This window comes from Ptychodera flava, chromosome 10 (assembly GCF_041260155.1).
Source record: "Ptychodera flava strain L36383 chromosome 10, AS_Pfla_20210202, whole genome shotgun sequence".
Taxonomy (NCBI): domain Eukaryota; kingdom Metazoa; phylum Hemichordata; class Enteropneusta; family Ptychoderidae; genus Ptychodera; species Ptychodera flava.
In genome coordinates, this window is record NC_091937.1 from 32,645,062 (window position 1) to 32,697,664 (window position 52,603).

General features: G+C 37.5%; 2 protein-coding genes across 2 annotated transcripts; both read left to right on the forward strand.

The window, feature by feature from the left end:
* The first annotated feature begins 8,332 nt into the window (after positions 1–8,332).
* On the forward strand, positions 8,333–25,380 carry LOC139142556 (uncharacterized). Its single transcript, XM_070712526.1, has 12 exons — positions 8,333–8,767; positions 11,313–11,582; positions 12,558–12,809; positions 15,558–15,691; positions 16,404–16,550; positions 16,840–16,974; positions 17,514–18,819; positions 19,324–19,446; positions 20,442–20,597; positions 20,918–21,181; positions 23,416–23,550; positions 24,013–25,380. The coding sequence occupies exons 1-12, from the start codon at positions 8,662–8,664 to the stop codon at positions 24,051–24,053; spliced, it is 3,069 nt and encodes a 1,022-aa protein (XP_070568627.1). The 5' UTR covers positions 8,333–8,661; the 3' UTR covers positions 24,054–25,380.
* A 1,887-nt stretch (positions 25,381–27,267) lies between these two features.
* LOC139142557 (uncharacterized) lies at positions 27,268–43,004 on the forward strand. Its single transcript, XM_070712527.1, has 13 exons — positions 27,268–27,503; positions 28,560–28,679; positions 30,282–30,551; positions 33,197–33,481; positions 33,831–33,964; positions 34,453–34,599; positions 35,035–35,169; positions 35,882–37,187; positions 37,603–37,728; positions 38,566–38,721; positions 39,048–39,310; positions 40,712–40,846; positions 41,607–43,004. The coding sequence occupies exons 2-11, from the start codon at positions 28,571–28,573 to the stop codon at positions 39,308–39,310; spliced, it is 2,931 nt and encodes a 976-aa protein (XP_070568628.1). The 5' UTR covers positions 27,268–27,503; positions 28,560–28,570; the 3' UTR covers positions 40,712–40,846; positions 41,607–43,004.
* The last annotated feature ends 9,599 nt before the right edge of the window (positions 43,005–52,603 follow it).

Genomic DNA, 52,603 nt, shown 5'->3' on the forward strand with positions numbered 1-52,603 from the left:
TAATTGTTTTCGATAGTATAGTTGCGTCTTTCAAAAGGAAAAGATGTTTGTAATCAGTTATCTATATCCTAAATGACTGCACTAAAGCTGATGACAGCTAATGCGGATATTTATAATTCAAAGATTTAAAGACCAAGAAATTCATTTAGCAGTATCAATAGCTATTTATAGTAAGTCTACTCTGTAGTTAACATAGTGTTATTTTGGTTCATATCTGGATTTCAGATTTTTGTAAGTTAAGAGCCATTACTCAGACATGCAAGGACCAGTTTCTTGAAGATTAGTTGAATTTGGACATTTTACGAGCCAGTACATGACATACCCTATTGTGTCCAATTTGGTAAAAGGACATAACCCTGTGCCATTTACTTAAATGTGTATTTGTCTACAGTACAATCCGGTATGGGTATTAGTCACAGATAGGTCGAGGAACCCTGATTTCTGTATTCATGTGGATCACATTGTCTTAAATTTACTTACTTCCACTGACTAATTCCCAATTACTAGCGGGGACGATCTTCTTGACAATTACTTGTTTTTAACATAGCGCACTCCCACTACATCAGTGATATCTTTGAGGAAACAGGAAAACACTAACTTTTAAGACAATAGATTATTAATATCATAATAATGGTAAAAGAGTACTATGTTTTCCTTCTCTCAGGATGAAAATCGTCCAAAAAACGACCAAGGTAAGTGATATCAGCATACACAAAACTTCACAATTGTGATTCCCTTGAAACAAGGCCGATGGTCAGCTAACCAGAAAGTATAATGCCATTGTTATAAAGGTCAGTGTACCTGTGTAAGATTGCACTAAATCAAAACTACATAATTGGCCAATCAAAGACAATTTTGTGGGACCGTCGTCGATTGCCCAAAAAATTAGAAAGTGTAAATTTTCTTGATAGTAAATCGTGGAATCCTTCCTACCAAGCAAGGAAATAGAACTTTATGAATCATACAGTGTACTCCCCAGGCTAGAACTTTGCAGGAGAAGAATTCTTTTTATTTGTAAAATGAAATTGCCATTACTCACTGATCACATCCGCGAAACTATCCCTGTTTTTGCTGGCAACATACATGTACATGTCATTATTCATTATTATATTTATAGATGATTTGGGAATTTAAAAAATGTGAAATTGAAAGACAATAGAATATCTGTGTTATCAGCTACCCATTTTTCAGAACGTCAGTACAAAGCAAGAACAAATCAAGAAACGAAAGATACTAGCGTTGGAGCACCTATGACGCAAGGTAGGGTTAAGTTTTGCCACGATCATAATGAATGAAATCAACAGAAATATGTAAGGCAACAACATTAAAAACATACACCGCTAAGTAAGTGTCATTGACATGAGGCAAGTACTTTCTCGCTTTCATATTTGAATAAAGTATAGTTCACATTTGTTTTGTTGTGAAAATGTACGGTACACACTGATATCATAGAGAAACGGTCATTTCTTTATTTCCTTTACTTTATTTCAGAGTTGAATCCCTTACGTATACTCTATTTGAAACTTTCGGAACAACTGACTGACGAAGATGTCACTAAAATCCTTGGCCTACTAGCGGGTCGCCAAATCCCAATCAATAAGGCCACGAAAATGAAAACCGCATTCGAAATATTCATCGCTCTGGAGCTCAAGGGACTACTATCAATGAAGAAGCCCGACTTACTGATACAAATCATAGAAGTAATAGACAAAAAACCGTTGATCGATCTTGTGCACAGTTACTCAAGGTGGCCGGAAAGCCTATTTTTGATCCCAAATTACATGTAACTAAAAATATTATTTGAGCAAGTTAATATAAAGATACAAACTTCAAACTTTCAGTGTAGCTTTGTTATATATTAAGTATCATTAAAAATGTTTAAAAGCTTTATAACCGTATGATTATGAAATTTGAGATGTATGAAAAATACTTGTGTTTTTTTTATATTTTTAGAATTTAAATTTTTTTTCGCATATTTTCTGGCTTTTCAATGAAATTACCATAGTATGCATGCCATGAAGACTGTGTACGACACAATTTCCGTGTCGAAACTCCATAAATTATAATATCCATATGAAAAAATATGGATTTCTATCAAAAACATTATCAAACTTTGAAGATGTGTTGCATCCCAACTGCCCCGAATACGAAAAAATCCTGCCGTGCAATCGTCGGAAATAACCCCTGAAATGCGTGGGAAAAATATCAATTGCGTATGTTGTTTGGTTAGCCAGAAAATTGAATTCTAAAGAACATCAAAATGCACTAGATGAGTTGAAAATCGCTGTTTACGGTGTTTTCGGCGCCGTTGAAATCGTCCAAAACTTCCGCATTCCGATCAACTGGGTATTTCCTGATTCTCTAGAACACCCTAGGATACGATTGCCGTGCTTAATATGGCAGCTCAAAACATTCTTCCCTGGTTCAGCTTGCTTCACCATTTGACTGGTATCGTTTTGAAAAGTCAGAAACAAGAGCGTGTGCTTAGGGGAGCCGTCTCACTGAAAATAATTCCTCGCAGAATGACATAGTAACTCGCAGTCGTGACCGTGCTATGATAGTTTATAGCGCGTTCGGAAGAGAACGTCTATATAAGTTACATGCTCCCCACTGAGAAAAACAACAGTCATGTCCGATCTGTTCTGCTGGAGGGCGCATAAAAACTCCCTAGCAATACAGACAACCGTAACTTTCATAAAATATTGTTGCTCAATTTTTAATATTTTGCCATGTATTGCCTTCAGATTTTTATTAGCTCCGCTGTCAGCGACGCGGAGCTTATCAAATAGGTTGATTTTCCGTCGTCGTCCGTCATCGTCGTCCGTCAACAATTGCCTTCTCCTCTGAAACCGCAAGTCCAATTGCTTTGAAATTTTATATGCAGTTCACTTTGGGTGACCTCACTTAAGTTTGTTCAAATCGTGGTGAAATTTGCATATTTGTATTTTTGGGCATTTTTTGCCTTTTTTGGCAAAAAAATGTTCTCCTCTGAAACCGCTTGTCCGATTGCTTTGAAATTTGATATGCACTTTACTTAGGGTGACTTCAGTCAGATTTATTCAAATTTTGGTGAAATTTGCATATATGTATTTTAAGGCAATTTTTGTCATTTTCGGTTAAAAAAATCTTTAAAATCTTCTTCAAAAAGCCTGTAAGATAGCTTTGATATTTGGTACATATGTCCCTAGCGATGATCTATTTTAGTTTTGTTCAAATTGTGCAGAAATATGCAAATTTGCATTTTTAAGGCAATTTTTGCCATTTTTGGTCAAAAAATGTATTTCTCAAAAAGTACCGGTCTGATAGCTTTGAAATTTGGTATACAGGTTTCTATAGATGAACTAAGTAATATATATTGAATTTCTGATGAAATCTGTAATTTTGTATTTTTGGGGCAATTTTTGCCATTTTTGGTCAAAAAATGTGTATTTCCAAAACTGCTCATCTGATAGCTTTGAAATTTGGTATACAGGTTCCTACAGATGAACTTAATGATATTTATTGGAATTATGATGAAATCTGCAATATTGTAATTTTGGGGCAATTTTTGCCATTTTTGGTCAAAAAATGTGTATTTCCAAAACTACTCATCTGATAGCTTTGAAAGTTGGTATACAGGTTTCTATGGATGAACTTAATGATATTTATTGACATTATGATGAAATCTGCAATTTTGAATTTTGGGGGCAATTTTTTCCATTTTTGGTCAAAAAATGTGTTTCTCAAAAAGTACTGGTCTAACAACTTTGAAATTTGATATACAGGTATCTATATATAACTAAGTAATATGTTGACTTTCTGATGAAATACCTAATTTTGTATTTTGGGGCAATTTTTGCCATTTTCGGTAAAAAAATGTGTATTTCCAAAACTACTCATCTGATAGCTTTGAAATTTGGTATACAGGTTCCAATAGATGAACTAAAGGATATTTATTGAAATAATGAGGAAATCTGCAATTTCGTATTTTTGCAATTAGAAAAGTACTGGTCTGATAGCTTTGAAATTCGATATGCAGGTTCCTACAGATGAACTAAATTTGATCTTTTGAAATTATGATGAAATCTGCAATTTTTATTTTTGGGGCATTTGTTACCATTTTTGGTCAAAAAATTTATTATTATGATCCGATGTGATATATTCAAAGTATGATGAAATCTTCAATTGTGTATTTTTGCAGCTTTTTTAGCCACTTTTTTCTGACCACTGCATCGAGCTATCAAAGATTTCCACCTTGTTCATCAACATGTATCAAAAATAGTTATTCTCTACATAAACATAGCGGAGCTATATCGGCCGCTAGGTCGCTTGTAAATCTTCTTTTCATATAACTATCATGCGAAAAATGTTGTTATTTTAAAGATTTTAACTGACCTCGTAGGCTTTCTGGCCACCTTAAACAAACCAAATATAGAAAGGAAAGTTCAAACTAATAATCCATAGATCTAATATTCTAATAGGCGACTGGTGCCGTATGTTGTAGGTTCGAATCCGATTGAAAACTAGCCGTATATTCCGCACTGAACTTAATTACAATTCGAACACTTCATCAATATCCGATGTCTTTCAGATCAGGTGACGTTTGCCACAAAATATGGTATTAGATGTATAAGTAATTTGCGATTGCAGCTCAAGAACTCGTTTCAAGAGAAAGTTATCATTTAGGTGAAATGATCACAACATCAAGATGATTAATCTTTGAAGAATAGTTTCGAATTAGGTGCCCCGGAATGCAACATAGTCAATCTTTTTACACTTTGAAGGTAACATTAAAACACTTGAACCAAACACTCTCTTTGTTTCACAAGGCTCAGTTAACTGACATCTATACCATTGAATTAAATTCACCTATTAGTATCTTTAAAGGCAGAAGTGGTATATATGCCTATACAATTAAAAGAACAATCATATACGACAAATGATATCCCTTCAAATATTTCAAGACTACAAATTCAAGAAGTAGCTACTGTTAGCTGAAGTATTTAAGAGTTAGTTTTGAACTCATTGAACTTAATGTTATACTTACCTGGCAAGATACTTATCACTGACAGAGCAGTAACATCTCAGAATCACAATGTTTTGAATGTTCTATTTTAAGGTGACAGAGACTCTTACTTTTTATGGCGCAGTAACATCTATAATCACAAGGGTTTTAATGTTCTATTTTCTATCCCAAGTGATCAATTATTAGCCAAGACTTTTAAACAAGAAACCCAGCCGCAAAGTATTGACGATTTTATAACCACGTTTCTCACACAAATTTCATCCGAGTAATATTTGGAACCACCGTATGACATGACTAACTTAGGAGCCTTAATCATCGACAATATGTTTCCTGTTTTAATATTATTATTTTACGTTTTCTTTAGTTTGTTGGTTTTCTTATTCTATTTATAACTAGTTTTATCGTTTTTGATAATTGAAGTGCGTGACTGTGACAAGACTTTCAGACTTTAACGAGTAAGTGCTGGCTTCTTATCCTTGGACGATATAAATTTGATAATCAATTGTATAAAAAATAGTTAAAATGATGTTTACAGTGTTATTTGCAGGAAGGTCAAATATCAAACGCTAAGCCGTGATATTGTTACTTAGCTTTGCTTTGCTTCTGCTTTGCCTTACACTTTTCTGAAAATTATGCCTTATAACAGTAATTTCAAGAGTTACATGTAAAATTGATATACAGAACCTGTTGTTTCTAGAATTTTATTGTTATATGTTAAATGTTCTTTTCACAGAATGGTTATGAAAAATTCTCTGTTTAAAAGCGATATTGTACTTACTCTTTATTTCTCTTGCTATAAAGTATAATCATAAAAGGGTCGACCAATTCTCCTTCGAAGGCTTCAAAAATACGAAAGGTCTTTAAAGCAAAGGTTCTTCAAAAAAACCGTTACCTCTATGCTCCATTGTAAAAAAAACATTCACTTAGAGTTCGGCTGTTGACAGTCTCAGAAATTTTGGAGAGAGGTATGATGCCTAACGAAATCATAAAAACTTGTATGGCTGTATTCCAGCACTCCTATCATTCACCGACAACTAGTGATTAATACTCCAATAAAGAAATAAAATGGATTTTTTATAATGTTCGTCAAATTAGTCTTATTTGTATCTGTGTTGTTTTCTCTTTTCTTCTTAAAATACAATTTGTGCACGTCCTCGATAGTTAGTCTTTATCTTTAACATGCAAAAGTGACCCAGAATCCAGGTGATTATTTCTTGACTTTCGTATCTACACTGGCCGCCAGTCACCTGGCTTTTTACGACAGCTGAGTTACTGGCTGGCCAAGATGTTCACCCTACGATCTACGCAACAACCTACCACTAAGTGCGACGGTTTACTGAAGTTTATTCCTTTGATATCTTCTATTTTGATATTTAATATGCCCAGAGACTTGGAGCAAGTCTAATTCGTATAATTTTGAACTAAGAAATTTATGGTTATCCGGGCGTGCACGAATTGAAAATACTCGAAAATTATAGATGTCTCTACAACAAGTTGTTGTTCTACGTGTAATCACTTTACAGATATTATTAAAAGTATCATTTATATTCACTGAAGTCAAACGTCATTGTTACCTTGTCTGTTGTGGCGATATTAAACAACACAACTTCCTTATCACTACCAAGTTTAAGCTGGCCTCGTACGAAGTCAGGGATGAATAAATTATCTGTAAGTACGGTTATAAACTGTTGCATTAACAGGCCATCGTAAATAATGCAATTTTCATCGACTCACTCGGTATTAACCTGACTACACCGTGTGTTACAACAAACCGCTTAAAATCCGAAGAAAAGTCAAGATACGCCAAAAGCAAAATCTGCAACAGGTTTGTATTGTCTCTACCTCAACGCCTCCAAACACCAAGCTCCATTTATAGTTTTGCAGTAGGTAATTTCGCGGATTGAATATTCTTCACTAAAGGAAAAACCCCTTGCACTTTCTGTGGTTTACTGGAGCAGAACACAGTTATGTCAAGTTAAGTTACAGAAACATAATGAACTTGGTGTACATGAGATAACATTTTGCCAGCTTGCCACATAGGAGAGGGAACGAAAAGAAAGTAATAAATTGATCATAAAATTGGATGGACAATGGACAAATCAGCACTGTTTGCATCCGACGTGCTCGCAAAAGCCATTTTTGTAAAAAATTTCAATCTCTCTGTTTCCGACAAATTAGCATTTTAATTATTGACAGGTAAACATGTCAGCCCTATTTGTAACAATCAACCCAATTTGTAACAAAAGCAGTTTCAGAAAAACTGAGTTTCGACAAGGAAAAAAAAGAAAATTGCCCCCAAACATACAAATATGCATATGTCATTAAGATTTCAACAAATACGATAAAGTTTTTTTGGAAATTAGGTTTTGTTACAAATAGGGTTGATTGTTACAAATAGGGGTAATACAAATGTGACCCGGTCATTGGATCCAGTGATGCTGCTGCAAGACATAGACCATATACGATGAGAACCATGATGATTCTTTACATATGGGTGCACAATCGACATACTTTTGCTCGTTACTTTTTCCCTCTCATTTTGTAAAGTGGACGAACAGGAAGTATGATTTGGTTGTTTCCGTTGGGGATTTTTGTAACGTAAACTCCAAACGTGAGTCCGTTTCCCTGGACATTACTCTGGACCTACCGGGTTTCAAACTCACCATCATCCGAAAGTGAGTCCTGTGTAAGTCTAGACTCACACACAAACACACACACACACACACACACACACACACACACACATACACACACTGCCGCATCTAATCCTTGCCTCGAAGGGTATATACAGGTACATCTACATGTATATCCTTCCAATCAGATGTGAGGATTAGATGCAGTGCTTTCTGACAACTCAGTTCCGAACATTCGCCTTCTGTACACTTTTGAGCAAGGAATTCTTTTGTGCAAAATGTGTAGACTTTTGACCACATGACAAAAGACCTCTATGAATATTCACTTTAAAGACATCTGTCGTAGGTACATAGCAAATAAATAGTTAGGAAAAAATCCCAAGACGTGGGGCGTACCTTCTTTACACTTTGCTCTACGCACAGTCGCCTGTGGATCGATACACGGCGATGGCCGCCGTGGTATGGTAAAGGCCGTTTACCGAACCACAAGTGACGGTGGCTCTACGTGCATGATGTCTAGAGTCACGCCACCATTAATACTGCAAGCGCAGGCAACTGTTCTCCGATTTCTGCTCTCCGCCCACGCGTCCCTTAGACGTGTGTATAATGCGCACACCCGTCTGTGTATATGATACACACGTCTGTGGGTGTGCGGAGCGGTACAGAGAAGATAGGCGACTTTGCTCCCGACATACTCGTAGAGCTACATTACAGGAAGCGTTGGTTTTTCAAGTCGTAAATGACCTTGCTCGTGACATGTGTATATAATCAGCATAAAGTCAAAAGTCCACCTTCCAAATAGGATTTCTGTAATCAAATAGCATTAACCACTCATCCCAAGCGTCATACAATATGTCGCGAAACACATAAAGCGTCGGCGTGTTGTGGCTTGCCCTCTTCATCCAGTGCGCACTCTCGGGCGGTGCAATGTTACATCGACAACTAATAGCAATTCTGTGGTTATTGAAGGACACGGAGCGGCCATATTGAGATCGTTGTATCTCGCTTGTCGCCTGATTTACCATGGCTATTAAAAGTCCCTCAAGAGTCGTCCGAACGGACTCGACCAGCAGCGCTTCAAAAGCAGCTACCAATGAAAAATCGTTGAAAGATTACGACAATATGCAAGGTGAGTATAAGATGCTTTATCAGGATCATTATGAGAAGAAAAAATGTGTAACATTCATTCAACAAAGAGGAAGGGAAATTTGATTATTCAATAACCTTTTATTCAATGTAGAGAATTCTACACTGTCCCAAAGGTTAAGATCCAACTTGGGGCGTCATATCCTTTGACGTGCCTTGCATAGCGACTTCAGTGGAAAACTCGACCGTAGTAGTGACCGCATTTTACTCAACAGTAGTCCACATCATACGCTTTTCAAATAGTCGCGTGGAGGGTTGGGTCTAGCGTAACATAACCTGCGTATACCTCGTTGGCAACTGCAAGCGTTTGAAATATTTATAACCCATGTCCAATAGCTAGAACCTAAGCTCAGTTGGCACGGTGTTTTTACGTGTACGGACGATCGATTCTCCGCGTACGGAAGTGGGTCTCAATACGGTCGCTCTGTAAAACACTTGTCAAACAGGACCCAATAATTGACACAATCCTGACGTTTAAATACAAATCAAACTTTCCGATGCTCAAATGTTACGGTTGCCCTACAGTGTTTCCAAAAATGACTGGTTTACATAATGGAGTAGACAGGCCCCGGTCGCCTGGTTTTACTCTGTGGGCCAAGGCGTTTGCCCGACGATCCACGCAACAGCCTACTATAGTGCGACAGTCTGCCGAAGTTTAGTCCTTCAGTTTATTCTATTTTGATATCTAGTATGCCCACAGACTTGGAGCAAGTCTAATTAGTGATTTAGCAATGCCGCATAGTGTGTTCAGAAATATCTGGAAATTAGAGTTGTCTAATGGTTCCCTTAGCAACGATATCGCAGGCGGGCACTTTGAATTGGTGTTATCTGTTCAGCGCTTGCATTACAGGCGAAAACCTTAATTTTTAACATAGTTCAGTTTAATCTATCTAGACATAACAGTGTTAGGGATGGGTGTCATGCAAAGCGTGTATTTACAAATTAAAGACCGCCATGACTAATCTATACAAATGACAGTTGGGGTTTCCATCAGCTTTTAAATGAAATGTTGTATGGTTCTAATGCGTCCGTTTTGAGGAGTCGCTGTTTAAAGAAGTCACGTAGGTTAACAGGCAATTCGCAGATTTAAAAGAACAAGAAAACGAAAGTGAAATAAAGTGTGCATCGTTATATGTGAACGAAACGAAGATATATTTGTCCTTGAGATTCCGCATATGTGGAATTTATCAGCAAGGTTGGTTGACCGCGGTGAAATGTTTCCATAAAACTGCACATTTATACATCATTAGGATCGTATGCTGATAGTTAAGTTAACATTTAGTCATTTTTTGATAAGAACAAAACGATCTTTATTGTGATTCACACTTGATCTACGATATCTGACATTTCTTTCTGGTACTACACACTTTGGTGAGAACAGATAAACTCTAATATTTTGTTTAGGGAGACTTTATCTACATTACATGCTTTACTTGTTTGTATACATTCCCCAGACAGTGTCACAGTCCATCCTCCAGGACCAATATTTTCGTGAAATTATTTCAGTTATACAAGACCCACAATTGATATTCGGGGAACCTCATAAGTGTTGAAAACAATAGAATATCGTGCCTGTGCGACTCATGTCAAAAGTGCATACCGGCATAATTGAAACTCGTTCTACTTTCACAGCCCCCAACTTAGAAAGGCTGCGATAAAATTAAAAACAACAGCTTCTTTATGTAATCAGAACACAGTGGCTGCAAATTTTATTTATAGTTTAATTTACAAAGAGGTCATGGTGAACCGGTATCAGCTTACGTCTTAGTGTTATCGTATGTTTGTGCACAGTCTAAATTCCCCTAGGTACACAATCCTGAGCTGCCCATAGGAAGTATATAAATCCCGAAAAATAATAATTTTAACAGTTGAGTGCCCAATTTATGACGATACGCCCGTTGGCCTTAATGCCTGACAATGCGTTTGGGTTTTGTTGTACATGGTAATAAGTATAGCAATACTGTTCTACGAGGGATCCAGTTGCTATATGCACCGAGTCTTTTGCTTTTTGTTCTTATTTTGTTCTTTTTTTGTTTTTTTTTTGTTTTCTTTTGTTTAGCTTGTTTTGATTTTTCTAACGTCAGGCTGTCTTTTTAAAACTATTTGTCAACCGCAAAATATGGCGCAAAAGTCGAGTTCATCCATGGGATGATTGTTTCAGTACGTAGCTCTTACATGTAACAATTACTAGGCGAAGGGTCCCTTGGTCTCTTGGATAGACTACGCACATCTGCAGCAAATTAAACAAAGCCCCTTATTTGTGTGAACGTAAACCTTATCAATTATTAACAGAATGTCTGGCCACTTTATGTTTCCTGGACGCTCCATTGTGCTATTTAAAAATCATTCATCGATATTAAAACGAGAAATAGAAGCTGGAGTATATTTCAAGATGCAATAATTTAGTGTTTTCATACAAGAAAACCCTATAGAAAAACTGTTTTTATATTTCTTTTTTGCAAGCTCATCGCAGAAGACAGGTTTGCTGCAAGGCTGTCATGTATTTTCTGTTTATATTTCATGGACAGAATCTATTAAAGTGAATGAAACTGTGCCGACGAAGTACGAGGAGGCCATGCAGCACGTTCCCCCTGAAAAGATCAAATCATTTGCCAGACAGTTGAAGATCACTCATAGAGATATCGAGGATATATATCATGAAGAAAAATATGTGAATGAAATTAGGCACAGCATTGTAAAGAAATGGATTGAGGGAGAAGGTGACGAAGCAACGGAAAAGGTATTTGTACGCGCTTTGCGTGCTGAGCGACTGAACAGTGTTGCAGACATTTTCAAAGGTGAGTGGATTTTATGAAACGGGTCATCATCCAGACGTTATAAACATCTCGATATGAGCTCAGTAACTTTTGCTCCCTGATTGTTCAAAGACAGTTTCAACCGGTCTCTTGCAATCTCAAAAGAGAACATTTGGGCCATAGCAAAAATCGCCAGAAAGCTATCTGTTTTACATTGTAAATTATGAAGTTTCGATGTTTAAATTGAGTGGTGACAAGTACAGAAAGTGACATTACTAATTTTCGAAATCACAAGATCGTTAAAAAGTTCTCTTTTGCAAAAGATTTGAAAATCAATTGCAAAATATGCAATATACGGAGTTACGTTGTTAGTCACTATAGACTATAGTCTAACAAACATTTCATGGAGGAAACACACACTGATAAGAATTTTTGATCCACAAGAATGAAATATGGCAAGAAACACCTTACTGTGAATACAGACTCCAGTATATTTGTGTTAGTACCAATCTTTGTGTCAAATCAAAACGTACACGGCTGCCAGGTCATTGATTGATTGATTGATTGATTGATTGATTGGTTGGTTGGTTGGTAGGTTGGTTGGTTGGTTGGTTGACCGACCGACCGACCGACCGACCGACCGGCATAAAGGACCTCTGCGCTTACTATATCTGTACTATGCTATTTACGTCCTCTGTACATGTACCATCCATGTCTATAGTAGCTACAAGGACATTGGCCCTACATTTTAGGATGTTACACATCTTTCCTAAAAGTGCAGTAGGCACCGAAGGCCGCTGATTTGACGTCACTGTGACAATACTAACCTGCATGTGTTGTTGTACATGTCTTCCATCATTTCTACCATTCCTCTTTTCGTCAGAAACTACTGGGACCTCATTTGTGAAACTAGTCCAATTCTCATTTTTTGACCTGCGTTATCAAATTTAATAAAGGAACACGATCAGTTAAGTGGCACTGGATGCACTATAAAATTTAGTAAACCATCTTTTACAGAAAATACATGTTCTTTGCCACAACATCAACGAAGTAAATTCTTCTCATTGGGATCAGCATCAGAACGTGATACGGGAACGTCTTACCAGACTGGCTTGGCTCTTCCAACGTTATTTTTAATAGCAGCAGTCATCTGCCTTGCAGTTGCTGTAGCCTGGAAATATTTGGATGGAAGGTCCGCATGCATGTTCTCCCTCGGCGCGATAGCGGCATTCGCTGCTTGCACTTATTATTATTCCTCTAATAACACAGGTAAGTTCTCCTAATGTGGCCATGAGCTGGCTATCTCTGTAAATGATTCACATCAAACGCTGTTGCACTTTTCTCGGTTATTTTATAAACTTTATCCATTTACTAGAAACACCTTACACAATGTTACATCAACTTTCACTTACGGTAAAATGTGCACATTTTACTAACGTCATCTATAGTGTCCCAAAGGCACTCGATCTTGTACAATATTAGCGTCCCAACTTTTCGCCACACATACGTGTACAGAGAGTCAATTCACCTTCCGCCTCATGTTGAAAATTTCTCCGAATTTCCTTGCTGCACGGCTAAATATTGATAAAAGAGTTACATATTTTATTTCTCTTATATGCTGCCCTTGCCATTATAGTATTTTGGCAAGAATTTCACGGAGGAATTCCGAAAATACCTCAGCGATAATAGTCATATGCAAAAATAGGTGAAAACACAGCCAACAGCCAAACGATCTTTAACTCGTCATTTCATAAAAATAAGAGGGAAACTCAAAAAAATAAAACCATAGAGTTTTAATTAACCTTCATGAGATGTGTAATATTAAAAATTGTAAAAGAAACCCAGCGAAATGAAGAAGTTATACCAACAGGTTTTTTTCAGATGTATTTTTATATTTTACTATGAGGCGCATCAGCTCGATTTCCCATAGAAAACAATGTTGTTTATTGTACCGAACAGACTGTACAGTTTTCGCTCGTTCAAATTTCTCAATTCTGAACCAATGATAGTGAAAAGTGGCACAGTAATCCTTCGATTGATATACAAAATTTCAAAATGAAAGAATTAAACTCCTGCTCAAACTTTCCTCAAGCATTCTTTTAATCACTCTCTTTTAAAAACAAGGAAGGTGAAAGCCGCAAGCAACTTCACGGGCCCGAAGCACTTTCATACATTGGCGAAAGGGACAAAAATGACATTTCCTATCTACGTACCTTCCGCGAGACTCGGCGCCTCTTCAAAGGCAAGCGCTCGATGAATCTTTTTCAACCGCATCCCCATTTGAAGATAGAATTCAAGTAACTTGTGGTAGTTGCTGAGTCACACTGAAGTAGGATAAAGGTCATAGAAAGTCATAAAAACAATTTGAAATAAATTAGCATGCTGTAATTCATGATGTCCGGGATGAAACACTGTTTGAAGACTCATTCCCAAAAAGATGAAGGCCGTGGCACTTGAATTTACTGATTTATTGGTATATTTGTTAAATCGAGGTCAAATGTCTTCCTAGTGACATGATATATTTGTCAAAAAAAATTAACTCCGATACATATCCCTATGTACCTAAAAATCTGACCTCTAGCTCTATTAGCAAGCCCAGAATTAGAAATGTGCGTAATTAAAGAGGTACACGATATGGCACCATAAGGCCCCCATCCTACAAAAAGGAAGGGTATAGCACTTTTGGTAGCTGATTTATAAACCTATTTGCGGAATTGAGGTCAAAGGTTATTCTGGTCATGTGACATTTTGTCAAAAAACTTTTCTCCAATATCCCTGTGTACATAAAGTCATACCTCTAGCACTACTTGTTAGCCAAATTAAAGGGAGGGTCATCTGAACTGCGCATGTACGACTTTCTTGTTTACAGACAATGTATTTTATGAATGATATCTACGTCAACATAGCTGCAGTAGTAACATTTTACGATAGTCATAGTTAATAAACATGTTTTAACTTTCATCAATCGCCAAGGTACCCAGATACAGTGTTTACATCGGTCGTAGGGGTCACTGGCAACTTTTAAGCAGAGTTCCGACGACGACCCCCCCCCTCCCTTTAATGTGTGAATAATTGATGAGGTACAGAATGTGGCGATATAAGGTCCCCTACCCTACCAGATATGAAGGGTGCAGCACTTGTGATCACTGATTTATAGGCCTATTTGTGAAATCGAGGTCAACGGTCATCTGGTAAGGAGACATTTTGTCAAAAAACTTTCCCTGTGTACGAAATATCAGGTCTAGTAGCTCTAGCATTGGCCAGCCTTGAATTAAGTATGGTCGTAATTGCATAATTAATGAGATGCAGAGTGTGGCACTATAGGTTACCTCATCCTCCCGAATGGAGCACTTGTGGTTACTAAATTATCGGCCTATTTGTGAAATCGAGGTCCAAGGTAATTCTGGTCACGAGATATTCTGTAAGAAAAACCTTGCTCCCATACTTATCCCTGTGTCTGTGTCTGTGTACCAAAAATATGACCTCTAGCTCTATGGGCCTGACCAGAATTAGATGTGTGCATAAAAAAAGATACAGGTCGATGTCAGGAGCGAAGGTCAGGGCTACACCGAAATTTACATATGCAACTTGGTCCCATAATGGTCATTGTTCAAATGATACAAGACCATATCAGTCTCCTTAATCTCTTATACAGGCCATAGTGACATATGCCCATTGCTCAGCTGCAATAGAAAATCCTGAAAAAAATATTTCGAAAATCTTCAAAATCTACAGGGCCTGTGACCTTGATAATTTGCACTTGAGAACTTGTCCCTATGGTCTGCTAAGTCTCTTTACGGAATTTTGATTGCTAAAGGTAGATGCAAATGAGATGGATTTTAACGTTTCAATCAAAGATTGCCCCGTAATTCCGTATTTACTGTTCTGTGTCAAATGTTAACTTATCTGTGGAATAAACTAACTCGCTGAAAAGAAACATTTTTGGCCAGTAGACCGGGGAAAACGGTTATATCCTTCATGAACAATAATTTATGTGTTTCTTGTTTACCTTTTTAGTTGCCCCACCAAGTGTGCGTAAACCGTCCCGTTTTTTTACCGGCAAAGACCATACAGAGTGCCTCAAGGCAATTTCTCAACATTTCAACAACCATCGGAAAACAACAGCAGCTCAAAGGAAAGTTTTTGTAGAGGTAATGAAGGCAATCCAAAGTTAATTGTCGCAAAGATTAATTATTATACATCTCGTGGAATTAAGAATACAAGAGAAAACTCACAAATGTGGCACAATAAAAAATTAAGACAGTGAACCTGTACAAAGTAATAAAATAGCGATATTTCAGAGGCTGAATCTCTTGATAGCTATTGGTGCAAATCTTTTGCTGCATTGCACCTTAGAACATTTGAGACAGGATAGTACCCAGAGACGTATCCGGATGGTAACATTTCGAAATAGGTGAGCAGAGGATGATTTTCATAGAAATGATTGCTTTCGTTTTGCATCATATTGTGTGGTCAGTAAGGTCTGAAGGCTCTGAGCTATAGGTTAACCTATTACCTGAGCGGCAGTGCAGCAGATTCTAAACAACCTATTACGATTGTAACACAAAGCAAAAGGGTAACAACAGATGTTACAGGAAGTCAAGAGTGGTTAAACCTTGCTTCGGTATGGCCGGAGTAATAAATCTTATTCGACGTAAAAGAACCGCAATAACCAAACCATATGCACTATTTCCTTGCTTTTCTTTTGAACGGCTGTTGTATCATTGCAAAGTGCAAATCGCTTTGAAGAGTAAGGCCGGGATATTTGTAGATCGCCACCTGTACAACGGGTACTACGTATTTACATGCTCTCACTATAACTTTTGAAACAATAACTTCCGTTTTACCAACGCTTTAATGTAGGTACTCCACGGTTTAGGTGGTTGCGGCAAGACTGAAATTATGTGTTCCTATGTTTGGGAGAACTGGAAACGATACAAAGGAGGTGTGTTTTTTCTAGACGGTAAATCCAACAGCTGTCTTGATTATGGATTCATGCAAATTCTCAAGGTAAGTTTTCATCGTCCTAAAACCACGAGACTTCGTGAAACTATCATACAAATGCCTGATTTCCTTTACTGTTGAAACATGATCTTTGTAAATAATCAAATGATGAATTTAATTGGAACGCTAATTTAAACCTGTGTAAACTAATAAAATATCTTTGAGAATGTTAAAGCACTTGTTTAATATTTACAGTATACAATTTCTTTACTGTCTATGGAAAATAAAGTATTTTCGTGATACACTTCGCTAACTGTCACAATAAAGAGTAACGTATATCTAAACTGTTTTTCAGAAAATGCGACTTGACGTATGTGAGGAGGAAAAAAATCCTACTTTAATCCGATGGACTGTGTTTAATCAACTGAAGAATAAGAAAGACTGGCTCCTGGTGATCGATGACGCAGACGATCCCGACCTAATTCAACAGGTGATTCTAATAGTGTCGTTTCCCTAATTATTCTTGATGCAGGCATTGAGACATTTACACGTTATTGTAAGGAATGCAAGAGAACTATGGCGGGGTGGATCGGAGTTGAAGTAATTACATAGGCATAATTTCAGGTTTACGAGATAGTAGAAACTTTGCCTCTCACTTTGCAATGTCTTGGAAATTAGGAAAAATTTGAATCACAAAGGGCCTTTAAATGGCTATGTTATATCACCGATCCTATGATGCCAACATTTTGGCAACCATGATGAATCGTTTACTGTCTATTTGGCACAATTAATTAACTCAAATCGGTCGGATCAGTGCATAATGCGTCTTCAGCTGAATCGCACTAGCTCATTTTTGAAAACCTGAGGACGTTAATATATTAACATATGGTAAATTATCATTATTCGTTATGGGCACTAAGTTTATCATCTCATTTTCAACCAAAGAATTTAATGGTATGGTTTAGTTAAATCTTGGCCTTACTTTTGTTTAATATTCATTACTGAGCCAGGATGAACATTATTTTGCAGATGTTAATTAACATGCATGATCTGGATGGCCACATTCTCATCACATCAAGAGCCGAGAGAGGATGGCTTGACCAAGTGAAACCTACGATGACATCCGTTCCTCTCTTTTCAAAGGAAGACTCTGCAGTATATCTTCTGCGTCACACATTGTCGGTCAAAGGGAAGCTGATGTCATTCGAAGAGGCTACTGAACAATTGAAAAGGCTGGAATCAGAGGATCAAAGCGAATACGAAGCTCTCATGTGGCTAGGCGGTGAAGAAGGTCTGCATGGATTGCCACTGGCACTTAAACAAGCGAGTAAATATGTGTGTCAACATTCCATAACATTCAACGACTATAAAAAGGCTTATATAGAAAATCAACCTCATGTCATTCAATCTTGGGATAGAGGCGATCCATTGCTGTGTTGGTTCAAAGGTCACGGCTTGAAAGCAGAATACGCTAAGAGCGTGCAACAGGTGGCCGGGAAAAACGCAACCAATCTTCCAGATCTGTCAAGAGAGCAATGGCAAGAAATCAGCAAAATAATGCCCGCTGAAGATTTTACAATGCTGCAAAGGGCCATTAAGGAAACCCCTTACGTTGAGTTCGTGCAAATGAATGTTCTTAGCCGGAAAAATGTGGTTACCACTTGGAAGATGAACTATGAATCTCTTGCTACAGAGGAACACGTGAAACAATTTCTACATCTCTGCGCATGCCTCGGGACCCATATAAGCGTTGCCCTGTTAATTGACGGCGTTGAGCATCTCAATCAAGGTCCCCTGCAAAAACATCTCACGTCGACAGGAACGATTTCTTCGTCTCTTGAAGCTGAAGCACACAGGAGAATTAATGATTTATTTCTCAAGATGACAGAGCACTCGTTCACCACGATCGTTGGCCGGTCAGGAAAGTCTACTCCAACGGATAATCGGTATTCCAAGCACACAATTCACCACCTTCTCCAACAAGTTATGTTTGTACATTTTCTCAATCGAGAAGAGAAGATTGAGTCGCTGAATAACGCTATAAGCATGCTAGAAAAACTCTTCCCGAAGCGCAGAGAGGTCACTGGAAGCGCTAGTGCAACCGTTTACGACCGCCATTCCGTGGTTACCTTACACACACTCGCTGTATGCCAACAGATAAGAACTTTAAAGGAAGACGAGATTGATGGTCTCGTGAATATATCACCCCTTTTTCGAGCTGTCAGCAACTACCTGCTACGATTAGGGCGAGCAGAAGATGCTAAAATTCTGTGTAAAGTGATGACAGACCTGAGTAGACTAAGGAAGCTGAACAATCAAACTGAGTTGGCAAAAGGTGTTGATCTTTTTTCAACTTCATCAAATACTGATATGATTTTGAGAAAGTCTACAAAGAAAACGCACACGCATTCCTATACACACAGACAGATAAGCAAACACACATACGTACGTACATATGTTTGTCTATCTATCAGCGTATAGGTTTCGATTACATGGTGTTTGTAAACGTGTATCTGATTATATATGAGAAAAATCACACAACTACATCTGAGTGTCTCTACACTGCAATTTTTTGAAATGAACCCTACATTGCTCACTTTTTCAAGCCCCAAAAATTTGCAGTGTAGAGACACTCAGATGTAGTTGTGTGATTTTTCTCATTGGCTTCTACTTTAAAATTCCACACTACATTACAATGGGGAACCTGTCATAAAACAAAACAATTTTCTGATAATATATGGATATATCTGTTGCCTCTGATATACCTTTACATTGCACACGCTTTTAAAAACTTGTCTAATTGAACTTTTGTCTTATATTTTTATTATCTTTACTTCAGATCTAGCTTACCTTGGCAGAGCATATTTTAACTTGAAATTGTTCGACGAAGCAGAGATCTCTTACGTGGAAAGCTTGAAATTTATGGCGGAAGAAAACAGAGCTGGCATACACATTCTTATGGGTATGATATATCTAATACATACCGACAGCAAAGTAAATTATCTTCGAGGCATATCATAACCGTGTGGGAAAATTCATTAACGTTGAACGTTGCTGTTAATCCTGCATTGGCCAATCATCTTTTTTCGAAGGTGGTTATAATTGTCCGACTATTGACTCACCTACTATTTTCATACCATTTCCATAGAATGTCATACCTAAGTTAATGTTCGTCAATGCATTGCCGCTTCTCCTGAACTTTTCTTCTGTACATGAGACGCATTTTTATTGAGCAGTATTAAGGTATCTCACGACGTAAAATGAAATCACAAATTATTCACCTATAAAGCCAATGGTACATTGACGTAGAGCGCACACTTAATTAACGAGAATTTCCCGTGTTGCGATTTGGATTGCAAGTCCTGATTCGAAGAAGCCACATAGCAACCATAAGCTTTAGCATCCAGTCCAAAGATCAATGTCAGTTTGTCAATCACATTATAAAAATTCTAATACTTAGATGTCACTTTTTTGATTCTGCAATCCGTAACACTTAGCTCAACAAGAATCGTGAAACGTCGTTAAGAAATTGAATAGCATTATAAAGCTATTGAAGAAGACGTATGCAACTAAAGATCCTAGCACCATTGTTTATAAAGACAGAATATTTAATTTATGTTTGTGCCTTGGACATAGTACGGGGTAATTATAGGTACGTTATGTTACAAACAGTAGTGCACACTGATCCATAAGGTACTCTTGAATGGTAGTTATAATGGTTTGGTAACATGTTACTTTTCTTACCTTAATTGCCGAATGTCCTCGACAGAATAGCATATTAGGGTAGCTTGACATGAGTCCCGGGTAAACACTAGTGAGCCCGCTCAGATGTGCTGACATTTGCATTGTTTCACTCCTCGTTGCCAATTACATTGACTGAGAAAAACTAGTACACTTGCCATATATGCAATAAAGTAGAACATTCATGTCATTACACATGTCCATTATCCAATACAGCGAAGCAGAAACTTGCAAGAGTCAAGCAAAATAACATAAAATACATGGAAGACGATGAAGAGAGCAAGAAAATCGAAACATTTTTGCAGGACAATCTTGTGGAGCTGAAGAAGCTGTGCGAAAATCAGGAAGACTATCATTATGCATTAGCAAACGGTAATGACATACAGTCCTTAAAATCAACGTTAAGTGTCTAAATATGCTTCTTGCCAATTGAACATTCGATATAAGCGTCAAGATTATACTAAAAAGCACGAGTATGAAGTGAATAAACAGAATATGGAAAGTTGAATAAAGTGAAAAGAAGGGAAACTCAGGAAACGAGAGTATAGCGAAACAAAAACCAATTAGGAAGTCGAAAAATCTTACACGTACATGTAAAGTAAGGTGCATATGCATAATGGGACTTCACTTGTGTAAAGTATTAAAAGCGTTATGAAAAATAGTAATTTATAACCTTTTCTATGTATGTTCAGCCCATCACCAGCTTGGTCGATTCTACCAAGACACACGCAACTATGAACAGTCCCACAGACACCTAGAAGAAGCACTGGAGATCAGAAAAAGGTATGCAGAACGATATGACGATGAAGAAAATATCGCCATTGGAATGATTAATCTTGCTCGTAATCAATTACTGAAGGGCGAATGCAACAATAAGGAGGTTGAAAAGCTGCTCATCGATTCTCTGGAGATCAAGAGGAAATTCATGTCTACTAAAAATGAATCCTACCAATTAGGTAAATAAAAACCAATTAAAACACGTGCAAGTATGCCCATCCGCGCATCCGCCACACCCTTATATATGTATGTATACAAATACTCAAAACGTACTTTTATGAATACATCCGTGGATGCATGCGTACGTACATGCGTACGTTCCTTTTTGTATATATACATTTATACCACTCCAGGTCATGTGACCTATTGTTCTTGCCATCCATTTATCCCTGAAAACATGACTGCCACCCATTGTTCTTATGCAAATAAGTAATCAGTCATACTTTTATTCATATGTAAATAAGTAATCACCACACTTTAAGGAAAGAAAATAATTATCATATCAATAAAGTGTAGTGATTACTCATTTAAATATGAAAAAAGTATGACCGATTACTAATTTGCAAGAGAACAATAGGTCAAGTCGAGATGCCTAAAGCATTCACACACATTCAATGACAAAATGAAGACAATTTGCTCAACTGATATGTTATAGCATCACATTTTATAATTCAATTTTAACTTTTTTTGGACCATGCTCAATGTAAGCAACATGATTTGTATGAAGACTGTCCATCTTTAGATTCGGCGTTTTCTTGGGTTGGACCAATCTTGTCTGTTTTGTTACATTGTTTTGTCGTAACTTGAGAACTGGTTTACTTACAGATTCCTCTGATTTAACACTAGATGGAGGTGGTAGTAATATATTCGACACATGCTTTTGTTGTGCAGTAGACATACATTTGAGGCGCGTAAATCGTCATCTGATCTGTGACCTGTTTGTTCTTTGATAAGCTGCTCATCGAATCCCTGATGGTACAGAGATGTTGCCGCATTCACCTGAAATTATCAAACACAAGACATATGTGACAAATATCATGGAAATAAGTAGAGCCCTTTTGTAACATTTGTGGAATAGTCGAAAGAAATTCTGTGATATTGCCGCACACACAACAAATTGTTTTGGTCAATGAATTTAATTTTATAGCTTTACAGAATTCGTTTTGTGTATAAATATTTTAGTAAAAGAATAAATTACCTTGCCAGAATATCCAGTGTGCTGGCAGTCTGGCCAAGCCATCTTGCACATTTGCTTTGTGTAAAGACGTATATTTTCTGGCAGGAGAACTTGATTATCCCTTGGCAAGGGTCATCGATAGTACAATCCCGTCCGGTGTTATCATCGCCAAGTACTTTATTATAAGTTGAAGTACACGTCGTGGATTTATGCGCTCCGTAGTAGCGGCTGCTCTTAAAGGGCAGTTTGCCCGTGTAAAATCCACTTTGGTTGTTTTTAAATGGCCGTCCATGGACCTCTAGGAAGTCTCTTGGGTCACCAGATCAGACAAGTTGACAAGGTCCATCTTGACCAGTCGAAAACACGAAAATGGTATTGAAAGCCTGATGCATCCACAAGGCAATCACATGCATCTACAGATTGAATTCCTTCTCGCTAGCCAATAGCCAATAAGATAGAGTAAGGCAAGCCATTTTATTTAACCAATCAGACTAAAACAGTTTCCTTCTACACAGGTGCATTATACCACTCTGTAGCCCTTATTCAAATGCAGATTTGCAGTTGACCAGAGCCCTTGTCCTACTTGTCTGGGATAGGTCATTCTCCCAAACTCGCATGCCAGGTGCATAATGACCTCTGTGAACCTTTCGACGTACAATGGGTCACCCCATTCCATTGTGGGTGTTCAAATCAAAAGTAGACGATTTATTGACAGTAATTTTCAAATTTTAGAGAAGATTGCCTGTTTTTCGTGGTATAAGTCGTTAATCGCACCTCGTAGGTGAGCTGTTACAGTTGTAATCACCACACTTATGGTCAGGAACTTGTAAACATCACTCGCCTTCGGCCTCTTGATGTTTACAAGTCCCTGACCATAAGTGTGGTGATTACAACTGTAACAGCACACCTACTCGTGCAATTAACTATACAAATACATTCATGCATTTATACATACATACATACATACATACATACATACATACATACATACATACAATACATATACATACAGTCAGTCAGTCAGTCAGTTAGCCAGTCAGTCACCAGTCAGTCAGTCAGTCATGTTTGCTTTGACGTAGCTGGCAATTTACTAATGCATTTCTTATGCGATGTTTGTGTGATATTTTGAGAGTTTGGTGTATGACATAGTTCAAACACTTTTCCCATCCTAGTCCTACACACCTTTTATCGAACATTGGTAATACATGAACATATCATAGTGTCCCTTGTTTGCAGGTTTATATTACTTGGCAGTATTCTATCGGATGCGTGGAGATACGACTAAAATGAAGTTCCATCAGGATCTCCTCGTGTTAGACAGCTACCAAAAAGACTTCGAACAATACCAGAATGAATGTGACATGGCAAAAGGTAGGAAAACATTGCGAAACGGTCTTTGTCTTTTGACAGTTAACATACAAGAGTCTATATGTTGAGTTGTCGTTTAAAGTGATCACAGTAAACCGGAAGATGAATAGTTACATGTGAAACATATAGTCTTTATGCAGCACGAATTTCTCTCTTGCATGTTATCAATTCAAATAAAAACTTTTCACAAAGTGTAAACCTGCAGGAAGTCGCACAGTTTGACAGCAAGACGATTCTTTTACAAAATAGAACGGTTTATTTCGATAGATCTCAAGATGACATTGGTTTCAAAAATATTCTTAATTTACAGCGAAATAGCTAAGACTCACTAAGCCTCACTAAATTGTGATATCATAATATCAGATATTTTTTGTTGATTTTTGATGCCTCCGAACAATGATCTCTCGCACTGCTACACTCACGTCCGGAAGTGACACATTCAACTTTCTCTATTTACGTTTACAGTGTTGCGTCCTGAGAAACTATGGCTACATAGTCCTGAATGACTATCAATCACGGAAAAATCACGCGACTTATATTTCATTCTGGTATCATGAATGATGAAAACCAGGATATATTAGTGAATAGCAAGATAGACGAGAATTAAAATCGTCGGTTCCTACCAAACCTAAATATTCAAAGTGTATATTTTGAAGCAAAACAAATCCGTAATAACAATCAAAGTCAAACTTAGGTTATCCACACATGTATAGATTGCAATTTATTTACCTAGAAATATCAATGAAGTAAATACCTTTTTTTCTAGAAACAATTAAGTTGAGTAGTTTGACAGTGTAAGAAGCGTGTATCTGTATGTAGTGATAATCAATCGTCAACAATACTGTGAGGTTAGCTTGAAGGGGCATTTGTGAGTGTTGCTGGGGAGGTTTACGCCGCTTAAGATCTCTTTCCTGCTGCACTTACTACCGTGTTTGCAATGTTTAAACTTTTTCGAGTTGTTATGTTCCTCATGATGATGTTTCTTGACAGTCTAATACTTTCGACTTTTATTGAAATACTGGCCTTCTAATTCTCAGACACTGCAATTTAAGAACACTACTGGTGTCACATTTCTCAGGTTATCGTCAGACACTGACTTGTTCCAGATAACTTACTGGTGCTCTTTAGACAACAGCTAATGTAAGACAATTCTCTACTAATCTTTCGACACTAGCTGACACCACAGACATTCTCAAACAATCGTTTGGCATTGGCTCATGCTCAATAGATTCTGAAATAATTTTAGACACAAATAACTTACAAATAATTGTACGTTCTCACATTTTGTTGTGAATTAATGTGTCATGTTATTTCGACAAATATTCACTGATTATGGTAAATCAGTAACAATGGGGACTCTACAGTTTGGTTTTTATGTTAGGTTGGAAAATCTTTACAAAGGTTTTGATACTATTTTACTACAAAAGCACAGATCATCGTAGTCATGTTGTAGTTACTGTATAACACTTTGTGTCAATTCTGTAACTTGTGTCAATTGAATAAGCGTTGTCAGTAATCAGCCAAGCGGAAATCTGTGAAGAGAAAAAGATGAAAATATACATGGTAATCATTTTTCTGTAATATTTTTAAAATCTTCAAGGCATTTTTTTACAAAATGAATCAGAGAATATGGTATTTAGAGTGTTGTATGCTGTTGTTACTTTATTATTTTTCATATTAGTGGATGTTCTGTCCTTTTACTTCATATTCAGTGAATACAATTTCTCAGCGATCATTCTCGTAGAAGTCTGTGAAGAGGAAGAGGGAAGATATGTGTTATTAATTTTAATATCAACTTGTTATTAACTCCATACGATATGTTGAAAATGGCAAGGGACAATCCTCGTCAATGATTTTACGGTGGAGGGCCTGCTATGAAAAAGTATAGAGAGGTCATTGCCAATGACATGTCCTGGGTACAATGCTTGCAGTACGTTTTAAATAATGGATATCAGGTAACTCAAAGCGGTGAAGGAAATATGCTGCTCCTGCCAACACTCAAAAGCTCCATTCCAAATGACAGATTAAAAAGTAAGGGAGCTGTCATTATTTATCGCCTGGGGTTGGAGGAATTTCATCGGAAAACCCGGAAATTTCGAGTACCCCCCCCCCCCCGGCCAACCTGATGAATTTGAATAAACCCCTTTACAGAAAGTTTGACAAATGCCCCCCTCCACACCTCCACTTAAAAAAGTTAAATGCTAATACATGTTTTTGTAAAATTTACAAAAATGCAGCTATAGTAAAGACTATGCAAATCCTGGTATACCCTGCTAGTGTAGATAATCATTGGTTATCTCATGACGGTTGAATAAAGTGAAACTAACAAAATGAAATTCAAAGTCGCAACCATATATCGTTTACTTTGGATGGGTATCATGACAAGGTTTCATTAAGATATCTGACAGGGGCAAAATTGGAAAGTACATGGGGAGAACACGCGAGAGGCTGAGGAGGAAAGTGTCAGAGGAGGTTGTCCCTCTCCTGCATGGGAAATTTTGAGAAATTGATGTGTGCAATGGTCCAGTCTGGTGCAATCTGGGAGTTTTTCTGTCTGTATTTTTGCTAAGTAAAACTGTTAGAACACCCCAAGGGGGAGAGCACGAGAGGGGGTGTCTCTGTCTCGCATCGAAAATTTTCAGAAATTGATGTGTGAAATGGTACAATCTGAGACGTCTTTCAATTCATTTTGCACTAAAAATTGAGTACCCCCTTCTTTCTCACTACATTTTGAGCAACCCCCACCCCACCTTGTAGCTTTCCATTTTTTGAGTGACCTTCCCCCTCGGAAATCCTTCGACCCCCGGGCCGTAAATAATGACGGTTTCCTAAGAAGCGGTCGCAAGGTCAAGCTTTGCTCTACTATCTCGGGTTTTTGAAGCGTACGAAGGAACAATAGAAAGGTTGTTACGTGGATTTAAACTGTTTTCGAAGGCAATGACCTGATTTCTTCTCACGAAAAAACTTCCCGATTTATCAAAATTCTAATTTTAGTAGGCCGCCGTGCGTTGCACTACCCTTGGGCGTCAAGGTGTAGCTTACGCATGCACCCAAGCTGATCATGGTCAATACAGGGGTGGTGAAGAATGTGCACGGTACACTGCCGGGGCATCGCGTATTGTTAGAAATGATAGATAGTTCAAACGAATTGCCTTGCCGTTCTAAAATTTTTCAATTGAATTTCAAAATAAGATCGTTACGTTAAGTTACTAGTTTGCTCTGTGCTATAATTTGCACGATACGACACTCCAGGGCACCACTTCAAACCCACAATCTATATTTCAAACGTACGCAAGTCACGTCAGTAGTTAATTTCTTTAATATTCGGGGATTTCCGATTTACGGTCAATCATAGTGTCCACGTTTGAGACAAATTATGGTAAGTGGAGTGATTTCCATGACTTTTGGGGAATATTGTAGGCAATTTTCCAGAAGTATTTGTTGTGAAAAATATCATTTTACAGAAGTGTCAACTATACTTACACAACACGTTCTTGCTTCGGTATGGTGACAACATTTATTGCTAAACAATCTTTATCAGATCAATTTTTCCAGGAGTTTCCATGAATAAATTGTAATTTTCCAGGGCTTTTTTGGAGTGGGGCGCAAAGCCACATCAACGACAGCTGTTATATCACAGCTACGAGGGACCGTGCTTGGGCAAAGGCAGCATGCTGCATAGGTTCTAGCTCATTTCGGTGTAAGGCGCAGACTCACTGCACCCTGACATATATTTGATACAGCGCCCACTGCTTTAGAATTCATGACCATAATTATGCAAATTGTATCCTTTGAACTGATAAGCTCTGTATTCGTGTCTGAACATGTATCATGGCTACCGAATTTCACTTAAAAGTTCGACAATGGTCGACAGAGCTGACTCAATCAAGACATCCACTGAGCTTCCAGTCCAGCAATAAATCGAACAGCCTCGACAGGAGCTAACAACAGGCAAGGTCAGTGCAGGTTTAACGTACAAATCGTGGTATGTTTTGTTCACTTCTATTGTATTGTTCGACATAGCCGAGGAATAATACTCACTAACTTAAGCGCTAGTTACCTCAGGCTTCCTGTTATCCTGAAATGACCTCATAAATTGGCCTCGAACTCCACCTTTATCGCTACATTTCAATTTCTGTTGAAGGAATTTCATACTTAAAAATTACTCTTTCAACTGTAACCGGGTTTGACTAACTTGATAGTGAATCGCACATATATATTTTTGCGTTTTAATGTATTGACTGCAGAGCAACGGCACTGTTGAATAGTGACGGCATTACATATATGTCAAACGTTAGTAGTAGTAGTAGTAGTCATAGCAACGTAAGCACAGCTTGTTTGTGGTCGTTTACCGCACCACAGAAGCATTGTCGTAAACCCTTGGCCTCTTTGCGGCCGTGTCAGCTATAGTAGCGCTTGATTTTTGCGGAAGTTCCTTGAGCTGAAAAAGCTCTGGCCCACGAGAACGCACAGAAACCGGGTCACAAGAAACATTCATAGCTCTCTTGATGTTTACACCTCACCTCTGAATTATAGTTCCACTTTGTAGTTTTTTTAAATATTTTTGTTGCGTTCTTGTAAAAAGTTCAAATCACAATGCCGTTGTCAGATTGTCGCATTGCCAAACATTTGTTTATGTGAAGGATGGTACGTAACGCCAAACGCAAAAACATTCGCTAGCCATGCGGATATCTTTATCATCCACGCCATACCATGTGACCTTTTGGGCGACAGTAATTGGAGAGTATAATTTTCATTTGGAAATATTGACCAATTTGTGTTAACGTTGTCAAAATAACGACTGCTAGTATAAGAGAGAGGAGTTACATAGCTGGTGAATTCAGTCTGTTGACACTCATGTGCTGCTACGTACAACCATGGAGGTGGTACTACCTCCATGGTACAACCCACCTACGTTGACAACTACTGTAGAATGTGATGGTTATCTGTATGCAAATTTCATACATCGAACGGGCATACATCTCTACAGACTTGCCTCTTTCGCTTTGTAGACTGAAACAACATGGCTATAAAAAGTCCAGCAACAGTCGATAGAGTAGACTCGCACAAAACCACTTCCAACTCAACGACTCAAAATCAGACAGAGTCGATAGAAGATGACTCGACAAAAGGTGAGTATAGGATAAATTTATCTCAGTCATTTCATAGCGAGAGATCATTGTTAAATATCCAATAATGTGGAAATGAAACTTAAACAAATAAGAGGCGTACTGGACCATTTCATTCCATTTTTACCGAGGGAAGGAGTCAATGCACATTACGAAGCCCTTCGTCAAATTCACTGTATTATAACGATAGGGCACCGGTCGCTCGACGTATATGGCGGTTCCGTGGAAAGACCTAACGAAGAAATTACCATATGTTACCAGTGGTTGTACTATACCTAATCGTCATTTTTATATGGATCCTCTATACAATTAATTCCACCTCTTAGAATGAGACGTACACGTATATGGGGCCATAAGGGTAGTGATATGATGGCGATATGTATGCTACTTGAACGTATTTAAACAATGAACTGCGAACCGGCATTGTGCATATATATTACGTAGACTAAAATGCGTCAGTTAGCCGGCATTATTATCATTCGTAATATATCATCGGATTCAAACAGTTCAAACAGCGCCGTCATTCTAGGGAGCACGATTATTACAGTAACATTACAGCATTTAGGCCTCCAACACGTGTGAGCAGACTATTGACGTGGGTGTTGATTTTAGCTCCAGCTGGGGCTGTGAATTCATCTGCGTATGCCGGTACTAGTATATGGGAATCATGTATATCGTATATTTATGCTTCGAACATTGTAACCGAGTTAAATTTTTAACAAGACTTCAACGTAGTACGTGGAGGTGGTTCCGGATACGCCCCTTCAACTTCAAGTCGATAGATCTTGTAGAGGTTACAAAAGGTCGACGTCCAATTTGCACACTACGTGTATTAATAATTTACTGCAATGTAAACACGACACTGGTATCATACATATGATCAGTATAAAGTCATCATTCACTCTTCACCTAACTACAGTCAGTATGTACGAAGTCTTAGCAAGCTTAAATTTTATTTTTAACATCAACTAAGGCTTTGTCAATGTATGTTGAACTTTACGTACGAATGTCATATTTAACGAGGTCAAATAGTCCATGGAGCTAAAGCTTCATGAATAGCCTAAGCTCAACGTCAATAACCGATTTTAATAGTCAGATTGCTAAACATTTAACTCGGTCCTTTCTGACTTCACCATGATGACGATGGTGTTGATTTTTCACGTTATTTTGACGTGTTTGAACTGCTATGCCAGTTCAGAAACGTTTTGTCACCATCCTCAGAAATTGTGGAATTTAAAAATTCAGTGTATACGGAAGTGAAAGCTCTTGTTTCTATGGAAATGCTCCGTAAGTGGGGGTCGTACAGTGATAGAAAGGTGTCGTTAATATACAAATGAGATAATGATCGTTACATCACACCCTCAACGTTACCTATGGTATAAGTATTGCATCATTCATTAACTAAAGCCATAGACATTTAGATTTCCTGTGAAGGAAAGATATAGTAACGGACACACATAACGTCGCACAAACACAGAACACAGCCATGACAAGCCAAAAATGTCAAAAAGATTAAAATACGTCGAGATATTTTTTGAGATTTGTCACTATTTTTTAATTAAATATCAAAATGAATTCTTGTACGTGCATTGCTTTCATACCCAGAACCCATCGATTTAGACGATGTAAAGTTCAGCAAGTATGAGGAGGCACTTAAGAATGTACCAAACAAAAGAATAAAATACTTTGCCAGAAAACTGAAGATCAGGGAACACTACATCGATGATATCTTCTTCGAAGAAGGAAACAATACGGACGAAATTCGTCATAGGATTCTAAAGAAATGGATTGAGGGAGACGAAGCTACGGATGCATCATTTGCGGAAGCGTTGCGTTCCTTGGGATTGAACTGTGAAGCTGACGATATTTTTACAGGTGCGTAATCTATCCGTAAATAGGGCAATACTATCAGTAACCAGATATGAACTGAAAATGTTCACGTGTTTCATTATATATTGCAATTGTGTGTAACGTTAAACTTTTGCCACATGTTTGCAACTTCATTGAAAGTGTTATGATCGACATCATAACAATATTCACCACAGATTAATTCTAAAGGTCGTTAATTATACAAATACGTAATAAGTTGAAATAAAAGAAGTTCATTTCTCGAACAGCTGTCATTGTTTCACCACTTTATATAGCAAGTGCAATTGCCTTTGGTCAAGCCCTTCAAGCTATATAATCCAAACTGTAAAAGTTCATTAGATATGCAAATTATAAATTAGCTGACATAAAAATGCAAAATGACTTTTTATATTATTTCAACCTGGTATCATCAATGTACATAGCATGTTTGCCAAATTTGCTCAAGTCAATCCCAATTTACATACCTAGTCAGGAAAATTCATTAAATACGCCAATAAGGAATTGTCTGAAATAAAATGTTGAATAAAATGTTGAATGACCAGCAATAATGTTGTATTATAGTACCTTTATTCACGGTCCCTCCACAAAATTTGTGGAGGGACCGTGCTTTATTGTATATGGCAAGTTTCGTCAACTTTGGTCAAGTCAATTCAGAGATACATCCTTTATTAGTAAAGTTAATTAAATAAGCAAATTATAAATTGGTTGACGCAAAAATGCTTACTGTCGTATGCAGATAAGAATGGACAGTGAAATTGATCTAAATGTTATCACACTTGTGTAATTGGTTTGTAATGTTGTTTCAAAATTTACTACAGGATCGGTAACTTTAGTTGAGTTGCGGCAAACTACAGACGGATGATAGTTAAATAATAACACATGAGAGCGAGGGCAAGATCACGATTTATTGCCTGCCCAAGGGATGGTGGTCATGATCGAAATATTGATGATGCCCGAGCCGTAGGCGAGGGCATCATCAATATTTCGATCATGACCACCAGCCCGAGGGCAGGCAAAAAATCGTGATCTTGCCTAGCTCTCATGTGTTATTATTTTATTACACCGAACAAACTTCTTCGAGTACAGTTCGCCTTCCTGCATGAGTCCGGACCTCAGCGTAAAATGTTGTATAAGCTTATATGTCAGTGCCGAGTCCAGGTTTGCCGCTAAAGTTTGCCGATCTCCTCGGTGGCGTATCCAAATTTGTTGCTTGCATAGTCGCTGAACACAGACATTGCATTCCTTGTTGCCATTTTCGTTCGTTTGTTTACTTGCATCAATATGGTCTAACTGTGCCGGTGACAGCTCTGCATGACGTTTTGCAGCCATAAGTTGCCAACTGCAAAGTACAACAAGCGAACGACAATTTGTTTTGCGCAGAAAGGATGCGCAGTAAGTAAAATGACGTCATCCATGTAATATCAAATGCAGAGGGCATCATCAAGTTCGCAGAGGGCATCATCACATTCGCAGAGGGCATCATCACGTTCTTTTACATGTCACGTGAGTCGTGTTTAACCAATGGCAGTGCACGCTGAATGAGTGAGGTGTAATAATGTTGTTTCACAGTAGGCTTCTGCTGTAATTGTTGATATAAAGCAATAAAGTAGACACTGATTAGTGTCTGTGTGTGTAGGGTAAAGATTTCCTGACTTTTTATCCCCGTACATTTTGACAACTTTCTCACTTAGTACTTCTGGAGTATGTACACCTCTTTTCCTGTAAATCATGATTTTTTTTGCCAAAGAACTTCTACAATGCAAAGGCAACAAGATTCTAATGACAACTAGACTCTGACTTGGCTGTGATACAATGCAACTCAAAGCAGCTTATAAGGAATGTAATATGAGTCTGTGTATGTGAAGTGCACTTCAAAGTGTACTCCCTGGTGTGTGTTTATTATGGGTCCATAAAAGCTCTTTGATTTTCACGGCAGTTATAACATGTCAGTGCAACTTCTGAGGCAAGTTTTGGAACAACTTTACAAACCAATTACACAAGTGTGGCAACATTTAGATCAATTTCACTGTCCATTCTTATCTGCATACCAGTGTAATGACTTTCAAGAATATGGTATCATAGTGTCTTCAATATATGTAGCAAGTTTCGTCAACCTTAGTCAAGTCAATTCAAATATATCCCTAATTAAGAAAGTTCATTAAATATGCAAATTAGGAATTGGCTGAAGTGAAAATGCTTAATGACTTACGAGCATGTTAAATCATAGTATTTTCAATAAACTACCAAGATTCGTCAATTTTGATCGAGTCAAATGAGATATATATCCCTAATTAGGAAAGTTCAAAGAAATTTAGTATTTCTATTTCAGCTAATTACATATTTGAAAACTTCATGACCTTTTAGAATTAATCTGTGGTGAATTCATTATGTTGATCATAATACTTTCAATGAAGTTGCAAACATGTGGCAAAGGTTCAAATTTACACATAACTGCAATATATAATGAAAGACGTGAGCATTTTCAGTTCATATCCGGTCATTTAAAGAAAATCTTATCTGACAGTGAACAAGAAATTCATAAGTTTAACACCGAAGCTTTACATAGGGGAATATGGAAAGGCTAAGATGATTTGCGCGAACAACGCAATATTTCATCTTGCTTATGATTTTACAATTTCCGTCATTCTCAGAAAATACGGAATGTCGAACACCTCGACGGCAAAACAGCAAAATGCCAACACCACAACCACGAGACAGAAAAGTCTCCGCACAGACGTCTATGACAGAATCTGACCTTGACTCGTGTACATCTTCTCAAAATGGCTGGGCGGTTTCAAAATTCATCTGTGGCGGTGCTGTGCTTGTCTGCGCGGTAGCAGTTCAGCTCACAATGGATATGGAGGGGAAATATTTGCTTGCCCTTTATGGCACAGTATTGATCATCTTTTTCCTGCTTTATCGTTTTTCAAATACAGGTGAGCTTTTTTGAAGTTTTGGGAGGGGTAATCGATATCAAACGTATTATAACTTTCCTTTGAATGGAATATGTTATGAGTGGAACAAGGAGATAAATATTGACCACAGAATTTTCAGTTTCCGAAATGCTGTTTAATACACATCTCACGGAATTGCATCTTGATCTTTGATTTCTCGTCCCGTGGCACTTTCAAGACACTGATAAGATTTCCACTCACCGACGAAGATCCAAAGTATCTTTAATCTCTTATAATGCAAAAATGTGTGAAGCTAGAATCCCTAATACCTTTGGTATAATAGTTCCTTGATGTCAATAATATAAAGTTTCTCCTATGTTTAATTTCCCAGGTACCCCACCGAGTTTGCGTAGACCTTCGAGTCTTTTTACTGGCAAAGCCCACAACCAGTGCCTTAGGAACATCTCTAAACATCTCGCAAAGCATCGTAATGCCGCTGAAACTAAACAGAAAGTCTTTATTGAGGTAAACTGAAATGGTGTAGAACTATACTTAAATCATAGATGAAAGAGAAACAAACATTTACATTCCTGGCGGTGTGAACATAGAGTAAACTTGTGGTCTTTCTACCTATCAAACAAATCAAGTTGAATGTCTTGCAGTCTTTTGCAAATATTTAATTATAAGGGCGATATTTTACCACTATAGGTACATGCCCGGTCAAAAAAGATATATGAAAGTTACAGTAGTCGATCTAGAATTATTGCTGTACAAAAACACTACACATTTCACCAATTGCGTTACTCTGGTTCGCTCGAAACCGATAAATTGCTAAGTTTACAAGATTTGTATTTCTACGATGCATATATCATTTTCTATATTATTATCAAGAAGACAGAATGTGCAACTTTAAATGAGTATGAAATTGGTCTTCACCTGATTTGGTATGCATAAGTACTTCGAGATCAATCAGTCTACATTTTTCTTGGTTTTTACGAACATATCCTTTTCAGGTCCTATACGGTTTGGGTGGCTGCGGAAAGACTGAAATTATGTGTTCATACGTTTGGAATAATTGGAAACGATATAAAGGAGGTGTATATAATTTAGACGGCAAATCAAATAGCTGTCTTGATTATGGATTTATGCAAATTCTGAAGGTAGGTATTCAAGAGAAGATGTCTTTTTGATATCTTGTAACAATACTGAATGCTGAATAGTGCATAGGAAATAACTGTAAGAAACGGCTTTTATAGATTGATTGCCTCTTCCAGTCCTTGTTTGTTTATTCAGAGACAAGTAATTTATCTACTGAAATGGCTGACTTCATATATTCTTGCAACTTCTGATTGTTGAAGCGGTAAGGTCAGTGCAAGGTTGACATCAATGAAATTGTCTCTTAAAATAACGCAATGGTTATTTGTCTTGAAAGAGAAATGCGGAATTTTTAGAGCAATAATCTCATCTTTGCAGAGTATTATCTCTTTTATCGTATCTTGAATATGAACCGCGTTTATGGCACACCGATTTTATCCAAGTGAAAGCGCGTAGTCCTTACGACAATTGCGAATTCATAGTATCAAACTTGATTTCAGAAAATGAAAAGCGACATAAGACAAGAAGACAGAAGCCCAACTGCTATACGACGGTCCGTGTTACAGGAGCTGGGCGGGAAGAAAGACTGGCTCCTTGTGATCGATGACGCAGATGACCCTGATATAATTCAACAGGTGATGCTAACCGTTCCATTGTACCTACACATAGCAGTACCTCGATGCCGCTCATCGTGAAACATTAATATAGGGGGAGCAATATCCTTTTTTCATTTTCCATTGAAGAGGCTCAGCCTGAGGGTGATGACGTGGGTGCAGATGTAACAGTCGTGTATGTAACCCTGATGCCGTGCCATTCAGTTGGTCGAAATGTGTCTAGATCAATAAACAATTTGCTTCAAGGTATAAATTATATTTCAGTAACCCTCTGAGCTCGTCAAAATATGCGGACCCACAGGAGTACCTAAATAATTTATCGTCCTTTTACGGCATTTCCCATACACTAATAATTTGGTAGCTAAGTCGATTTTGATTGTCATAGCTTCGCCTTTTGGTTCGATATTCTGGTCATCTATGCTGGAGATCAAAGGCACTACAATTTGTCATTGAATACCCTAAAATAGTATTAAATGTGCAAGCGTTGCTGTGAACTTAACTATCCTTTCTTCTAATACCGTTTGGTATTTACGACAACACTGCGAATATAACTGCTCATTGTGACAAACTTATTTTGTTTTGGTCAGACTAATCAATTTGCATCACTTCAAACCCGTAAATTTTGGAGAAACAAGTTACAAAATGATTCTATCCTTTTCTGCTTACACGTGTTAGAGGTTCCGCAGGAGTTTTCAGTAATCATTATTATGACATGATATAACTCATTCTGCAGGTTTTGATACATATAGAAGACCTAAACGAAGGACACATCCTCATTACATCAAGAGCTGAGAGGGGATGGCTGGACCAGTTCAAACCTACCATGACACATGTCCAGCACTTTTCGGAAGAAGATTCTGCGATATATCTCCTGCGTCAAACACGGTCAACTCGCGGAAAGTTGATGTCATTCAAGGAGGCTGTTAGAGAACTGGAAAAACTGAAATCAGACGACCGTAAAGAATACAGTGCACTAATGTGGCTTTGTGGCGAGAAGGGCCTTCATGGCTTGCCATTGGCACTTAAACAAGCGAGTAAATATGTCTGTCAACACAACCTTAAATTCAAAGAATACAAACGGACTTATTTGCATCATCAAGCAGAAGTGGTACATTCTATCAGAAGTGATCCATTGGTGTGGTGGCTAAAGAGCCACGACTTAAAGTCGGACAACGTCAAAATTCTTCAAGACATAGCCGGCACGAACATAACGATGCTGAAAGATTTATCAACTGAACATCGGAAAGAGATAAGAAACAGAATGACGCCCGAAGATGCTCAGGAGCTGCAAAATGCTATAAATGCAACTTCTTACTCCGAGTTTGCAAAAATGGCAGTACTTAGCAGAGAAAATGTGGTAACTACTTGGAAGATGAACTATGAATCCCTTACGAAAGAGGAACATGTCAAAGAGTTTCTTCACCTCTGCTCATGCCTTGCTACACGCATTAGTGTAGCCCTGTTGGCTGACGGAGCCCAGCACCTTAATGAAGGCTCTTTGAAAAACCACCTGAAATCTTCACGAACTCTCTCCATGTCCCCTGAAAAACAAATCTGCAGGAGAATTAATGAATTATTCGTCAAGCTCACTGAATATTCTTTCACGACGATTGTTGGCCAGTCAACAACATCTTCCTCAACGGGTAAAAAGGACTCAGAACAAACAATTCACCATCTCCTTCAACAAGTAATGTTCGTTCATTTTCTCAACTTGAAAGAGAAGACACAGTCGTTAAATAATGCCATAACTATTCTCGAAAATCTCTTTCCGAAAGACGTACTGGTTACGGGCAGTGCAAGTACAGCTGTTCATGAGAGACATTCTACTATTGCATTGCACACACTTGCGGTCTGCCAACAGATCAGAACACTGAAAGAGGATGAAATAGGCGGCTTAAAGAACACATCACCTCTTTTCCGATCTTCCAGCAACTATTTCCTGCGATTAGGACGGGCAGAAGATGCAAAACTGCTTTGTAAAGTGATGAAAGAACTTAGTGGACTGAGAGAACCGATCAACAAAACTGAATTTGCCAAAGGTGTGTAGAAATGTATCATAAACATAAGGTAGAAAGCGACTGTTCTTTTTCTTCCTCATTCGGTACGCTCTTAGTAAACAAAGATGTCTGCGCATGCGTCGAAAACAACTCGTCTACATCGAATTAATGAGATATAAGATAGTAATAACAAACATAAAGGCATACATATATTCATACGTGTCTTCCTGCCTATCTACCAACCTAATATCTGCATGCATGCGTGCATAAGTAGATCGGTAGGTAGGTAGGTAGGTAGGTAGGTAGGTAGGTAGGTAGGTAGATAGATAGGTAGGTAGGTAGGTAGGTAGGTAGGTAGGTCGGTAGGTAGGTAGGTAGGTAGGTAGGTAGGTAGGTAGGTAGGTAGATAGATAGGTTCAAATGTTTAAATTTGTTATTTATCACGTTTTGTCTTCAGATCTTTGCTACCTTGGCCGGGCTTATTTTGACCTGAAATTGCTTGATAAAGCAGAGAAGTGTTTCCAACAAAGCATTAAGTTGTTGGAGGAAGATCAGAAGGAAGGTAGCATACACATGCTAATGGGTAAGACATGGCACCCTTATCAGTACAACTTATGTAACCATCCTTTACATTTGATATCACCACTGAAGACTTTTTTACCTTTCAAAATTGTGTTTATCTACTTTCAGATAACTTGTCAATTCCATTTATACTGATAGAATGAATTTCCTCCGCCTTCCTATGCAAAATCCATAGAAAGATGGACATCTCTTCAAACTCGCAAATAACAAGCCACCAGTAAGAACGATGGAACACTTTTGGGAGAACTTTCAATCAATGTTTGTTCAAGAGTCAGCTAAACTCAAACAGTATCCAACTTACAAACTGTTGGAGGTTTTGTGAACGTATTAAGTTGACAACAGCGACACACACTTCCCATGCAGGATAAAAAATACAGGAAACTTTGATAAATACTTTCCGATGGTAGGTTATACACATATCGTGTAATGCTTGATTCCTCAAGTGGACCATGAGCTATTGGAAAGTGGGATACCGCACATGGCAAGCTTCCACTCTGAGAGACGGACAGAGAGTCTTTTGCTCAGCATGAAAAGAAATTATGCGTGCAAACTACAACAAAGTATCATGTTTAAAAAAAGCTAATATTTTACATTCACTTTAAAAGTTTAAATGATACTGACTTTTATGACATCTTTTAAACACATTACTTTGATCACAACGGCCGATAAATTCCTAAAAAATGGGAAACGCAAGTATTCAGGAAACTTCTAGTTGGCGTTCAGCGAGATTTAGGGTCACTCTTCCAACCACCAAATACATAATGTGAACAAGTACTACTACACGTGTGCTTTCAAGGGGAGTGCATGATTTTTACAAAGAGTCTATTTTATCATGCAGCGAAGCAAAAACTCGGAAGAGTGAAGCAAAACAATACAAGATATATGGAGGACGCACAAGAGAGCAAAAAAATCGAGAATTTTTTGCAGGACAATCTCAGACAGTTGAGGGAGGTGTGTGAAAAAAGTAAAAACTATCATTATGCGACAGCGAGCGGTAAGTTCAAAAATGCATTTCTCACAAAAAGCAATTTGCCATTTGTCCATATAGACGTACTACTTGTTGTATGTTCGACTATACAAAGACCATCTTGAGCTACAAGAGGAAGACAAAGACAAAGAAAGACAAAGAAAAAAGCATGAAAGGCTTTTAAAGTAATTTCGGATGTAACAAGGGATGTAAAGATAAAAAATAATCGTGTCGGAGGATTCACACAAACTATGGACGAAGAGTACTGTTAAATAACGGAAACTAAAGTTGTAGGCAATATGAGCGTAAGGATAATAGATCGAAAATTTTCTGATTATTTGGTTTTATTTTAGCGTTACATCAGCTTGGTCGCTTCTATCAAGATAAGTGCAATTACAAAGAGGCGCAGAAGCATCTCGAGGAAGCCCTAGAAGTCAGAAAAAAATATGCCCAACAATATTCCGATGAAGAAAATGTAGCAATCGGGATGGTAAATCTCGCTCGTAATCACATTCTGAAGGGTGAATACAATAATGACGAGGTGGAAAAGCTACTGACTCGTCTCTGGAGATCAAAAGCAAATTTACGTCTTCAAGTCATGAATCTTACCAAATAGGTAAAGTAACAGTAATAACGCCTTTTTCACAAGGGCGTTTAGCACGCATGTTCAAATATCACATTCATCCGTCCATCCAACCGTCAATCCCCTTATTCACCCACCCGACAATTAACCAACCCTTCCATCAATCCATTAATCAATCCATCGATCTGTCCATCTAGCCACATTCATCACAGACTTTCACACATTCATTCACATCCCCAGGACCTGGAGTCAGATTTCTCACACTAATTGGTGACATTTTGTCTCACAAGAAAACATCCCAACGAGTGTAAGAAATCTGACTTCAGGTCCTTGGTGTGTGAGATTATTTTCTCACGTGACCACAAAATGCATTTCTTGTCACTAACGCGGCAACTTCCGTGGCGAATTCCTCTGCCGATACTGCAATTTCTGCGACGGACGAGATGTTCATCTCAAAAAAATTGGCGTTATTTTCCAAGTGGTCAATGTTCAACAGTTGTTTGGAAAATTCGTTCGGCCGTCTTTTGTGAGTCTGTCACCAACAACGTACACCATTATCCAAAATCGTGACAACGCTGTCGTCTGCCGCTGCACTGTGACCTGCTTATATTGTAGTTCCGGTCTGTTTGTTACTCGTCGTACAATTGGATAATATTTTACACATGGAGAGTATAGAGTTCGTGTAATAGGGGCTGCACAATGTGGGACGACGTCTGAGACTTGGGGATTGATTTTTCCCTCACCGTCGATCCCTCAATCACAGTTGCCAGGAATGTGAGAATATATTTTCTCAAATTCCTGGCCGCCGGGAGTGCAGGATCGACAGAGTGGGAAAAATCGATGCCACACTCTCAGAAACCGTCCCACACTCTGCAGTAAATATTACACGAGCTCTGATTGGATGATAAACAGTCTGTTTTGTTCTAAGCACAAATTTATCCAATGGCACGACGAGTAACACACAGACCAGAACTACAAAGTAAGCAGGTCAAAGTACAGTGGCAGACGACATACTTGTCACGATTTTGGATAATGTTGTACATGTTCAATGTGAATTTAACGCATTTTGTTGTCATGTGAGAAAAAGAATCTCACACACCGAGGACCTGGGATCAGATTTCTCACACTCGTTGGAGATATTTTTCTCACACTCGCCTGCGGCTCGTGTGAGACAAAATATCCCCAACTTGTGTGAGAAATATGATCCCCGGTCCCTGGGGGTGTGAGATTCTATTAGTCCTACCATCAAACATATTCCAGCGTATCATAACAATTATAACCAAAACGCACACTGACCTAACCGCGCCTCTATGAATAACATTAGTTGTTGATTTTTGTGCTTTATGACTGTTTTTCGTTTGATCGATTGATTGACTGATTTTTTTATTGTTTGGTTGAAAAAATCTCACATTTCATGTTATATAATGTTTTCAGGTTTGTATTATCTAGCGGCTTTCTATCGGAAGCATATAGACGAAAGTAAAAACAAAATCAAACTTTGATCGCCTTGTTTTGGATAACTACCGAGACCATTTCAAGAACACTAAGGTGAAACTGATATGGCAAAAGGTAAGACCACCCAAAATAACAAAATAACGACACTTGAACTTGGAAATATAAACAGCACGATTTTACGCAATTTAATGTTTCTGAGGATGTTCAAGGAGCGAAGAGCCGGTTATTTTATTATTTTTATGTGTCGAGAAGAAAGAAAACCTTTTTACTCAAATAATATTGAAATCCATGCTTATTCTAATCCATTCAATAATTGGCGACCTTCCCATCTAGAGAAATGATCTTGCACATTGTTTGATCATATTATTTAATAGCCTCTTTTCATTTAAACTCAAAAAGTCGACGATGTTGGTCTCCTTGTGTGGGACAGCTTTTAGGAACAATTCAACAACGCTGAGAAAAATCATGACGCTAAAAACTGTATCTGTCTTCTCATGAGCAGAGTCGAAAAAACACATTGCAAGATCGCTAGCTTGTGACATTTTATAAGGCAGAGAAGTGAACAGGGTACATAATATCAGCTCACTTACAGCAGACACAAAGGCTGTATTGATGGTTACTTTCTTGTAACATAGTTAATCAAAACATTTATTACCATTACCATATGACGGTTCCAAAGGATAGAAGGAGAATCCAAATTGTAATGACAGCAATGACAAATTGGCAAGTTTCGACAAAAAATTGATGACAAAAGACTATGACATCTGTTGTCACTGAAAATCGGATGTTTTATTCCCTGTTATATTATCGGAAAGTCTTACTTGTTATTCGTTTTCTGAAATATTTACTCGTAACTCTTGTTTTTTCTTCACAGTTTTCAGACCCGAGAGACTTTGGCTGCATGATAGCCCTGAGTAGTGCTGTACTAATTGCTTCCAACAGTGAGAACGTACATAGGTTAATAGTGTAATTCGGTAACGAGGAAGACAATTTTTTTGCGTTTGACAGTCATCTCCAAACAGATTACACAGGCAATTTAAAAGACATCATGCATGTCAACTTATTTCATATTTAAAGTAAAACAAAGATAATAAGAAGAACGACGACAAATATAATCGGGAAAAATTTGAGTATTCAGGCCTTTTAGTTTTAGACATTAACAAAGCAAGACACATACATTAAGTTGAAAACCCAGTTAAAATTTTAAATTGTCTCGTAGAAACACTCCTTATAACGGTAATCAAATGTAATGCTATCAACATTTTATAACAGAACTTTCATTTGTTGTGTGTGGTGAGGGGAAGGGTGTGCTGTTAATATCAATATTTTTTAAGTAGGATATGATGATTATTTGCGTAACAAATGCTCAGAAATGTGCTCTCGATTCATTCAATTTGCATTCACTCTGATTAAAGGCAAAATCACTTGGTAAAGAAAACATTGAAAATGGCAATGACAGTATGGTCATCTTTACCACTGCTTCGTGGCAGTAAAGACAGGTGTCTGGAACGAGTATAGCGTACCCTGCTAACATGCTACACCCGTCAAGATTGACCCAAAGTGACAAAATTGGAAAAAGAAGGCATATGAGGAAAAAGCATCTTCAATTGTGAAAAGATGAACGCAAATTTGATTTTTTTTCATTTGCATTCATATAAATCGAAGCATGTTACAGGGGTAATTACTGTAAAAAGCAACATTACCTAGATTCATGGGAGGCAGTTTACGGATACACTCGATGCTTCTAATGTTCTCTTTCCCAAGAATCAGTACTAATGAAAATGAGTGATTATAGAGCATTACTATGATGAAAGAATTTCTGTGTAGTAACGTAAATGTGTTACATTCTTAGCATTTCTTGGATGTGACTCATTATGTCTGTGTTCTTACATGATCATTGCCTCTATTTCAGAGGTCATTCACTTTGACATCAATCCTGCATAAAGGTCAATAATCAGGTTCAGAATTTTGAACTCTGTGCGATGGCGATACGGATTGTAAGAAATCAAACATGTAAATAATTGTTATTGTGTTTATGGTGTTGGCCATTGATATGAACCTTGGCCATAAGCACGTCATTACTAGGGAAAGGACACTAATGATGAGATGGTAATTGTATGTAAACAACCACTGTATAGATTGTATATAGAAGTTGTCTTTACGAACACAAACATTCAAGAGAAGGGACAACCTGGAAGGATGTAACATCTTGGTATACGAAATAAATGGTGTTAACTTTGAAGACTTTGAGCCTCTCCTCTGTTTCTGTATCCCGACGTCCTCTCGCTAGCTATTCCCTGAAGGGAAAGGTGAGCTGTAATACACGGTGGAGAATCCGGGTATACATGGCAGACTGCGGTCGAAAACGTTAACACCGAGCAGAAGGACATGCAGTACTTATAAGACTCCACTTAGAACTGTTTCTGTAAAATTACGGACACTAAAAGCTCAACAGTCGACTTAAGAACGGAGACGAGGTTCGATTATTATCAACTTCAAAAAACAGTTTGAGAAAACCGATCAGCATAAACTGGACAAAGAAGACAGATGGGATACAGCGAGGTGCGTGCATCATCGACTTTTTCAGTGAAGACATATGCATCCATGAGTATCGTATCGAACTTGAAAGCATCAAAAACTATTTGCATAGTAATGACTGACGAACTCTCGGTGAGCTCTAATTATGATTTTACAACGGATACTGTCTTGAAATCGATTCCTACGACGGTATTTTAATGATTTATGTTAATATTTTACTGAATTTCAGGTGCTAAACGTACTTCAGTAATTGACGCGTTGCCTGTGTAAACAGTACTTGAAAAGAGAACAATGTCTTAATTTTTTTTGTTTATTTAGAAGTTGAGTTTTAAGATGATTTAAAGCGAATTTTAGATAGTCACGACTAATGAAAGTTACTCTTCGTGTACGAAGTTAACGAGAAACTTAATGTGAGAATATATTTGTGTGTTATTTTTATTTGAAGATGCACTTGTTGAAGCATCGACGTAGAGCAGCTGAGGCATTGTTGATTTGAGTCTTGTTTATACAGAAAACTATGCGTATTGTGAGTGGTGTTATTCGATGATTTATTGAATATCTTGTCCCGAGAAATGATTTTGTACTAATATGCTGTTCTGCGTTTCGTAAGTACCTCTTCCATAAAGACAAAAAATAATGGAGAAGTAAAACAGATTTTTACACTATGACGGCCCCTCCTACACAGGGAGCTATACTCGAGGTCACAAGGACGGGAATAGTTAAAGCTGTCGATCTCTGAAACTATTAGTTGAGAAATCGGCGATAAAACAACTCTGCCTCCCATGATGATGAGTTTTGTGTAACTGAAGTTGTAACGTGATAATACGTAGTCTAAACAGAAAAGTAAGTTTCGTCAAACAAGTATTGTTGATTGTTCTGTAATACTTGAGATGAAGTGTTGAAGAAACAAAAATTAAAGGAGATAATCCAAAGCAAAATAAAGATGTATTTTCATAATGAAGGGATAGAACCCTTCCCGTTTGGTTTTGTAAGAATGACCGATTAGCAGTGCGGCAACGATTACTTGGAAAAGTTACAGCTAAGTTTCATTTTTTTACTCAGAAAAAGGCGCCATATTCCTCATTATGTATCGCTATATGTAAAAGCGTACTTCAACTGTGTTGTGTAGAACTGTTAATCATAGTTCCTTGAGTTATGTAATTTTTCTTATTTTCTAGATATTAGTGGTTGTATGCTTTTGATTTCACTGTTTATTTCAAAATGAATTTTCATGCGGGACGCATTCATAGAGAAGAGGGGAATGTTACAGAGGTCATTCACTTTGACATTAATCCTGCATAAAGGTCAATAATCAGGTTCAGAATTTTGAACTATGTGCGATGGCGATACGAATTGTAAGAAACCAAACAAGTAAATAATTGTTATTGTGTTTATGGTGTTGGCCACTGATATGAAACATTGGCCATAAATACTGGCCATTACTAGGGAAGGGACACTGATGATGAGATGGTGGCCGTATGTAAATAACACTCTTATATAGTATATAGAAAGTGTCTTTACGAGCACAGTCACGAAAGGAACAGTGAAAGCATGATATTCAAGCACTTGACTAGAAGGGACTAAGCAATAGGTAGCATCCATATATAGGAGATAAACGGTGCAATCTTTAAAGACTTTGAGCCTATTCACTTTCTGTATCTCGACGTCCTCTCGCTAGCTATTCCTAGAAGGGAGATTGTGAGCTTTAATACCTCTTTTATAATGAACAGGAATAAACTACTTGTATTATATCGGAGTATAAGTGCATGCATGTGGTTTAAAGCGAAGAAGTCGTCTGAACTCTGCTTAAAAGGTTGCCATTGACCCCTACGACCTATGTAAATACTGTATCTAGGGTACGTTAGCTATTGATGAAAGTTAAAACATGTTTGTTAACAATTGATATCGTAAAATTTTAATGTTGCAGCTATGTTGACTTGATGTATCTAGATATCATTCATAAAATACATTGTTTGTAAACAAGAAAGTCGCACACGCTCAATTACGACGACTGCCTCTCTTTAATATGATAATAAGCTTTGTGTAAAATTGTCTCATTTAATGCTTAATATAATTTCCTCAGTTTGTTCATATGCCTTGCACAGAATTACCCACGAAAATAATGCCATTCATAAAACTAGTTTTTACGAAAAGTGAGTTAACATTTCTCAATACATGCAATACGTTGAAAGCATTCGGGTTAGCGCTAAAGCGCCACCTCAGGTGAAACTTTTAATATGACAGGATTGTCTACTTAACTTCAAAACTAAGTAAAACGCAGTAAGCTTGGCCCGAGACCAGGACTTAAATCTTTCATATCCAATTATAATTAAGTAAGAGCTTTGAAATAGTTTGTCTAAATTCAAACAGATTTTCGAAAAAACGCCGTTGGACTTTTAATACACACAGTTAAAATGAAGCAAGGGTTTCCGAGGTTAGATCTTAATTCGAATAAATGAAAGCGAAAGGAAAACTCATATTTAATCTTGACGTGTTGATAATACGATGCAATACGACTGATCGTATCAATATAAAGTATTCTTTAGAACAATTCCCGACTTTCGACAATGTAAAACACACATAGATCTAATTCTTTGCGCATTGCGCGGTGCTTCTAGACAATGCACGGGATAGTGACATCGTCGATGTTTTCACTCTTTTATTAGCACATAACATAATTCTATGAAGCTTCAGCAAGGTGTGGTTATGACTGTACCATAGCTTATATACGCTTTCGAGGGTCTCTTTTGCATTTTGATGCGTAACTTTGCCAACATAGCGGCTAAAATTGCTACTTCACTTAGGCTTACCTTAATAGATATATATTGTGAACAGTTAGTGACTTAGGTAGGCTTTACCACACCAACAATTATATAATGACAGCCACAACAGCACACATTTAGGTTACTTTCACTAAATCCCGATAGTTTGTGCAATTGAGTCACTCGAGAAAACAACTGATATCTGCAAATTGTGAAATGGAAATGGGAGAGAGAGAGAGAGAGAGAGAGAGAGAGAGAGAGAGAGAGAGAGAGACGCCCAAGGGTAAAGCGTCAGTTAACTTACATAATGCGTGGCCAATCAGCTCAGATCATGCACGGTACTCAATTCAGCCTTATATCGTGTCAATACTCTGACTTTGCTAATCATTGAAGAAACCAGTTTAGATAGATAGCTTCCACTAAGCCTGGTTTGGAAAAAAAAAATGGTTTTAGACGAGTTGGCTTTTTGACCGAGCTTACAGTTAACATCATCGCCTGCCAATTATCTTAACTTACTCGCAGTATTTTAATGAGTGGTGGGGTTTCCATAAGGAAAGTCGGGACTTATCAAGCACACTGTTGCGACATCAAGCAAAAGAATCGTAGTTACACTTCCATTCATTGATTGCGCATGTCACGTCCTTTCAAAGTACGAAAGCAGAGCACGTAGACGTCTGACTGTGTAGATGCTTATCTCCAATTTGTTAAAATGAGCACATATTTGTCGGTCGCCGAATTACACTTGTATCTTTCGCTTTACTCTCGTGTAATATCGCTAGTAAAAGTCCCGTAACGGTCGACATAACGGACACGATAAAACGATACATGGTATATGGACATCTAAATCTACAATGGACAATCAAACTGGAATTGTGTCGAAGAAACTTGAGAACGGTAAAGGTTTGTAAATGATAACTTAGTTGTATAAAACTAGACAAATTAAGATTTTGAGTCTTTACTTTTATTCCACCTAACAGGCTTCATTCATAAATTATACAATCTGGTTATGCAGAAGTCAATACCATACGCGACAAATCCATATCTCAATGAAGACCATGAGAAAAGTTACCAGTAATAAAAAAAGACGATTTTTATGGTGCAATATCATTACAATCCTTACTGGTCAAAATGTTCCATTACTTTAAATCTGTCCCGATTTCGAGCTTGCTCGATCTTAGCGAGAAGCAGAGAGAGGACGAAGGCCATTCTTTTTTTTTACACTTAGAGTTGTCATGTCAACAGGTGTGGTGCGTGCGACAGCCCTTACTAGCAGTTCGGAGGCTGGCCGTGCCGTGCGAACGGTAGAATGTTTGCAAGAGCTTGTCTAAAAAGTAAACGAACTTTAATGGAATAACCACGGGATAATATTACTGGATATTTAGCTACCCGAAATATCCCTTTTTCTCGAAACCCTGCGAAATTTTACGACGGCAACATCGCATCGTAGCCGGCCATTGTTTGTTTACTATAAAATTGAAAAATGCAGTTCGAACACTCAAAAACTGATGACGTTAAATGTATATTACAGCGTAATTGCAGCGCTTGCGCATTTTGCATTACAGACAATTCAAATATCGAGTGTTGCTCTCTTTCGTTTTCAGACGTTAGTATAGTAAAATCAATTGGGATCTTCGTTCGTTGAATTTCGCATCAAACTACATTATTTTGCGACTCTGTGTAATATCTTCTGCCGTTCACTTAGCTTTTAGAATATTTGTTGAGTAAGACTCAGAAACTGACAAACACTGGAGTTGTACAGAAAGTGAAGTCTACAACGTTTCGAAGTACCAGAAATATCCTTAGACTTTAGACCATAAAAACTGAAATACAATACGAAAATACAATGTATCACAAACGTACTAATTTAAATATAATCACAAAGTCTGAAAGCAACGATGATTTAGTAGAAAACTGATTTGCAAACGAATTAAGTTGATCCTTAGAAAGACAAAGGATCGAGCAGTCAAGTGCATGGATCATATACACTCTACTTGTCTGGCCAACTGACAATGAAGCCAGGACTCAAACCAGTTAATTTTGAGCGGAAATACACATAATCAGTACAACATGAAATGTATATTTACCTCGCTGGCGACCTGTAAGGCCTTGGAATCAGGAAAATTCTAGTACGAGGACAAAGTTTGATGTGCGAAGTTTATGTAGCTTTTATCTGTCCAGTGGCGGGAAAAGCGTAGGAATACAGTACAAATCTGAAGTAAACCACATGTATCATCTTTTGACACTGATTAAGTTACAAAGTAAAACAATCTCTTCCTTAAAAATTTTTTATTCAAGTTCAAGCATCAATCTCTGCGTAAAAATGAGAATCAAACACATCGAGACCCATATAGAAAATCGAACTAAATTACCCATATAGAAAATAGAACTAAATTACAACTACAAGAAGCGGCTTTGTCCGCAAAGAAAGAGGTGAAATGATGCCTGCCTGTGCAGCGCCCTCAACATGACTGCAGTGTTTGCTTTCCTTTTTATTTACGGCAGTCACAACAGGTTCTGTAAAAGTCTGTGCTCTCAAAATCGATATTTAGCATAGTTACAGAAATTTATTAATAACTGAATGATTTTAAAATCTCTATGCCTTTCTTACCTAACTTTCAGCATAGTTAGACCACAGAACACAGTGCACCTGCCTAGTTTCAGGAAATTTGGTGGAGCAGTTCTTGAGATAAAGCCTGATAAATTTATGCAAATGACCAAATATTATGCCATATCAAAAAAAAATCTGATCAGATCTCTCGCTTTCAGTGATGATGCTATGTACCAAATAATACCATTTGGGCTCACAGTGTCTAAAAACTATTCATATCCGTCAACTCATTATTGGGAAATATAATAATACACAACACACCATGAATGGTTGCACATAGAACCTATGCCACTTAGTTTATTCACCCTTCATGCATAAAAAGTGAGAAATCAGTTTACAAAATAACTGACATCCAGGAAGTAAATTTCAGAAAAATAGATTTGTTTTGAAAATAGATAATACATTGACAATTGGTACAGAAATGGTAAATTGATATGCAAGGTTTTCAAAGACATGGAAGAACAAGATACGCAGTGAAAATTAGATCAACATTGAGAAGTATTTTCTGTTAGCGAAGTTATATAGCCATAATAGTAGGTTTTTTCATTGAAGCTCCCCTAAATGCAAATATTACAATGCTTTATACTGTATCTCTGTATGTAAAGTGAAGAAAGCAAAATTCTTTGATATTGACATTCAGTGACCTATTGACCTGCATTTGAAATGTTTCACCAGGTGAAAGGTCAGATTTAAATGTCGGGGTCGAAATTTCATACTACGTCCAATCATGACGGTGCAATTTCAAGATCAATAGATGATACCAATGCAGACAGACATGGTGTTACAATTGTTGTGTGTTCAATAAACAATGTGATAAAAATACATTAAGGTAGAATGCGCCTCGGAGAAAGATATTCAGACTCTCAAACTTTTACAATTCTTTTCTGATATACCACATGTGGGGGTTCATTTAAAAGCTCTTGGAGTAAGAAAACTTTTCATCCACTCAGGTTTTTGAAATTCGAAAATTTTATATTTCTCCATAGAGTTAACACAGGGATGGCGGCCATTTTGGATTTAAATATCAGTAAAGCTTGGGGTATTTGTTTCTCTAGTACCAAACGTAGCACAATGACCCCGATTTTTCTAGATTTTGAAAGAGAATGGTTGAAAGATTCTATAAGGAAAGTTTGAGCGAAAGTTTTTAGTCTTTCACTTTCGAGGCGCATACTACCCTAAGGCATAAAATATTTACTCTCTCAACTTTTCGTATGCCTGCTTGCTTCTTGGTTCGCAAGAGTCATGTTTGTCATTCGATATAATAGCAGAGCTAATGGTATATTTTGAATGTGAAGTTCATGTCAGTTTACAACAAACCTAATTTTAAAGGCAATTAATACTGTTCATATTCATTAGTAATGCATTTACTGATAAAGACAGTTTGTACTGTTTACATGAGCAATGTGATCATGAGTTGTTGTATGCAATTATTAAAGATACTTACTCATTCTGAAAACACGAAAACTGTGGCCTGATAATAAATATGCTAACTCTTAAGCAATGACAAAATCTAGCAACTGTATATGAATGTGAAATGTCAATGTCATTAATTTTGTACATCAAGCTGTAACAAAATCAGATATAATTTCCCTTGTTTAGCCAATTTTACTATACTATAAAACTCAAGAATGTGCATTGAATGGAAAGGTTTTGAAAATGTGAAAACTTCCTGACAATTATGAAGCTGAAAAATTCTATTTTAGTAATAAAAACTGTTTGATATTACATCAATAGTTGCTCTGAAAACTCAAAGGATTTGATTAAAATAGTGGAATATGAAACAAATGTTAACATATCTGGAAATATCCTACTTGACAAACTACTGAAAGGCATCAGTGAATTTTGAATACTTCTTCCAAACGATCACTCCTGGGAGGATTATACAACTTTTCCTCTTGTGGAGAATAATTTAGATGTACAAATTGCTGCACATTTGACATTTACTAAAATTGTAGTTGCTCTAGTTTAATATTCTCTGATAAAATGGAAACCAGCATAGAACATATTACTCCCTCAGATTTCACACTGCAACTTTTGCTGGTCTGTGAATTCTGATAAATAATGTGGTTCAATTGGTTTAAAACTTCATGATGATTTAACAGACCAGCAACACTAAGCCTTGTGAAAGATAGATTTAGAAACGTTTTCACATTTTGCAGAGACACTGTGAATTATTAATCTGATAAATAGGCCTGGTAGATCCACTGCAAAGAAACGTAATCAAGAGCCAGTGGAAACTACAGCAGAAAAAACAGCTGAATCTCAGTACAACATTCTGATATTTAGGGTGCCCTTCCTAATACAAGTATATATCAATTTGAACATACTCATCTGGATTAATATGTTGAATTATATACAGCTCAGCATGGTGGTAATATTCTGCATTAAGGCCAACCAGCATATTTGGTTGAATCCCACCCTTAATCTTCCATGAAGTTGACTGTACCAATATTTACTGCCATACGCTGGAGAGGAGACAATGAATGCTCAAATAGTAACTACACCCTGCATTTTATCAGTATTTCTGTCCTGTACTGGGGAGGACCTACTGTGAATATTAAACTCTCAGTGCCTCCCAACATCGGCAACCCACTGCATTCAGAAGATTGAAGGGTTCATAATGTCAACATCATGTCAGAAAAGAGAAATTCAGGTTTATATTGACAAGTTTCTGTGAATTCACATTATATTTACTTAAAGTCTTGCAAGTCTAGTTTCACCGTACAGAAATACGTGATACTTCAGATTGGCTTTAGCTTCACAATCATTGAACTCACACTGCAGGTGTCAATTCACAACCATTTAAACAAAGGGGTCACACTTGAAGGTATTACCTGTCACTGTTCCAATTTTGCCACAATTACCATGTAAAGAGATATCTAACCAATCACAGATTTTAAGCGGGTGGCGCTTTTTAAAAACAGCGCCCTCACATGGGCATTTTCAATACCAAGGACTGCCCCTTTGACCATATATGGGCATATTTAGATTACAGGTGACTGTATACCTTAAGTCTAGGATAAGTTGTAAATGAGTAACAGACATCCAGGAACCCATTGTAGACTAGTAATATCATCTACTATCCAATACATAGGCTAATCCAAGAACATCACTATAGAGTATGTACTGGAAATCAAGACCCATCCAGCATTTCTGTGATTGTGTACATATGTAACTAACGCCAATCGTGCGGTGAATAAAAATAAAGATTTAGCCATACAATAACAATATTATACATTTTACGACAGCAAAACTTCACAAAATAAACCAACTTGACACTTCTCTTGCCACAAGGAAGGCTGGCACTTTCATGACCTCAGATGACCTACGAGAGCAGTGTCAATTTCAGTTTCTTTATATTGCATCTTCACCAAGATAAATGGTGAGAAATTAATTCAAACAGGCTAAATTTGGCTTGCCTACACAAATATACAAAAATAGTATGATACATCACAAAACATCGTAAATACTTTCAAAGATATTATGTTTTGACCTTCATGTCAACAAAAGAGATTGTGACGTTACATGTACCAGTACGATATAGACATGTTCATTTGAGGAATTATAGATATATGAAATTGTATAAACTCTTCAGGTTGGACAATTTTTGGTAAAAGGTGGGTTTTCAACAAGAAGGGTGTTGTCAAAAATATCCATAGAGTAATTAAACTCTGCAAGTCAAAGGTCTATACCTAGCTGTATATTTTTTCAAGGCACCAACAATTCATTACTTGAAGGCAGTAGCAGCCTGGGATATCTATGTACCTGGAGTAATGAAATACCTTTTTAATCTACGTACCCATACATTCTTTGGTTAAGGCCACGTATAGGTTTATCAAGGGTTTGTATAGCGTAAGGTAGAGTGCGCCAAGGGGATAGATATTCGGACTCTCAAATTTTTCCAATACTTTTCTGATCTATCGCTTGTGGGGATTCATTCTAAAGTGCTTGCAGTAAGAAAAA

Excerpts from the sequence above, each read along its gene's own strand:
- LOC139142556 (XM_070712526.1), top strand. The coding sequence starts at position 8,662 with ATGGCTATTAAAAGTCCCTCAAGAGTCGTCCGAACGGACTCGACCAGC. Across the intron at positions 18,820-19,323 it reads TCAAACTGAGTTGGCAAAAG|ATCTAGCTTACCTTGGCAGA; the intron begins GTGTTGATCTTT and ends TCTTTACTTCAG. Across the intron at positions 19,447-20,441 it reads TGGCATACACATTCTTATGG|CGAAGCAGAAACTTGCAAGA; the intron begins GTATGATATATC and ends TATCCAATACAG.
- LOC139142557 (XM_070712527.1), top strand. The coding sequence starts at position 28,571 with ATGGCTATAAAAAGTCCAGCAACAGTCGATAGAGTAGACTCGCACAAA. Across the intron at positions 35,170-35,881 it reads ACCCTGATATAATTCAACAG|GTTTTGATACATATAGAAGA; the intron begins GTGATGCTAACC and ends CTCATTCTGCAG. Across the intron at positions 37,188-37,602 it reads CAAAACTGAATTTGCCAAAG|ATCTTTGCTACCTTGGCCGG; the intron begins GTGTGTAGAAAT and ends TTTTGTCTTCAG.